The sequence below is a fragment of the Panthera leo genome, chromosome C2 (genome assembly GCF_018350215.1).
Source record: "Panthera leo isolate Ple1 chromosome C2, P.leo_Ple1_pat1.1, whole genome shotgun sequence".
Classification (NCBI taxonomy): Eukaryota; Metazoa; Chordata; class Mammalia; order Carnivora; family Felidae; genus Panthera; species Panthera leo.
Window position 1 is genome coordinate 104,100,685 of NC_056687.1, and position 60,948 is coordinate 104,161,632.

The 60,948-nt window shown below is 39.0% G+C and overlaps 1 long non-coding RNA gene across 1 annotated transcript; it reads right to left on the reverse strand.

Moving 5' to 3' along the window:
• Positions 1-30,261: 30,261 nt before the first annotated feature.
• Positions 30,262-36,805, reverse strand: LOC122198523. Its single transcript, XR_006193033.1, has 5 exons — positions 36,565-36,805; positions 35,698-36,090; positions 34,875-34,938; positions 33,136-33,265; positions 30,262-30,336 (listed from the first exon to the last, which is right to left on the reverse strand). It is a non-coding gene; the product is annotated as an uncharacterized LOC122198523 (long non-coding RNA).
• Positions 36,806-60,948: the final 24,143 nt, after the last annotated feature.

Consider the following 60,948-nt stretch of genomic DNA (forward strand, 5'->3'; position numbering starts at 1 on the left):
AAATACATTCCAAGCAGCATAACCATTTCTCCTGGTGTGACTCAGGGGACCCTCAGACCATGCTGCCTACTCCCGGGTCTCCATCCTCCTTCTCTATAGGAGCACTGCTAAGCCGGCCAGGCACAACTCCAGTGATGGCCAACTCCTAAAACTTCAGATTTTGCACTCTGTTACTTATAATAAGTTGAGGTGTTATTATTAAGTTGAGGCCCTCTGTAAGCAGGGCTCCCTCCCCTCCACAGCAGTTCTTATCTACCCCAAATCAACTCTGTGCAGCTACTACCTTCCCTGAGGTGGTCGGATTTCTACTTGTAGACTTGCAGCTTTTTTCTCTCAGTCCTCAGATCAATTTCTTGGGTGTTCAGAATGATTGATTGATTGATGAAAATGATTGATATTTATGTAGCTGTGTTCAAGGCACAAGGCAAGCTTAGGATCCCCCTGCTCCTCCACATCTTAACTCTCCCGTGAAGAAATTATTTAAACTTTTTTAAAGTTTTTATTTTAACTCCAGTTAGTTAACATACAGTGTTATATTAGTTTCAGGTGTATAATATAGTGATTCAGAAATCCCATACATCAGCTGGTGCTCATCAAAACAAATGCACTCCTTAATCCCCATCACCTATTTAACCCACACTCCCACCCCCACTCCCCTTACTCCAGTAACCATCAGTTCTCTATAATCAGAGTCTGTTTCTCAATTTGTCTCTCTTTTTTCCCCCTTGGCTCTTTTGTTGTGTTTCTTAAATCCCACATAGGAGTGAAATCACATGGTATTTGTCTTTCTCTGACTGACTTATTTCCCTTACCATTATACTCTCTAGCCTTTATCTATGTATAATAGTCCATTATATAATTGAATCTTCTTTATCCATTCATTAGTCAATAGACACTGGGGCTGCTTCCCTGTCTTGGCTATTATAAATAATGCTGCTATAAATATAGGAGTTAATGTATCCCTTTGAATTAGTGTTTTGTATTCTTTGGGTAAATACCCAGTAGTATGATTGCTGGATCACAGGATAGATCTATTTTTAACTTTTTGAGGAACCTCCATACTGCTTTCCAGAGTGGTTGCACCTTTTTGCATTCCCACCAATAGTGCACAAAGTGTTCCTTTTTCTCTGCATCCTCTCCAAACGTCTCGTTTCTTGTGTTGTGTTGTGTCTTGTGTTCTGACAGGTATGAGGTGCTTTCTCATTGTGATTTTAATTTGTATTTCCCTGATGATGAGTGATTTTGAGCATCTTTTCATGTGTCTGTTGGCCATCTGTAAGTTGTCTTTGGAGAAATGTCTGTTCATGTCTTCTGCCCATTTTTAACTGGATTTTTTGTTTTGGGGGTGTTTAGTTTTATAAGTTCTTTATATATTTTGGGATACTAACCCTTTATTGGGTATGTTTACCTTTTAGTTTTGTTGACTGTTTCCTTCACTGTGTAGAAGGGTTTTTTTTAATTTAATTTTTTTCATGTTTATTTATTTTTGAGAGAGAGACAGAGTGAGTGGGGGAGGGGCAGAGAGAGGGGGAGACACAGAATCTGAAGCAAGCTCCAGGCTCTGAGCTGTCAGCACAGAGGCTGACGTGGGGCTTGAACTCATGAGCCATGAGATCATAACCTGAGCCAAAGTTGGCCACTAAACCAACTGAGCCACCCAGGTGCTCTGTTTTGTTTCTGTTTTTGTTCTTGTTTTTAAAGAGAGAGCATGAGGAGGGGAGAGGGGCAGAGAGAGAGAGAGAGAGAGAGAGAGAGATAGAGAGAGAGAGAGAGAGAATCTTAAGCAGGCTCCATGCTCAGCACAGAACCCAATGCAGGGTTTGATCCCATGACCCTGGGATCATGACCTGAGCTGAAATCAAGAGTCAGATGCTCAACCAACTGAGCCATCCAAGCACCCTTGCAGAAGGTTTTTATTTTGATATAGTCCCAAAAGTTTATTTTTGATTTTGTTTCTTTTGCCTCAGGAGACATACCTAGAAAAAAAGTTACTGTGGCTGATGTCAGAGAAATTACTCTGTTCTCTTACAATATTTTTATGGTTTCAGGTCTCACATTTATATCTTTCATCCATTTTGTATTTATTTTTGTGTATGGTGTAAGAAAGTGGTCCAATTTCATTCTGCATGTTACTGTCCAGTTTTCCCAACACTATGTGTTGAAGAGGCTGTCTTTTTCCCATTGTATATCCATTCCTCTTTTATCAAAGATTCATTGACCACATAATTGTGGGTTTATTTCTGGGTTTTCTATTCTGTTCTGTTGATCTATGTGTCCATTTTTGTGCCAGTACCATACTGTTCTGATTACCACACCTTTGTAATATAACTTGAAATCTGGAATTACGATGCCTCCGGTTTTGTTTTTCTTTTTCAAGATTGCTTTGGCCTTTCAGGGTCTTTTGTGGTTCCATACAAATTTTAGGATTTTTTGCTCTAGTTCTGTGAAAAAAATGCTGTTGGTACTGTGATAGGGATTGCACTAAATCTGTAGATTGCTTTGGGTCATATAGAAAGTTTAACAATATTTGTGCTTCCAATTCATAAGCATGGAATGTCTTTTCATTTCTTGTGTCATCTTGAATTTCTTTCAACAATGTTTTATAGTTTTCAGAGTACAGGTCTTTCACCTCTTTAGTTAAGTTTATTCCTAGGTATTTATTATTTTTGGTGAAATTATACATGGGATTGTTTTCTTTCTTTTAAAATTTTGTTAATGTTTATTTATTTTTGACAGAGAGAGAGACAGAGCATGAGTGGGGGAGGGTCAGAGAGAGAGGGAGACACAGAATCTGAAGCAGGCTCCAGGCTCAGAGCTGTCAGCACAGAGCCCGATGTGGGGCTCGAACTCATGAACCATGAGATCATGACCTAAGCCGAAGTCGGAGGCTTAACCAACTGAGCCACCCAGGCACCCCGGGATTGTTTTCTTAATTTCACTTTCTGCTGCTTCATTATTAGTGTATAGAAATGCAACAGATTTTTGTACATTGATTTTGTATCCTGAGACTTTACTGAATTCATTTATCACTTCTAGTAGTTTTTTCTTAGGGTCTAGATGACAGTTTTTGATAAAAAATTCCAAAGGGAATTTTTGAGTAAATAGGTGAAAGGAATGTTAGGATAAGAAAGGGAAATGTTAACACATTTAAAGTGACAAGTGATATAAAAAGGCCACCAAGAGTTAGGGCAGCCCCTCAAGGTTCCCTAGGCCCAGTCCCATTGCTGCAGGTTTGGCTTTCCAGGAATGCCACCAAGGGTCAGATGAGAAGAAATTATTTTCATTAGACTTTGCTCTTGCCCTTCATTGATAGCCTTCTTTGCTCAAATAATGCAGCGTGAGGTGCACAACTGGTTTAAGGACACAGCTAAAATTAACTCCAGAATGAGAAACATCAGGGTATGGATTAAATACTCTAGAAGCAAATCAGAGTATTTGGTTGGGTACAGGCTCAAAGTATTAAACTGTGCAGATTTAATTAGCTTAGCACAGACTCTGAAATCAGACATACCTGACTTCCAGTCACAACTATACTGCTTTTATTTTATTTTATTTTTTTCTGTATAAACCTGAGCAACTTACTTCTCACCTTAATTTCTTCATCTGTAAATTGGGAAATAATATTATCTACCTCTCAGGGTTATTGTAAGTAATAAATGATGTATAAGGCAGTCTTGTATGTGACACATGGTACACACTCAGTAAATGGTAGCTGTTATTATTTTATTATTGGTCATAGGATAGCAGATAGCTTTATATTTGTTGACCAAATGAGATTTATTGTTAGCAGCTTTTTGAAAGGGAGTATAAAATTTTATCTTGACTCTGTGGGAAAGAGTACTGTTCTCCATTACAAATGTCTGTGGGATGGTTAATCTTATGTGTCAACTTGACCAGGCTAATAGATGCCCAGAAAGCTAGCAAAACATTGGTGTGTTTGTGAAAGTATTTCTGGAAGAGATTGGCATTTGAATCTGTAAACTGAAAAGGAGGTCATCCTCAACAATGCATTTGGGCATCATCCAATCCTTTGAGTACCTGATAGAAGAAAAATGCAAGAGAAAAGTGAATTTACTCTCTCTTTGATCAGGGACATCCATCTTCTCCAGCCCTCAGACATCAATACTCCTGGTCCTCGGACCTTCCGACCTTCTGATTCAGAGTGAGACTTATACCATTGACTCCCATACTTCTCAGCCCTTTGGGTTTGCACTGGAATTATAACCCCTGCTTCTCTGGCCTCCAGCCTGCAGACCACAGATCATGGGACTTAGCCTCCATCACATGAACAATACCTCATAATAAATCTCTTTCTATATATCCATATCTGTATGTGTTCTTTTCTGTGGAGAACTCAAATACAGTCTATTATGAGTGTAGGAGTGGCATAGCGTCCTTTTTGCCATTCTTAGTTGCTGCTATCAGACACAATATGGTTCCCAAGCCTGCAATCCCTCATACCCATAGATGAGGCCACTTGATTCTCTTTTAGAATCTAATTGTAGCCTCAATCCTGATCTGAGACATCAAGTACTTAAGCAGCTCCAATCCTCCTTTCTAAGACCAGCATGGAGTTATCCTAACCACTAACCTAGTCATAACATGCTATCCTAATTTTAACAACTACACAATTGCCTTTTTAATTTAATTTTTTTTTTTTTTTTTTTTTTTGCAGTGTCATATCTTGCTGGTAGATTGAGGTTTTTTTCTATAGCAATGACCCATTTGATCTCTGGTAGTATTTTTTTTTCTTGACCTTGAGTTTGCCTATTTCTAATATAGCCACCTCAATTTGGTTAGTGTTTGATTCTCTTACCTTTCAACCTTTCTATGCTCTTAGGATGAAATGTATTTCTTGTTAATAATACAGAGATAAACCTTTTCAAATTCCATTTGACAAATCTTTGTCTACATCTGGAGAATATAGTTTCTTGACATTGACTGTGATTTATTTATCATTTTATTTTATATTTTCTTTACCCCACGTTTCAATGTTTTCGCCCTTATCTTTGTTTCAATTGACTATAATTTTTTCTTCCCTTATCCTTTTTTCACCTCTAGTGATTTGGAAATTATAGAATCTAATTCAGTTTTTTAATGGTTACTGAAGTAGGTCAAATTCAGATATCCTCCAAAATTCTCATCTTGTGGGTTGTAATTCCCTTTCTATGAGTGCAGATGTGACTGTGAATGTGATGGATGTTACTCTCCTCATTAAATTTTATGACAAAGGTAAAGAAACTTTTAAGATATTAAGATCCCATATTAGTTGACTTTGAGTTGATCAAAAGGGAGATTATCCTGGGTAGGCCTGGTCTAATCAGGAGAACCTTAAAAGGGATTGGACCCTTCTTGAAAAGGGAAATTTGAAGTATCAGATTTTGTCCTGCTGGCCTGAAAGGTAGCAGTCATGTTGTTAATTGCCCATCAAGGGGTAGCCCTAGTAGCTGAGCCTTCAGGCCTGCAACCACAAGAAACTGAATTCTGCTAATAACCTGAATGAGCTTGGAAGAAGACACTGAGCTCCAGATGAGAATCCAGGCCTGGTCAGCACTAGACAATAGCCTTGTGAGACCCTGAGCAGATTCAGCTATGCCCGGACTCCTGACCCGTAGAAACTGTGAAATAGAATTATATATTACTTTAAGCTGCTAAATTTGTGGGGATTTGCTGTGTAGCAATAGAAAATTAATACACTTACTTTAGAAATCTTAATATTCATATTTAACTTCATGTCTGAAGATAATAAATATCATTAGCCATGTTTAGGAAAATAAAAGGACCTCAGAATGTTTTAACTCCCTTTTACCACTCTTTTATTATACATACTAATGTTGTGTGAGAATGTCTAGCTTGACTTATTTAACCCTTAAAGTAAACCTTATTATCATTGGTTTATTCAGTAAATGCTTGCTTAGATTTATCCACATGTTTACCATGTTCTTTGCTCACCATTTCTTCTTATACTCAGACTTCCTCCTGTATTCATTTACCCTCATCCTGAAGTACACTCTCTTAGAAAATCTTTTAAAAAAAAGTTTGCTATAAAAGAAAAAAAGTGCTCATTTTTTTTAGTCAGAAAATAACTTTATTCTAACGTCACGTTTGAAAGATTATTTTGCTGGATATAATAGTACAGTTTGACATTTATCTTCTCTCAGCACATTAAATGTACCATTCCACTGTCTTCTGACTTCCTTTGTTGCTGTGGGAAAATAACCTGTCAGTTTAAATATAGTTCTTTAATAGATACACTGTCTCTTTCTCTAGGTGCTCCTAATATAGTCTCCTTACTTTGGGTATTCAGAAATTAAATTTGGGTATTCAAAAAAATCAGCTAGGCGATTTCTTTTTGTTTATTCTTTTTGTAGTTCTGTTTTCTGAATCTGTGTTTCTCATCACTAGAGGCAAAGAAGAAATTCTGTCTACAGATTTCAAGAAATTTTCAGCCATTATCTCTTTAAATAGTATTATTCCTCCCTTCATCTATGTTATCTCTTCCTGGAACTCCAGTTAAATATTTGTTGGAGTTTTACCTCAGTGTTCTCCATATCTCTTAATATTTCTTTTGTAGTTTCATTCTCTTTGTCTTCTTTTCTGAGTTTAATTCTTTATTATTCATCACTAATTGTCTCTTGAACTGTGCTTAATCTATACCTGCCATTGAATTTCTCTATAGTATATTAGTTCTACTATTTCTTCATATATCCGAAGTCATAATCCTTGAAAATGTATATGTGGAGTTGAATTTCTTTTATTATTTATTTATTTATTTATTATTTAGTAATATAATTTATTGTCGAATTGGTTTCCATACAACACGCAGTGCTCATCCCAACAAGTGCCCTCCTCAATTCTAATGACTGTTCTTTTGAAGAGGATTTGGATTTGTTTCCTTTAGCTATTGAGGAATGCTACCAACTACATTTCTGACTTGAGGCTTTGAGGAATGTACAGTTAATATGAATTTGAGTTCTAAACATATCGTAAGGTAGCCTTATAATTAAGTCTTTTTCTTCTTTGTTCTGCTCTTCCCAGAGCCCAGATAAGATTGGCAAATATCACCATTAATGCTTTCTGCTGGGTGGGGTTTTTCTAGTTCAGCCATGGAGTCATCTTTGAAGCTCTAGCTCATTCTAATTCCCACCTTGGTTAGGACCCAGTCTTTATTCATCTGCCCTGGTACAATGAACTCATTAAAACCTAGGCTGGTGGCCACTAGGGATCACATAAATACTCAGGGCTTTGCCTAACTTTACAGATTGTTGCTTTCTTTTTTCCCTGGCCTCTGAAAAATTCTCTTAATTTCTCACCAGCTCAGGCTCAGACAAACATAAAAAATGTTTACTGGATTTTTGTTTGAGGCTTTAATATTTTATACTGTATTTTTACATGTGCTATTCTGAGAAAGGTTTTACTTAACATGTACTTTATTGTATTACCAGAAATTAAATTTTCAGTTAAATTTTATTTTAGAATTTTAATTAAAAATACATTTAAAATATAATAAAATGTTAGAAGAAAATATTGAGGAATGTGTTAATAACTTTGATTATAGTTGGCCTTCTTAAGCTAAAATTGCAAAATTGTAAAGTCTATAAAGAATTAATGTTGATTAATACATTTAATTATATAAGAATTTAAAATTCTTGTATGGGGGCACCTGGGTGGCTCAGCTGGTTAAGTGTCAGACTCTTGATTTTAGCTCACGTTGTGAGATCAAGCCCCCTGTGTCAATCTCTTTGCTTTCTCTCTCTCCTCTCTCTACCCCTGCCTTGCTCTTTTTCTCTCTCTCAGGATAAATAAAACCTTTAAAAAATAAAAATAAATAAAAATAAAATAAAATAAAATACAAATTTTGTATGAAAACAATACCTTAAACAAAATCAAAAGACCAAAAGAAGCTAAAAGAAAATATTAACAATGTACGATGATAGATTTATATACATAATATATAATTGACTCATACACATCAATAAAGAAGACATACAGAATCAATTAGAAAATAAGCAATGGGGGCGCCTGGGTGGCTCGGTCAGTTAAGCATCCACTTCAGCTCAGATCACGATCTCGCCATTCGTGACTTCGAGCCCCGCGTTGAGCTCTATGCTGACAACTCAGAGCCTGGAGTCTGCTTCGGATTCCGTGTCTCCCTCTCTCTCTCCCCCTCCCCCACTCGCACTCTATCTCTCTCTCTCAAAAAAAATAAACATTAAAAAAATTTAAAAAAAAAGAAAAGAAACAGTGGATAGGAACAGATAATTCAGAGACGAGGATACATGGATGGTCAAAAATTATGTAAAATTACGCTGAATGTCATTGGTCATCAGAGACATGCATATTACACTAGTAAGATACCATTTTTCACCCACCAGATGATAATTTAAAAGATTGATAGTATGTTAGACACATTCAATATTAGTGGGAGTACAAATTGATACAGGCTTGTTGGAGGGTAGTTTGGCAATATATCTATTAAAATTTAAAATACAATATTTCAGGGAATTTTGAATTAATATATTCATCCTCCTGCCAAAACCTCAGTAATTAATATTTTTTTAAATATAAGTCAGTGAGTAAAAAAGTTCTGAATTTCAGAAGACAGACACCAGAAAAGTTTTTTAGGAAAGTCACTTTATTTTTTTCTCAAAATAACATTACATGTTCAAATAGTACACACTCTGGTTTCTCACCACTCAGATGGTAAGGTTTTCCTCTTTGACCATGGAGCAGATAGATGCAAGTCTTGAGGTTTATCACCTTGGCTATGACTTGGTGACTCATTCTCTTGATCTGACTCACTCCCCTCCTTTTGAACAAGATGATAGACAGGAATGGAATCCAGTAACAGCATTTCTTTCCTCATTTGGAGTACTGAAGGCAGCTTCCTCTATTCATTAGCAGAGGTATTACAAAGTAGCAGGCATGCAAAGATCCTTAAGACAGGAAGTAAATGTATGGGAAAGGACTTAGAAGGACACTTCCCATACTGCTATGCGGTGGAGGAAGATTGCCATGGTATGTCAAAGGGATGTTAAAGGATATCCTACAATGTCTATGGTCACGTAATTTACATAAATTATCTCTTTGGACTGGAACAGACTAAGTCTTGCTGTGCCATCTGCCCTAGTACAGTTTAGTAAGTCCATTTGGTGTTTAAGTAAGGAAACACTGTGGTAAATGGCCAAGAAAGGCTCTTCCCCACGAATGTCCCTCGCACCTGCATGTATCTTTAACTCAGCAAGTCGTCCTCTAAGAATTTATCAGAAAAAACATTTGCACATGTGTCCAAAGAAGCAGCTATACAGGTCAATGTTCATTGCTTCATTGTTTCTGGCAGTGAAAAATAAAAAATAAAAATAAAAAAATAAATTTTAAATGCATTTTGGCTTGCACTATAGAATATTTTACAGCAACTAAAAAAAGAATGAGGAGGATGTATGTACACTCACATAAAAGGATATCAACTTATTAAGTGGGGATGAAAAAGTAAGTTGCAAAATAGTATACAATCATTTAGACTAAACATATATTAATATTTAATATACATTAGCATTCACATATTAATATACTCACACATATATATCTATTTTAGTAGATATACATTGCATATATAAAAATGCATGGGAAAAGTTTTAGAAGGCTGTTCCCACAGTACTAAACAATAGACGGTAGAATTGCTATGGAGTGGTAATGGGCATTTAAATTTTCTTTGTATTAAAAATAAATAAGGTGTACCTGGGTGGCTCAATCAGTTAAGCATCCAACTCTTTATTTTCGCTCAGGTCATGATCTCATGTTTCATGAAATTGAGCCCTGCATTGGGCTCTGTGCCAACAACATGGAGTCTGCTTGGGATTCTCTCTCTTCCTCTCTCTCTTCCCCTACCTGCTCGTGATCCGTGATCTCTCTCTCTCTCTCTCAAAATAAAAAAAAATAAACTTTAAAGTAAATAAATAATTTTATTTGTATCATTTTATTATTTTATACTGAGAATATCTTCATATAGTTCTTGGGTAATTAAACAAGTTTTTAAAAGAATTTACTTTTATAAAGAAGAGGAGAGGTTGGTTAAGATGAAAGGAGCTGGAGGAGAATGCCTGACCTGTGTCCAGGCCAGCAGAGAAAAGAGGTAGGAGATGGCCTGAAGTGAGGATCTGTGGGCAGAACTTGTAGGATTCATGCATTCATTTTGTTTCATTTCCAAAACTTTTATTATACACCTATCATATGGTAGGCATTGGGTACGGAATATTCAGAAACGAAACCTATGATTTCCTGCTTTCTGAAGGTTCACAGAGAAGCAAGCAGACATTTATAGTGCAGTGAGATGAGCAGTAAGGCCTACTTAAGCCTGGTGAATCAGAAAAGTACAAAGGATGGAAGAAGCCAGCCATGTCCATCCAAGCGCAAGACTTGGCTTTCTGCTTCCCCCAGGGACCACCACAACCCTGTGTGTGTTGTATGTGTTATGTCAGGAATCATTGGACTTCAGGCAAAGTAGGAGCTGTGCTGGGGATGAGTAACAAGGTCTCCTCCACAGCTAACAAAATGAGCTCTAATGAGATGGACAGCAGGATTTTAGTCCTTTAACCACCTCTCTCCACCACTACCATGCAGCTTCTATGATACTTTCAATTCCTTTAACAGAAAATATCTTTCATTATTGAAGATTTGAAATTTTTAATGCAAATGCTATCTGAAAGCTATTCATACTAAAAAATACATAATTAAACTGTAGGCAATAAGTACAGAGCAAATTAATGAGAGACCAAATAAATGAAATCAGATCCTCCCGAGTTGTGATTGAAAGGAAAAAAAAGTAACTGCTATAGCAGACTGATATTTCGATATTAACCAATGTATATTTCATTTTCTATATTTCCCTTTTGCTATGTGACCTTTTCCTCAACTTCAGGCAGCAGAGATTAGCTGTTTCTATGGCCTTGGGGAAGAAAGGTCACAAACAGACAACACAGAACTAAAGAGTCCATTTCTCTCAGCTTTTGAGTTTCAAACTAGATTTTAAAAATTCTTGGCATAACCAATTGGCTGTGAGAAAGGGTTTTGAGGATCTAAAGCTAAAATTAATGCTGTAACCATTTAATTTTGGAAGGATACGTGATATTGGAATGAGTTTTTCTCGCTGTATTAGTCTGCTGAGGCTGACTAATACAATACCATGGATTGGGTGGCTTAAACAACAGAAATCTATTTACCCATAGTTCTGGAAGCTGGACACTCGAAATCAAGGTGCCTGGCAGGGTTGGTTTCTGATGAGTTCTCTCTTCCTGGTTTACAGACTGATGCCTTCTCAGTGTGTCCTCACATGGTCTTTTTTCTGTTTGTGCTTTCCTGGTGCCTCTTCCTGTTCTAATATGGGCACCAATCTGGATTAGGGCCCCACCATCATGACCTCATTAAACATTAATTACCTCCCTTAAGGTTCTATCTCCAGATACAGTCACATCGGGGATTAGGACTTCAACAGATAAACTGGGGAGAGGGGAAAGGCAGCATACAATTTAGTCCATAACACTTCCTCAAACTTGTTACATGAGCTCTGTTCAAAACAAATATCATGTAATTAAAATTTTTCTAGTAGCCACATTTTTTCAAAAAGTAAACAGAAACAAGTAATATTAATTATAACACTGTCTCTTGTCTATTTCAGCATATCCAAAATATCATTTCAATGTATAAACTATAATGAGATATTTTATGATCTTTTCTTCATACTAAGTATTTGAAATTTGCTTCAGTACATCTCATTTTGGACTAGCCACATTTCAAGAGCTTAGCAACCACATGTGACTAGTGGCTATCATATTGGACAATGTAGTGTCAGATAATTCTCTAAGCTGAAGAGAGAACTCAAATAAGAGAGCAAGAGAGAGTGGTCCCAAGAGATGGCTGATGTCCCAAGAGAAGGGGTTGAGAAGGAGTCATGATGACTGATAGAATTCCCAGGCAAATGTTGGGAATCTGAGAGCAGAGGGACCTGTGCTCATTTCTCAGGTGTTGACATGGTAAACAGAAAAAGGTAGAAGTGGCATCCAGATGTGTCTAATACAGCCCCCCCTCCCCCCTGACAAGTCTTCCACGGTGCCCATAGTCTCCAGAATGGCACATCCAACAATTTTCCAATCCCTAAGAAGGATGAAGACATGGCTCTGGGAGAGCCATCACAGTCAGGGAGCTACAGGTTTCCAGGACCAAAGATGATAGTAATGTCATAGACATAGCCATGAATGGCAGCCTGGAGGGCCATTAGCGTCCAAGAACCCAACACTTCACCCTATGTCCCTAGAACTTAGATGCCACTCTGGGGAGAGAGAAGGGAAAGGACAAAATTCTAAATTCATGGAGTCTACCAGAAATGATGAAAGAAACCAGAAATACACTTATCTGCAGTCTACTGAACTATATTTCTGCTATCAAGCAGAATGGATTCTTGAAATAGAAATTTAAGTTGAGTTACAAGTTAAGTTCAGTTTTGTGAAATAAAAACATAGGTCTAGCTACCCTGGACTCTGTGCAAAAGAGAACAGTAACTACCAAGAGAGTGAAAGCATCCCTCAAAGCACAACCAGCAGCTTTAAAGCCACCTGGCAAGATGCCTCCATCAAAGACCCATGCCTAGCTCAGCAGAGAGATTGTTGGCCTAGGAGGAACACCATGACTAAGTCTTTGCATGCATAATTCATTTGACCTGGCCTTTTTTTCCCCCCTCCGTTTCACACCTATTTCTTTTCTGCAGTCTCCATTCTGACTCCTGGAATTGTCCCTTCCTCTTTGTGGGTGCTCCTGGGAGAACAAGGAATTAGCAGGGAGAGATTTTACAATTCCTGTGAAACTCCTGGATTTTGGTACTTGAGATTAGAGATAGGACACAATAGAACACAGAGAATTTCTCTGTCTAGCTCTCCTTTTGATTTGATTGGCTTCTCCAACTTACACTCCCGGCTTCAAGATTCCCAGGTTTGTGGCTGGTTTTCTGCTTGACACAGACCTCGTTAAGACCTTTTTCCAGGGCCAGATTCCTTGGGTACCAAATTCAAGGAGGCATTCACTCTCTGGCTGCCCCTGAGAGCAGGCACCTTCTTAAATTTTGCATCCCACGTACTCACTGCCTCACCCTCACCTAGGCCCTGTCACTTTCTATTACCTAGAAATAAAACAGCTTCTGGCACCTGGCCTCTCCTGTAGTCTGTCTTTGTGGACAGCCTTGTTCCCACCTCAGTGTCCCAGGTCTCTCCCAAGCAACCACATCCCCCTGGAACAATGAAGAAATTGCAACACAGTCGCGGGTCAACTCCGGGTAACATCCACTGGGTGGGATAAGTAGAAATTGCTGGGAGAGCTTTTTTCCCCCCTTTAAATTGTAGAATTTGGACAAGAAGAGGCTTTAATAATCATGTAATTTTATGTGTCTGCTAATATTCTGGATTTTGAGACTTTTTGTTTGTTTTTTTGTTTGGAGATTCTCAGAAGTACTTTTAATGAAGGTATTTCTGTAATGGGTGATTTAGAAAGGAAAAGTCATTCCCAGGACCGTTACCAGTTGGGAAGACCGTCAAATTCATACAACCAAGTCAGTCCCAAACTGGAGCCCCCAGTAGTCAGTGACACAATAATCAGAGCATTGGTAATAAAAGAGTCATAGTTAGACCAATATGTAGTGGACCCATTTATGTTTCTCTGATTGGATTCAAGCAAATATCTCCCTGACCATAAGGATTGGATGGGACCAAAAGAAATATGAAAATAAATAATTCAAAGTTAAAATTACGAAATCTCCAGGGGACCAGTTTGAAAGAACCAAAATAAGTCAAGTAGAGTATGTAATTCTATATCCATGTTACATTAGAGACTGACATATTATTGCTCAGGGAGTCTAGTATAGCAGTTTTCCTCCAAACACTAGCAACTGGGCTCTATATTTAGCTAAGTAAGTTTCTCAATCCTAGGAAATCCATTCAAACATGACAGTAATGAGTGAGCAGTTTTTTAACATCTATCTACTCTATATATCATGATCTAATAACGTTCAGGACTTGCAACCTTCAAAGTATTTTGTAGTTACTTGATAAAATATCCTTCACCAGCCACCTAAATCTATAAATTACAACATTAGATTGGTGAGTATCTGATACACCTAGTAATTCTGGATCCCCAGTCCAATGACTACTGCATATGGACTGCCTCACTCCCTGTGCCAAGAAATGAGTCAATTAACTAATCTGGTGACAGAAACAACATTTTATTAATTCAATTTTTTCCTTGTTCTATAAAGACTAAAGTGCATCACACTAGAGCCATCAAACAGAAATGTTTGAATTTGTGTTTATACTTTAGATATACATGTTAAGTTTCTCAGCTGCATAAATTTATTTTCACTGATTCCAGATTTCCCAAAAAATCTGACCTTCCATAAATATTTTCAAAGACATAATTTAATTCAAAAGATTAAATAAAACTAGTTGTAAAATAGCATCATAATTAAGAAAACATTCTTAGCAGACAGTTCAGAGAAAAATCATCTGCAAGGAAGACTGCCAGTATTTGTCAAGTAATGAAATTCTGTCTTCCAAATTATACTTCAGAGAAATTAGCAAATATCTCATCTGTAAAATTACCAATAAATCAACCTAAAGATTATTGCTCAGATTCTACCTAATAAAACAAACTAGTGCTTCTGTTCCTGGAGTTTTATTTTTCTGCTCCTAAATGAACAGGATGACACAGCTTCTTAAATAAACTCTGTTGGTGCTCATTTCCTTTGTAGCTATCAAAATTATTGTCAAATTGTCACATGACCTAATATGAAATTTTAAATAAAGTTGGCATTTCATTTATAATATGCTGGAGAGTCTGCTTCTTAACTACAAATTCAAAGCCTCATGAAATCAAATATAAAATGCCATGGTCTTATTTATTAGCCATACAGCAAAGATTCACTACCTTCTCTTAACTGTATTATTTTTCATCCAAATCAAAGACATTTTCAGCTTAGTCATCAGAAAGGTTAAAAGATGGAAGCTCCTCTGGCCAAGAGTGAGCAATAAAGTGAATTTTAAAATATTGATTTAAAAACAGGGGCCATGTTCAGGTGGATCTGGCTAGAAGTCAAATACAGGAGGACTTCCGTTTCTGGGGACAGCAGCAACTTTTCTCTCACATTTATTTACCATCAAGCCTTATGTTAACACAAGAATTTGAGAGAGCAAACCAAAATAGTAGCAAGGAAGTCTATTGTACATGAAATAGCATTGTGTCTCTTATTTTAAAATCAGTGCACAAATTAGGGGGCACCTGGGTGGCTCAGTCAGTTAAGTGTCCAACTTTGGCTCGGGTCTTGATCTCCCAGTCTGTGAGTTCGAGCCCCGCGTAGGGCTCTGTGCTGACAACTCACAGCCTGGAGTCTGCTTTGGATTCTGTGTCTCCCTTTCTCTCTGCTCCTCCCCCACTCACACTCTGTCTCTCTCTCACAAATAAATAAACATTAAAATTTTTTTTAAATCAGTGCACAAATTAAAGATAAGGATGGAGAGCTAAAGCAGCTTTTTATCAATTAACTCAAGGACAAATACTTGAAGAGTAACTGGAAAATAAGGTGAGTCAATTCTGGGTAATAAATTGGAACTCTAGGGTTTTTTTGTTTTTGTTTTTGTTTTTTTTTAAGGCACTTCTATCACTGATTTGTTTGTGAAGTGGGTTTTCTGCAATCATAGGATGAGTGCAACTGTTAAATGTTATCATCCAAGGAGCAGAGTTTCTGTCCTAAAATCGAAGACTGCTTCAGCTCTCCCTTGGCTGTGTCTGCAGAAAGTCACTGTGTCACTCTGGCCAAGGTAATTAATGTATCTACATCTTATTTTGCGTGTCTGTAAAATGTTGGTCTCCCAGACTAGAAAAATGTATTTGACAATAATTATAAAAGGCTTTGCAAGTCTGATGTGCTAGTTGCATGCTAATAATAATGATTACAAATGAGGATCCTTCAAAAGAAGCATAGAGAAAAAAGGAAACTACTTTGGGGTTCACTTGAGAATGATTGAGACCCAGAAAGAAAGTGATTCAAATGTTCATAAGCTGCTAGGGATTCAGGGGGAGCAAACTCTTCTTTACTTCATTTCAAAAAGCTACATGGGAAAAACAGAATATAAAGGGAATTATTTATGCCCTAAATAATGATGCCTTCCACTAATGCCAGTGTATATGCATGTGTGTGTGTGTGTATGTGTGTGTGTGTGTGTGTGTAAGTGTAAAATGACCACATTTTAGTTAATATTATATTTTAAACTTTATTTGGAAAATCACCTCTATTCTCTAAGTGACTTTGCTCTTTTTGACCACATCATTATTAGTTTTGATAATTTCACAAGAACTGTTATAACAGGAATATCAATATTAATTAATTCCAGTTAGAGAGCTATGCAAAAATAGGTTGGGATTGAAGGAGTGTGGACTTTGGAGTCAGACAGACCCAAGTTAGGAAACTGGCTCTGCTGCTTGCTTGCTGGCTTCATGGCTTTGGACAAAATACTTAACCTCCTGAGGCTCAATTTCCATGCCTGTAAAACAATCAACAATACCTCCGGCATTGGGCTGTTGTTGAGGATTACATAAGATTACGTTTGAAAAGTAACCTATTCAGAGCCTGGCTGTCCATTAGTCAGTTAAAAATAGTAACTGTTCTCTTTTAACTGCATGCTGTACCTACATGAGCCTAAATGATCCCATTTGAGACAATCTTGCCCAGCAGTTGATTGGCATTTAGAAGCAGATCAAGACTTCTATCACTGCAAGTGCTATCAAGAACTCTTAGGCACAGTTGTTCTTCTCATGATAGATTCTAGATTAGTACTTCGTGAATTTTACATGGGATCCCCATTTTGTCAGTTTTCTCAACGCAGTATCATTTTTGTGTGTGTGTCTGTATGTGTGTGTATAAACATACACACATATAGTAAGTACATATATGTTTATTATTATTTTTTTGATAGAGAACCACTGACAGCCTGTGGAATATTTCATTATTTTCAGGATCTTACAGATAGGAAATCTGAGCTTAACAACTTTTCTTCACAGATGAGGAAACCAAGGCCCAGAGAGTTTGGGCATGTTCAAAGTCATACAGTGCTAGACTTGTGAAAACTCTACCAATCTAATGTTCTTTTAGTGCCTTTAAATAAAACTTAAAAAACATATTGCTGCTTAAAAAAAAAAGTTTTCTGATCAGAGACTTTACATGTCCCCTTGGTAGAAATCATATGTTATCGTTTTGTTCACACAGGAGTTAGCAGAATTCTTTGGAATAGTGAGTGCACAATACATATATTTCAAATGAATTAATGGATTTTTCTTATGGCTATAGTGTGTGTGTGACTTTTTCTTTTGGGAAGTATAGTTCAACAAAATTGGATTTTGTTGTATATAATGGTTACAAATTATACTAAGTTTACGATGACATAAGCAAATGAATAATGGAACAGTTATCTGGAATTTTAAAAAATTATCTGGCATTTTATAAAGGAAGACTGGCTGCCAGCATGGATGATACATACTAAAAGCACCTTATTCTAAAGAGTGAACGTTATGTTTCTGTACTTAAATGAAACAGTTGCCTGAAAAATTTTACATTTCTTTTCCTATCTACACTGAGTCTTAAACTATATCTCTGTGAGGTCACCCATCTTGATGAAAACAGGAAAATAAGAAACCATCAAGATGTTGATATAATCACAGCATAAATGAAAAACTAAGCATACAACTGCAATCAGAAAAGTTATACCTATTGACTTGTGTCACAATATTATATTTACATAGTAAATTCACACAGTGGAGCCATTCCAACTGTTGCAATACTGAGCAGCCTCTCACATTCATGATTTTGAAGATAATGTGGCAACATGAGGAAAAATGTTTGTGTTTTAATATATCACTAGGAAATCAGTATTCACTGTGACACAATTTTATAGAAGAGAATTCTGCAATGAAAAGGGACAAAAAGGAGATATACCAAAATAACAACAGTAGCTGTGTTAGGGTGGTGGCAATATGAGTACTTCTTTCTTATTCCTAGTTATATTACCTCTATAACAAAAAAAGAAATTTACAAGTGCACAGAAAATGAGTTCTATAAAAGAAAGTATAGTAAACATCTGGTATTTGTAGCAGTCCTAAATTTTTTGAAACCACCCCACATTTTGATAGCTTCCCACATGTGACTTCTGTCTTCCCAAAGTAAATTCTAAAATTAAACATTTCCTGGGGCACCTGGGTGATTCAGTTGGTCAAGCTTCCGACTCTTGATCTCTGCTCACATCATGATCTCAGGTTCATGGGACTGAGCCCGCATAGGGCTCTGTGCTTGACAGCACGATCCTACTTGGGATTCTACTTTTCTCTCTCTGCTCCTTTCCCACTCGCATGTGCGTGTGCATGCACGGTTCCTCTGTCTCCCTCTCCCCCCATTCTGTCTCTCTCAAAATAAATAAATAAACTTAAAAAAAATAAATTAAACACTTCCTAATCTCCCTTGCCTCTGAGTCTAGGGTGAATTTCTAGAACTTAGTTTTCTGGCTCTCCATTGCACATATCAGAAACTACCTGAAGAACAGGTAGTGTCCAGATAACCATTCTGCCAACACAGGTGACTTCAATGTCATTGTTGGGGGGGGGGGGCAACAGTGGGAGCAGTAGCTTCCCCATTGCAACAAAGACAGTTAGATTCTAGGTGGTAGCTTGGCCTGGCACCTGTTCCTCCAGTCTTTCCAATGATTACCTGGATTTTCGTATTTCCCTTAATAAGTCCCTTCTCATTTAAGTGATCTAGAGTTGATTCTTTTGTCTATATCTAAGGATGCTAACAGATAGAAAAGTGGGACTGGAATCACCTGGGAAACTGGAATTCACCTGAGAAAAGGTGAATGAGGGGTAAAGCAATTAATGAGAAGATCATTCTGAACTTGAAAAGAACACTGTGATCAAATAAAAGATCTTTAACATTTAAAGACTGAGTAGAAGAGAGCTCCCCACTGATCCAAATAGGAGTTGGATGTAATGTGAGCAAGAAATAAACCTCTGTTACGTTAGGCCACTGAGATTTGTGAGTTAATTTGTTACCATGGCATAGCCATGATAAATACACAACGGAATCTAAAATGGGATGTGTTTAATGATCAAAATAAATAAGTATATAAATTCAAAAGTTTTGTATGGCTAGGAAACATTTTATCTAATAAAGCTACATCAAATAAAGAACGGATTCAGGATTTGTCATCGTTTTGCATCAAGTAAAGATATCTGGGCTTACCTGAAAGCAACAACAATGTAACACATTATAAAAAAAATGTAACACATTATAAGAAACTTCAAATATTAAATGATCTTAAAAACAACAGATAGGTTATGCTTTTCAATTCTTACACTACAAAAGGTAGAATTTGTGATGCATATTTCCTTAAAATAATCCTCCAAAAGCCATATACAATAGTAAAAAAGCAAACCATATTTACTTATTGTGAGATTCTTGATTGTCTGAAGAAAGAAGTGTGAGAAAATTGCTAACAGGATTTGTTGAAATTGCTTCCAGCAAAACTAAAGGAGACGTGAATGCTACTCTCACTTGAACACATTCATCAATGTCTACTTGCTTTTGCAGCCCTTTTCCTTTTCAAATGTCTATCTGGACTGTACCACAATACTTTTTCTACTCAGTAGTAAATGACCTTTATTTCATAAAATGTGTGGTGTTCTTTCACCTGAAATAGCCACTGACAAGGTTATTTTTTATTTGTCCATTATACCCTGCACCACCCTGACTGCACTAAGTGATCTGGGCCACTGAGCCAACACTGGCAGAAGGAATCATCATCACAGTTCTGTAGTTTGAATATTCTCAATGTTCAAATGCCCTAATAAATGATCCTTTACTATGTCTTAAAGAGTGTAAAGGGTTTTTGTTTTGTCTATGGCACAGAAGATCAAATAAGAGAAAATGGGATTAAAGTAGGAGAGATTTCTATTAGACATAAAGAAGAATTTCCAGACTGCCAGAGTGAAAAAAAGACTGGAATGGATTATTGAGGAGGAATGCCTGGTCTTTTGTCACATACCTCATTAAGAAAGACTAACTTTTCATAAAGGCAGAAGACTAGGTCAGATACTCTCCCACAGTCCTTTCTAGTTCTGTGGTTTTATGATCATAAAATCAGTATGATCATAATAGCACATCAGAATTATCTTGGTTTCTCTGGCTTTCATTTATATCATTCGTTGTCTCTCCTATTTGCCATTGACTGGTATTGCTGGGGGATGATCTATGCCCCTTCCCTGCCAAGTGAACACACACATGCACACCACAGAAGGAGGGTCAGATAATTCTGAACTCGAGTATTTCCATAGACAGATTCCAAACTGTATGACTGTGGTAGAGGAAAGAAGTACACCACTGCCCTCCTTATCAAACCGATTCATCCCTGAGCATGGTCCATGAGCATAGGCCTCACTGACCATCCTTTGAGGTTGTTCCCCCATGGATGTTCCCATGGGGATGGAAAACATCCCCATAGATGCCTTATCTGCCATCATACCACCCTCTTCTCCCCCACCCCTATGATGCTCTCACTTTGTTTCTCCCTCTGTGTGGTCCCCACCTTCCCTCTTCAGCAGTGGCCCTTCGCCAACACCATCAAGCTTTTGCCCTCTTCCTGTGACCTGGAAGTCCTTTTAGTCCCTGCCATAAGCAGGAGTCACCACCTTTCTTTGTTCTACATGTTCCTGCTGCTGGATGGGAAAAGAGGGAAGGTCTACGGCCTGAAGGTAGACATGTGGTCAGAAGGACATGGGCTGCCGAGATTTCTTTTCTATTTCTAACCCCCCACCCTCACCACTTCTCTGCTTTGGCCATTTCATTTAAAAATTCAGACATCTTGCATCAGATTATTAATCTTCTTCCAGTACTTCTCAACACATCCATATATGGGAGTCATATTCGCCTTGCTAATATAACGTATTATTATCAGTCAAAGAGAACCATTTTTCTCCCAACTTTGTATAACATTGCATGACCCTCTTTTATTAACTAGTCTTGGGACTAGCCATTGCCCTCTTCTAAGAGTCGAAGGCAAGGCAACCATGCCACATGTGTAAGGTATTATGTAAGCTGCAGAAGTCAGCAAACTGTGGCTTGTGGCCTGTGAGCCACATCCAGCCCACTGCCCATTTTATAAGTAAAGTTTTATTGGACACATCCATGCCCATTAATTTACCTATTGTCTATGATTGCTTTTGCTCTACAACAGCAAAGTTGAGTAGTTATAGCAGTGACCATATGGTCTGCAAAGACTAAAATATTTACTCTATGGCTCCTTATAGAAAATTTTGCCAGCCCCTGATAGAGTGTATCACATTTACAAGGAAGGTCACCTCAACCTAAAAGATTGCTCTGAGCTGCTGATTTAAGGGGTTTGGATTGTTTCTTCTTCTTTTTTCTTTGAATAGGAGATTTGTCCTTTTGAGAAGTGCATCTTTCATTTTTCTTTCCCTATATCCTGCTTGCCTTTATTGTAGCTAAAAGAGTTATTGTATTTAAAATGACAGACTCTATCAAATCAACATTTGTCATTACCAAATGTTTAACTTAGATGGGCAAGTTCACAAACTTAAAACCTTGGAGTGTCTCGGGACCCCCTTCCCTCATCTCTCTATCCATATCCAGCTAGTCACTAAGTTCTATTGAGTCTACTTTCTAAATGTCTCCAGCATTAATCCCCCTTTCTATACCCTACTTAAAGACCTTATCTCTTACAGAACTCTATCAGTGGCCTCCTCCTCACTCTCCCAGCCTCCAAGCCATCCAACCCCCACCAAGTCATTCTCATTTTATGCATAGTGCTCACTCACCCTCCCCAAACCCTCACCACAGGTACAGCTCTTTCCACCCACACTAGTCATTCTCACCACATGCCTACCACTATTCTCAGAATTAGGGCTTCTAGATTATTAAATGGCACCACTGTTTACCTAGTCATGCAAACCAGGAACCTAGGAACCATCTTTGATCTGTCATTTTCCTTCATATTCCACACCTAATTAGTCACCAAGGCCTGTCAGCTCTATCCCCTAAACTTTACAGTCATTCTAACAGAGATAAAGAGTTAAAATGACACATTCCCGGCCCAAGTTAAGTATCAACTGAAAAGTAAACACAGAAGTCACACAAACATCAATCAAAAGATGGCCTTTAAAAATTTTTTTTAATAAAAAAATTTAAAAAATTTTTTAATGTTTATTTTTGAGAGAGAACAAGAGACAAAGCACAAGCGAGGGAGGGGCAGAGAGAGAGGGAGACAAAATCCAAAGCAGGCTCCAGGCTCTAAGCTGTCAGCTCAGAGCCCGACACAAGGCTTGAACTCACAAACCGTGAGATCATGACCTGAGCCGAAGTCGGACGCTTAACTGACTGAGCCACCCAGGCACCCCAATATGACCTTTTTTAAAATATTTTTTTTACGTTTATTTTATTTTGAGAGACAGAGCACACACAAGCGGGGAGGGGCAGAGAGAGGGAGAGAGAGAATCCCAAGCAGGCTCGTTCTGTCAGTGCAGAATCCGACATGGCTCAATTCCATGACCTGTAAGATCATGACCTAAGTGGATATCAAGAGTTGCATCCTGAGCCACCCATGCACTCTAAAAAGATGACCTTTATCTTTATCAGTGAAAGAGCTGTTATTGATGACTCATGCTATCTGCAGGTTGAATGCATCCTAAAATTGTGAACCTGCAGCTAGACAGCCTTCCTACCCAGTCACAAGCTGTGTGGGCCACCTTAGACCCCCTGTGCAGGGCAGAGAGCTGCTCTTGGAATACTCACAGAATGCAAAAACAGGGTGGAACACATGTGTGCAGCAGGCAGGCAGATCTCCAGGAGCCAGGAGGAGGGAGACGGTGGAGGAGCCTGCTGGCTTGGCCAGCACTGATCATGCAGGCAGTGGCAGTAAGTCTGACAAGTTCTGGGAGGAGTGAGTGATGATGAGGAAAGACCAGAAAGTCATAGGAAAGAAGATTCCCCTCCTCCAACGTTCTCCACATTTTTCTTCTCTTACTCCATTTAGTTTAACCATTAACCAGTGGTGTGGCTGCCCTCTGGAGACAAAGTTAACAATCTACCTGGGCAGTCCTCATCCCCCACTTTCAAAAGACTATTCCCCCAACACCAGCTGCAACTCTTCCGGGATGCTGGTGGGCAGTGTTTTATTTTTAACTCCGGAAGGCTCTAAAATGGGTCAGAATAACACATTAATTAAATTAATTCTAAAACCTGCATCCAAGGCTAAAAATTCTTTCTATATTCTATTTCCCTTCCCAAATTATTCCAGCCACATTGTCCAATGTAGTTTATCAAAGGTTGGCAAAGAAATAAAATAACAACATAAACACATTTCATAAAAATGTCATCAACATACAAAGTCCTAAATTTAATCTTAACTGCCTTTTTTAATGGATTTTCCTGGGAGGAAATTGAAGTTAAAAATTAAATTCCATGCAAATTAGTCCAAAGATTTCAGAGGTCAAAAGAATTAAAATGCAAAATCACATTCTCTTGCACTTGTAAGTTAAAGATCCAAAGAAATTGAAGTCCAGACTTCATCCTCTCTGATTTCTTATTTCTGTCTACTCTCAGCTAGAAGGGTCTTTGCTGCCAAGTAGAGCTGGGGTGTCTTTGGCAGCTACAAGCTGGGCTATGTTCTGTGGAATGGATATAGATCCTCTAGGGTGCATACTGACTGCGTCTCCAGGATGTCCTGTATTTAAAGGCTCCAAGACTTAACAACACAAAAGACTATCACAGCAACCCCCGAAACCACCAAATCTAGAAAAACAACTCAATTGCGTTATCACAAGTAGGATGATGTTTCCAGAGCCCTGAGTTAGTGTCACTAAAGACCCTAGCAGAGGGATGCCTGGATGGCTCATCAGTTAAGCGTGCAACTTCAGCTCAGGTCATGATCTCACAGTTCATGAGTTGGAGCCCGGTGTTGGGCTCTGTGCTGACAGCTCAGAGCCTGGAGCCTGCTTTGGATTCTGTTTGTGTATCTCTCTCTGCCCCTGCCCCTCTCGTGCTCTGTCTCTCTCCCTCTCTCTCTCTCACAAATAAATAAACATTAAAAAAAATTTTTTTTTAGATCCTGGCAGAGATTCAATAGTAGTGGACAAAAGGAAGTGACATCAAGAAAATATCTTAGTTTAACCTCTTCATGATGCCAGTGAGTCCAGGCTAGTTATCTGAAGTATCTGGTATCTGAATTTACACAGAATCAGGTTCAAACTCCCATCTGGGAGTTCATTTTGACGCTATGTAGTGTCATATAGGAGGGGTGCTGAGGCTCTGCTGATAGTCTTCTTTTTAAGATAGTAGCATTTGGGACGTTACAATCTTGCACAGTTAGAAATTTGCGTTGATGGCAGCCCGAATCACCAGACTTTGTTTGACATGCCCCTGCCTTTCTACATGTTCATAATCTCTGATTTCCTGTTTTCCCTTAGCTCATGTTTCTGGCATCCCTATGCCGAACTAAGGGTAGGCCTCATCAACAACTCATGAGCAGGACTTTTTTGGTCCTACACCACAGGAAGTGCTTCTATAGCTTCTTGCTATTAAATTGCTTAGGATTATAAAATCTCTCTAGGAAGGAGATTTTTGCTTAGTTGTCATATTTGATTCAGCTGAAGAATTACTCTTAGATTCCTGAACCAGATTATTGTTGATGCTTCAGAGCTTATGTTTCTCATGGTCTGTAGGAATCAATTCTTCCCCCAATGGGTTCCTTGATTCGCTGTTTCCTCAACTTTGGTATATTCCAGGTCTCGAACAGCATTTGCATCTGGGACATCTTTAACTGATGCACTAGTATATGCCTATACTGCTTCATTCCCCTCTGCCATTACCCTGCTGCTGCCACAGAGGCTGTAGAATCTCTAAAAGTTTAACCTACTTCTTAAATTGAATCCTCTCCTTTATTAACACACACAGGGCTAAAATTGAGGGCCTTCCTTTCTTTATTTTCTCTTTGCCTTCTGGCCCAGAAAATAGTTTTTCTAGCATATTCCTCTGGCATTTGATGTATAGATGATCCCTTAGTGAGGGATATGAAATCCATAATTTCTAAGGCAACCAGAAGCTTCACCGTGTAAACAAATCTTGGCCACCTTCTCCTGCCCATGTTGAATAGTTGCACTTGGAAGATATTTTCCCATCAAATCAACATCTAATCTGGGCCTGGGGGCACCTGGGTGGCTCTATTGGTTGAGCACCCAACTCTTGATCTCAGCTCAGGTCTTGGTCCCAGGGTTGTGGGATCGAGCCCCACATCGGGCCCTGTGCTGACAGCATGGAGTCTGCTTGGAATTCTCTCTTTCCCTCTCTCTCTCTCTCTGCTCCTCCCCCCCCCCCAATAAATAAATAAACTTAAAAAAATTTATAATCTGGGCCTGGACTCTATCAATTATTATTCTGTTTGACTTCCATTTTTATGTTTCATCTCTGACGAGACTTCCCTTAGAATGCCAATTCCATAAGTTTCTCTGACATGTGCCCTCAAGGTATAGGCAGGACCTACTTGCCACCTGTATTAACTGTCTGTCTCTGAATCAAACTCATGTAACAGTGACTTGAATATATTATGCTTATCTTCCTGGTCTTCCCCTCTCAAATCTGTCCCCATTCTTTGTGACTACTTGGTAGAACCACCCCAGTCTTCAAAAGGTTATTCTTCAATGCTTTTAGTGTGGATTCTTCATCTGTTCTTTTCAGAGGAGCCTCTCCGTTCATTCTTGAATTTGGTTTCTTAGGAGCAGGGACTCAGAGATTTTACCTCTTTTTTTTTTTTTAATGGGCCTAATCATGACTCCTAAACTAATAATAATTAAAAACATCTTTACCTTTTCTAATACCCTTGTTATGAACAATCAGCCCCGCCCCCCCCACCCCTCCCCAGTATACCTCCTATTCCTTTGGCATATATCCTTTCTTGTTGCCAAGAGCTTATGTTGATCTTCCTATATGTCCAGTCTCTCCACTGAACTCTCATTCTGTTTCTACTGTGGATTGTTTGTGTCCTCCCCAAATTCATTTTAGATCCTAATGGCCAATAAGATGGTGTTTGGAAGTGGTCATCTTTGGGAGGTGACTAAGTCGTGAGGATGGAACTCTTCTAAGTGAGCTTAGTGCCCTGTCAAAAAAGGCCCCGGAGAGCTCCCTTCCACCATGTGAGGTCATAGTGAGAAGATGGCAGTCTATGGACCAAGAAGCGAGCTCTCACCAGACACCAAATTTGCCAGTGCCCTTATCTTGGACTTCCCAGCAATCAGAACTATAAATTTCTGTTTTTATAAGCCACCCAGTCTATGGCATTTTGTCATAGCAGTCTGAACAAAGAGAGTTTCCTTTAAAAGTTTTTGCTCTTATAGTCAGACTAAACCATAAGTTTCAAATTTCTCCTTTGTTGTCTGAAGAGACTTCATTACTGGGGATGGAGGGCCCAGGCACAGGCCTTTGAGTTGTTTTTGTACCTCAATTCCCAAAATAGCACATTCTCTTTACTTTAAGAGTTCCCATTCCTGTATATGAGCTTATTAATAAGATTTGGCATATTTTTATCGGTGAGATTCGCAGTTTGGATCTCCAAAATCTGTAGCCATGGTCAGGACTGGTGTAGTAAATCCAGAGCCACTTGAAGCTACATGATAAAGCTGATTTTTTTTTTTTTCCAACGTTTTTTATTTATTTTTGGGACAGAGAGAGACAGAGCATGAACGGGGGAGGGGCAGAGATAGAGGGAGACACAGAATCGGAAACAGGCTCCAGGCTCCGAGCCATCAGCCCAGAGCCTGACGTGGGGCTCGAACTCACAGACCACGAGATCGTGACCTGGCTGAAGTCGGACGGATAAAGCTGATTTTTAAGTCTATGGATGAGCCACATGAATATTAGTTGTGCCACAATTTTCTCCCTTGGGCTCAAAACAGTATAAAGTATAATATTTCAGACAGTTGACCTAGCACTGCATACTTTGAGCTGCCAATGATGATGTAAAGCCAGAACCTTTTCTACCATCCAAGTTATTGTCATTTCTTGCCTGGAGACAAGAGATAGTCTTGTCTGCAATAGTTCCCAACTCATCTCCCTGCCACCATTTTTGCTCCCTAATAGTCTGTCTTCCACATAGCTGCCAGAATAGCCTTATATAAGGTCACTAAAAACTTATATGAGGTCAAAAAAAAAAATCAAGAAATGAAAAGATAACCCACAGAACGGGAGAAAGTTTTTGCAGATCATATGTCTGAGAAGGGCCAAGTATCTTGAATATAAAAAGAGCTCTTACAGCTCAACAATAAAAAGACAAATAACCCAAGATAAAAATAGACAAAGGGCTTAGGTAGACATTTCTCCAAAGAAATATACAAACAACTAAAAAGCACATGAAATGACTCTCAACATCATTAGTCATTAGAGAATTGACAAATCAAAAGCACAAGGAGATGTGACTTTATACCTACTAGGATGGCTCTAATCAGAAAAACATAAAATAACAAGCGTTGGCAAGGATGTGGAGAAATTAGAATCCTCATACATTGCTGTTTGGAATATAAAATGGCTCTTTCTCGGAGCAGCCACTTTGGAAAGGAATTTGGTAGTTCCTCAAGAAGTTACACACAGAATTACACACAAAATGATCTAGCAATTCTACTCGTAGGTATATACCCAAGACAAATGAAAGCACATATTCATAAAAAACTTGTACACAAATGTTCATAGCAGCATTATTCATAAAAGCGAAAAACTGAACCAGCCCAACTGTCCATTAACAGATGAATGGATAAAATGTGGTCTATACATAAAATGGAATATTATTGTCATAAAAAGGAATGAAATACTATTACATGCTACAACATGAATGACCTTGAAATATTATGCTAAGTGAAAGAAGGTTGGCACAATAGGCTCTATGATTCCATTTATGTAAAAATGTCCAGAATAGGCAAATCCATAGATTTGAAAAGCAAATTACTGTTTGCCCAGGGCTGGGGAAAGGGGAGGAACTGCTAACAGGTACGATGTTTCTTTTTGGAGTGGCAGGAATGCTCTGGAATTAGTGATAATGGTTGCACTCATTATGACATGCTAAAACCAATGAATTGTACACTTTAAAATGATGAAGTTTGTGTTATATGAATTATATCCTTTTTAAATGTTTATTTATTTTGGGACAGAGAGAGAGAGAGAGAGAGCACGTGCAGGTGGGGGAGGGGCAGAGAGAGAGAGAGAGAGAGAGAGAGAATTCCAGGCAGGCTCTGCACTATCAGCACAGAGCCCGACCTGGGGCTTGATCCCATGAACTGTGAGATCATGACCTGAGCCAAAATCAAGGTTGGACACTCAACTGACTAAGCCACCCTGTGAATTATATCTTAATTTAAAAAAATACTAGTTAGGAAAAAAACTTAGATCATGATTTTCTACTGGTTAAACTCTTCAATGACTTCCTATGGCACTTACGTAAAATTGAACCTCCTTACCTAGCCCTATAAGGCCCTATATGGTATGACCCCTGCCTGCCTTTCTTATCTCACCCCCCCATCACTTCCCTCACACCCATCCTCCATTTATATTACAGTGCAGGCTAACTGGCCTTCCACTTCTGGCTCAGGTCTTTACACTTAATCTTCCTCCTGTGTAGAATATTCTTTGCCCAGGGCTTCTCATGGCTGCCTCTCACCATAGAGGTCTCAGATTGTCACCTCTTCAGCAAGTCTTCCCTTACCATCCCCATCACTGCCTTATTTTCATCACAGCACTTAGCACGATCTGAAATTATTTGTTTACCATAAATTCTGAGAGCAGAGATTTTGCCTGCCTAGTTCACTGCTATCACCCAAGTTCTAAGAATGATGCTTGACATAGAGTAGATGTTTATAATATATTTTGAATGAATGAACAGGACCTAATTTGTGTACATCAGATATTTAGACATTTTGATGGTATTTGGGGGCTGTCAGAGCTGCACCTGATTTGAATGAGAACCTCAGGGGGCCCCGTTGAGGCCAGGTGTACAGTATCTAGGGAGGGGAGAAAGAAACAGGAGGAGTGGAGAAATGTGCCTCATCATCACTTCCAAATACCCAAAGACAAAATTTTGTAGAAACCATGATAAAACTGCCCTAAGTTCAAGAAATGAGTTATAGAAATCTTGCAGTGTAATTCACGGTTCTGTTTATTCCCTGAGAGGAGATTTGGGGCATACATGCTTGATATGAATTCACTGGAGGACATCAAAGGGAGGATGACTTATGAGATAGCACCATGACTGTTCCTGTAATTGCAGCTCAGCCTAGCTTCTGGCTTGGGCTTTGATCCTGGAAGGAGCAGTAATAAAGACCACTGCTTCTGAGCACAAAGCACATCTGTTTTGGGGCCCTGGAAGAGGGTAGGCCAGGAAAGAAGGGTGGGATGACAGCCATTAAGAATGGAATTAAGGTGGGGTGCCTGGGTGGCTCAGTGGGTTAAGCATCCAACTTCGGCTCAGGTCATGGTCTCATGGTTCATGGGTTCGAGTCCTGAGTCAAGCTCTATGCTGACAGCTCAGAGCCTAGAACCTGCTTCGGATTCTGTATATCCCTCTCTCTCTGCCCCACCCCCCTCGTGCTCTGTCTCTCTCTCTCAAATACAAATAAGCATTTAAAAAAAAAAACAATGGAATTAAGGAGTAAGCATGAATACGCCTATGCTGAGGAGGTGTCAAGGTAGTGGGAACCACAGGGCTGACCTTAGGAGCACAAATGAGGATGACGAGAGCCAGGAAAACACCCTCTGAAGCAGACACCCTAAAGTTTCTATGAAGGATCTGAGGACTGGGATCTCTGCATTTTGCTAGTACAGACTGAGCCACACACTGCTATGTCATCAGTATGACCTAGGGAAATGTGGTTACACGTATAACATAGGGGAAAATACTCATATTCCCTCATTCAAATGAGGAACATATTCTGCTTTTATCCTGAGATCATCAATGAATCATATGTGACATAAACTAAATGGAAGCAACATTGGGAGGAAAATCCATCTGTCACTGTATCTTTTTGTGAGTCTAATCATTAGGCAAAAGGAAATGCTTACCTCTAAACTAGGCCAGGTGGAAAAAGGATATACAGATAATTTAGACTTAGACGATGAAATGAGGAGAGAACTTACTGAGGCAGGAAAGAAAAGGCTTGGAGGGATGAGAAGGTGAGGTGATGCAAGGAAATAAAAGGCTAGTTCCAACCCTGTAAAATGGAAAGAATAGACGTGTAAGCTTGAAAAGACTTTATTTAAAATCACTTTGAACAATTACATATAAAGTATTGAAAATAAAAGTGATTTTTAGATGGCTTCAATATAAGAAAGTCAGAACATGATGTGGCCCAGCTTGCCCAGACTCATTGAGGTAATATCTAAGGATGTCTTAGATTATGAATTAAATGCATTTCAGGCTGTAAGAAGGAACCCAGTACTGGCTTGTGCAGATTTGAATTTCCAGAACAGCCTGCTGGGTGGCCTCCACTGTCAAGCCATCTCGCACACTCCATTGCCTAACTAATCTGCCTGAAACAAGCCTGTAATCACTATAAAACCTTCAGCACCTTCCCACGTCTTACTAAATCCACTCTGAGCTCTGCCTGGCCCTCTAGTCCGACCTTACCTGTTCCGTCTTCCTTCTTCCTTTCTCTCCAGCACACACCCCTCTCTCAGACCTGTCTCTCCACTTGTCCTGCTTCTGGACCTTTGCCCAAGAGGCTGCTTTGGTCAGAAACATATGCTATTATCTGCCTGGCCAGATGACATCCTTCTGTCCAGGTTGAGCTTCCTTTTCAATTCTTCCATGGATCTTTCTTGATTGTCCTTTTCTTTGAACTCCTCAAACACAACTGTTCAATTATATACTGCTATATATTAGTCATTATTCTTTCTTTTCTGAGAGACAGAGAGAGAGGGGGGGAGAGAGAGAGAGAGAGAGACAGAGACAGAGAATGAGTGGGGGAGGGGCAGAGAGAGAGGGGGACAGAGGATCTGAAATGGGCCCTGCACTGACAGCAGAGAGCTGATGCAGAGCTCAGACTCATGAACTGAGAGATAGTGATCTGAGCCAAAGTCGGATGCTCACCCAAATGAGCCACCCAGGTGCCCCATATTAGTCATTATTCTTTTACATGTTAGCACCAGGAAATGGAGGAAAGAGAAGAGAGAAATTAATAACAGAGAAGTGTGAAATCCCCATTTTAGATTCCAATTTGGAGGTGGGACTTTGGCAGAGGATCGAGGAAGTACAGCAGAGTGGTCCCAGAAGCCTTTGGTGCAGGAAAGGAAGCAGAGACAGTTGTAATGAGCATCCTGCTTTCCATATCACTTGGCAGTAACATCTTAAGTTTTAAGTTCAGCATCACGAGGAATAAGAAATTTAACCTGTGAATGTTCTAGATAACGGAAGCTTATCATGCAAATTATTGGGCCCCATTCCAGACCTACTGAATCAGAATCTCTGAGGTTGGGGCCCAGAAATCTGGGTTTTAATAGCACTCTAGGCAATTGTGATGCACAATAATGTTTAGAGAACCAGTGCTTTAGAGCATAAAACCTTAAACATTACTTACTATATAAAACTATTTTTTTAATGTTTATTTATTTTTGAGAGAGAGTGAGACACAGTATGAGCAGGGGAGGGGCCGAGAGAAAGGAAGACACAGAATCTGAAGCAGGCTCGAGACTCCGAGCTGTCAGCACAGAGCCCGACACGGGGCTTGAACTCATGAACCATGAGATCATGACCTGAGCCGAAGTCGGACGCTTAATCAACTGAGCCACCCAGGTGCCCCGCATATAAAACTATTTCTATAATATATGGCAAACATTACTCACTATATAAAACAATTTCGTTAGCATATGACATACTTCCTTGCCTTCTGGAACAGAACAGGCTAAACACAAAGTGTTTGTTTCTTGTGGGGCCAGAGTCACTAGGACAAACATTACTTGTTGCCCAGTGTCATTGTAACAGGCAGCACACCAGACAGAAAACTCAGGCACCATGCTGTTAGGGCCCCAGCCAACCAGGTCACCTCATTGGAGCAACTCACAGCAACTGTCATCTGAGTCCACCATCTGGGCCATTATCTACAGCTTGGGGCTCTATGAAAATAATATAGACTAATAGAAACTGACTGAATCACAGTATAAAAGAAAATGCACGTGGTTCACTAATTATGCCCACACCAAGTAGTACAATGAATACGGCGCAGAGGTGTTTTGTGTGCCATATTCCAGTGTCTCTACACCAAAGGAGTGGTGGAGTTCTTAGTCAACTCTTGGGAGATGTTTCTGTTCTCAACTGTATTTCACTTACTCACTTACGATCTAGGCTTTACTGATCTTCCTCCAAGGAACGCCATTCTTGCTATACACCAAGTTTGCCTAGGAAAACTCCTTCCTTACAAGTCATTAAAAGTTCTCAAAATCACGGGGCTCCTGGGTGGCTCAGCCCGTTGAGTGTCTGATTCTTGGTTTTGGCTCAGGTCATGATCTCACAGTTGGTGGGATCAAGCCCCAAGTCAGGCTCTGCCCTGACAGCACAGAGCCTGCTTGGGATTCTCTCCCTCCCTTCTTTCCGCCTCTCTCAAATAAATAAACTTAAAAGAATTCTCAAAATCTGCATCTGCACTTGCTCAAAGTTCAGATTTTACTAAGGTATCTCCCTGGATGATGGCTATGGGGGGTTAGCTTTCCTTGAACACATTGTGCTGACCTGCTACCAGCTTCTTACTTCCAGGGAGCGGCAGCTTTTCCACACTCACACCTTGGTGTGTACCTCCGACCAGCATCTTTGTGCTCTGCCCCTACTGAGGGCTTCAGCGAGATTTACATCCAGTTCAGTTCCTTTTGGGAAGAAATAACTTCCAGTTGAGTCCAAACTGAGCAAGATTTCCTTGGATTTGAAGGTAGATGCATATGGAAATTTGACAGATACTGCCAAAATGCCTCTCAGAGGAGTTCCCCAGAAACGTAGTTTGCCTGTTTGCCCACAGCCTTACCAGCAGAGACAGAAATTTCTTTTTCCTGTGGATGTCATGATGCCCTGTGACATCTTCACATAGTAATCGCCATTAGAAGAACTTCAGTCATCTCTCTTCAGATGCTGACTCTTCCTCTCATTTTCTTTTTCTATTTAATTCAAAGAATTGAATTGAAAACTTACTTTGAAACTAGTTCTCACAAGTATAAAATCACAGAACTTGCAACTTGGCTATGATATTTCTCATGACCTCTGTTCTTTTTCTCCTTGAAGATGAGTCAAGAGTTTTAAAATCAGAAGGAAAAGAAATTTTTAAGTGATCTAGCACCAATTTGTATAATAGACTTTGGAGTTTTGTTGTTAATCTATCTCCATATTCCAAGACATCTCTTTATTTCCATTCATAGAAAAGCATTGTCATTTATTGGGAGTCAAAAGGCTCCCTTACCACCCAGTACTGTCCTATCATTCATTTCTAGGACAGCTGAAGTTCAAAAGTTAATCACTAATGCAGATGTTAATCATAGGGGACACTGGGTTGGGGGTCAGGAAGAGTATATAGGATCTTTCTGTACTTCCTGCTCACATTTTCTGTAAATCTAAAACTGCTCTAAAAAAAGAGTCTAAAATTTTTTAAAGTAAAAAACAGAATAGGTTATGTAACAAAATGCTGTTTTTGTAAATGAGAAATGCATGCATAGAAAACAACAAAACACATTTTACAAAAGTAGATACAAAGTGAATACACTCATTCAATACATTAGAGTGGTGGTCTTTGTGGGCAGTGATAATGGAAGTGCAGTATGGTGAAAAAAATGAAATTAACAAACTCAGAGAGGAACATTGCATGGACCAATGATGATAGTATGCCATGAACTGAGTATGATAAATGTGTCCTATGAACTTGAAATCTAAATTAAAAAAAAAAAAAAAAGGTAGTGTTTCTCAACTTGAGCAGGGAGGTAGAGTTTAGAGAGATTTTATTTTTTTATTTTGGGAGGGGGTGCGAGCAGGAAAGAGGAGGAGAGGGAGAGAGAGAGAGACAGCAGGCTCCACACTCAGCATGGAGCCCAATCTGGGGCTCCATCCCACGACCTGGGATCATGACCTGAGCCTAAATCAAGAGGTGGAGACTCAATCAACTGAGCCACCCAGGCGCCCCTAGAGAAATTTTAAAAGAACGCACATGCCTCAGTCCCATTTCAGACCCAACTACATCAGAGGCTCCAGACTTGGAGCCCAAATATGTGCATTTTGCAAAAGTTCCTATATTAGCCAGGACACTTTTAGTTACAAAACCCCAACTCAAATATGTATAATGAATATAGGGGCTGTATTGGCTCATGTGGCTTGGAAGTCTGGGGAGTAGTGTAGCTTCAGGCACAGATTAATCCAGGAGCTCAAGCTATCCAATCATGCTCTCTCCCACTGCTGTCTGTTTCCAGCTCGATCTCCCCTATTGTGACAGGTTCTCTTTCCCTGTGGTAGGGAAGGTTTTTACTGACATTTATAGTCATGTGGAGGGAGGAAGGGGACGGAGTAAAATGGAACACTGTAACTGACAACGCCTCAAGGGCCACAGGAAGTGAAGTAGGAGTTCCCCAATAGAAGGGATAGGTGATTATCATATCTCCCCAGGAATATAATTCAGAATAACTCAAACATTCCCTTGTAGGATGACATGGATCTTCATGACTAAAAAAAAAAAAAAAAAAAAAGAAATATTTTCCAGGTTCCCCATCCTGGTCTCTTGCTCACTTGGGCTCGGCTGCCATGTTCAGTCTAGTCTTGAACATGCCATCATGTTCAGTCACACCTTCCCCTGTCCCAGAAATACAAAAGCATTTAGTCAAATTTGCTATGTGTCTGACTTACAGCTCTCCTGGATAAGCTTAGAATAAAAACATAAAGATATTTAGTGCAACTATGTGTTCAGCAATATAGATGATGAGTCTAAGAAGGAAAAAGACTGGATAAGTTATCATATCCAAGGTCACAGCAAGCAGAAGTGACAGTTTGAATTTGAGCTCAGATTTTATATCTCCAAACCTCATGCTCTGTCCAAAGTGCAACACTGAACAGGTAGTATTAATAATAAAAATGGGGAACATGGCTGGCTCAGTTGGAAGAGCATGTGACTCTTGATCTTGGTGTCATGAGTTCAAGCCCCACGTTGGGTGTAGATATTACTTAAATAAGTAAATAAATGTTAAATAATAATTATTCTTATTACAATAAAAATTGCTACTATTTATTGAGTTTTTGCTAGGTTCCAGGCAGTGTTTTATAAACATTATCTCACTAACTCTCATAACAGGCTATGAAGAAGGTATCATCCCCATTTTATAGATGGAATTGTATAGCTCAGAGAAGAACTGAGCTCAGAGAAGTAATAATCCTGATTACATAGCTATTAAGTGTAGAACCAGGACCTAAAACCAAATACATTCAAAAAAAGGTTTATTTCAGAAGAACAAAAACTTAATAAATTAGCCAATAAATAACATCAAGCCTACTTCCAGGGGAAAAATAAAGTATCTAATTTTTGAAGATCATAACTAATTAGTTAAAGTTGACTTACTTGTTGGAAAACATAGACCTTAAAATATAATCATTCAAACATAATAGAAGCTTTATTTCTCTCTAACGAAATGGTTCAGAGGGGTGTTCCAGCTTGGAAGGGTTCAGCTCCATGAACTCCAGGTCATTCAGGGACTTGGCAGAACAGAGTTTCTGTCATCCTAAACATGTGGCTTCTAAGGTCACTCTGCTTGTCACCATCCTGGCCCATAAGAAGGAGGAAAGGCGCACAATGTCTAGTCCCTTGAAAGCATAGTCCAGAAGGGCACAAATAGCTTCTGATGCATTCCAGTATCAAGAGCTCAGTCACATGAAACACTCCGCAGCAAAGGAGGCTGCACAATGTGGCTTGTGGTTGGACAGGCATGACCTACAGCCATGATAGTTAAGGCTGCTGTGGAAGAAAAAAGAACAAATTTTGGTGGTGGAGCTGTTGGTAGCTGTCTCTGCCACAACAATCTAGTAGACTTAGCCATTAACATAGACAGAGACCTATTTATCATAAAACTTATGAAACTTGGGGCACCGGGGTGGCCCAGTTGGTTGAGCATCCAACTTCGGCACAGGTCATGACCTCACAGTTCGTGAGTTTCAGCCCCGTATCGGGCTCTGTGCTGACAACTCACAGCCTGGAGCCTGCTTCGGATTCGGTGTCTCCCTCTCTCTCTGCCACTCCCCCACTCACACTCGCTCGCTCTCTCAAAAATAAATAAACGTTAAAGTTAAAAAAAAAAAAAAAAACTATGAAACTCAAACTTCTAGGCCTCTCACTTGCATGGCCTCTTCCAAGGCCCTTTTAGGGGCCTGTATTACTTAGCAATTTTTGGATAACAAATTACTCCAAAACTTGTCAGCTTAAAACAATAACCTTATTATCTCACACAATTCCTGAGAGTCTGAAATCTGGGAGCTGCTTCTCTGAGTGGCTCTGGCTCAGAATATTAAGCTGTCAGCCAAAAATGCAGTTATTTAAAGGCTTGACCAGGGCTGGAGGATCCACTTCTGAAATGGTAATCACATAGCTGTGGGCTGGAGGCTTCAGTTTGTCACTGCATGGTCTAATCCACAGGGTTGTCTGATGGTTCTCAAGACATGGAAGCTGAGTTCCCCCAGAGTGAATGATCTGGGAGAGAGGGGTAAAAGTCATAATGCCCTTTATAACCTAGCCTCCAAACTGACATCACTGCTACCTAATTCTGTTGGTCTCACAGACCAACCTCAATGCAATATGAGAGAGGAGGTAGCACCAGAAGAGGGGGATAAGAAGGGGGAAATCTTCATATATGAGGCTGTGTATCAATAGGATCTAGCAATACATTCACATGTTTTTTGTAGTATTGGCAAAAGATTTTTTTATGCTCTTTTTTTTTAATGTTTATTTATTTTTGAGAGATAGGGAGAGAGAGAAAGAGAGCAAGCAGGGGAGGGGCAGAGAAGGAGGAGGACAGAGGATTCAGTGTGCCCCGCGCTGACAGGAGAGAACCAAATGTAGGGCTTGAACTCATGAACCATGAGATCATGACCTGAGCTGAAGTCGGATGCTTAACTGACTGAGCCACCCAGGCACCCCTGTTATTTTTCTTAATGAGTTCTCCCTAGTTGTATAAGCTTATGGCACCACAAAACATGAATCCTTTTTTTATACGACCTTGCTTGACAATTATTTAAAATTGTTAAAATTATTTTAGAACATGGTGAATTTATTCCACAAACCAAAACTGTAATAACTAAATTCTGAAGGAATGAAGTACTTTTTCAAGAGTGTTTGTTTTCATTGTTGTTAATATTATATAGTTTGTACACTGCTGATTTGTTATCAATGCCACACAAGAAGTTAGGATATCTGGATGTCAATCCAGATTCTACCTCTAACAAACTGAGTGATCTTCCTTCATATGATGCAGCCTGCTCTCTGAACTGGCTTTGTCTCTACAATAAGCAGTTGCATTAACTAGTCTGTACAGGTGCTTCTAGCCAGGTCTTTAAAAGTATGTCTCTCTATGCTACAAATTTCTCATCCATAAAATGGGAATAACAGTATCTACTTCACAGAGGTATAGTGATGATCAAATGAGGTAGCCTACATAAACTATCCCAAATATGCCTAGCAAGCAGTGTATATTCAGTATATATTAGCCATTCTTACTATTTTATGCCTGAAAACTAACCAACCTCAGGAAGCCTATTTTGAATAATTTTATAGTATTGCAGTAATTCATAATGTCAGTTTCATCTCAGATGATTGTGTAAATTTTTATAAGTGAGTGAAAGTTAATAGGAAGTTAATATCAAGGTTGCAGAACAATGGGGAACTCTCATACATTTATTGATGAGAGTATAAGCTGGTATAATGACTTTGGTAAAACATTTAATAATATATCCACTTAAGCTAAACTTATACATATCTTATGGCCTAGCAAATCCTCTCCTGTCTAAACTCAACATATATTAGTGCCATGTCCACCAAAAGTTATACATGAGAATATGCATCATAGCTTTATTGATAATATTCAAACTTGAAACAACCCAAATGTCTTTCAGCAATAGAATGGAAAAGTAAAGCATATTCATACAATGGAATGAAAATAACAATGAAAAGAACAAATCTCACCAATATGATATTGAGTAAAAGAAACCAAATATGTAAAAATCCATCTTCATGATCCCATTATATGGAGTACAAAATCAGGCAAGCAAAACTGTGGTAATGGAGGTCAAAAGAATGATTATCTTTGAAAAAATATTGATTGGAAGAGAGGGTAAGGGAGCCTTCTGGGGTGCTGGAAATGTTCTACATATTGATCTGAGTAGTGGTTTCACAAGGTGTGTACGTGTGTAAAAAACCAGTCAAGCTTTAGATTTAAGATTTGTACATATCATTGTAAGTTGTACCTCAATGAAATATTTTTTAAGTTGGTAATGGTATAAAGAAATCCATTGCTGATATCATTGTAGGAGAAGATATAGGCTTATGCAATTTTGTTTCATTTTAGCTAAATTTTTGACAATTATGGTTCTAGGTAATAACTAATGAACAATTAATTATTACTCTCCTATCATATACTACCTTATTGTGTCCATTTTTCACTCATCTCACAAATATTTAAGTGCCAGATGCTCTGCTAGGTGATGGGATCATTAACAATGAACAAAATAGACACAGCTCTTGCCTCCACAGAACTGGTGTATCAGCAAGACAGAGAAATAAATCAGAAGTTACAACTGTGGAGTGAGAACAGAGTGCACAGGGATACAAACAAGGAGAACATTTCCCCAAAGCCATGCTGGGAAAATGAGAGGGGCTGATTTTCTTGAGTTTTGGAAATCAGCAGTGCTCAAAGACAGGAGTCTTAGAGGTCAGTGGCTGTACTGGGGTAGAGACCTGAGGGTGCTGCCCTACTCCTAGAGAGAAGGCAGGCAAGCACCCCAGGGCGATCTAAGGATTGCCTAAGGTGCATGGAAAGAGACTGTTCGCTCTTCTTAAAGTATATCTGCGAGAAGTGGTGTTCATAGAGATGCCTCTCGGGGGAAAAAGAGCCAGTGGGTGCCATTTCCTTCCCCTGCCTTTCAGCATAGGTGCAAAGACACCTGCTGAAGGCAGCTAACCTGGATACTGGCTGTTTAGCCCACTTACTCCAAATGCCACACCCCTGCACTCTGGCTTGACTGCCATTCTCCATCAAACCTGCATCCATCCCAGTGTGTAAGACCACGCCCTAGAAGACCAGCACAGGCCCTGCCACAGCAGGTCCCTAAAGTTTGGAGTTTTAAAAGTCAGCAGGCCTGGCTGGGTTAGAGCCCAAAGTGCACTGTGCTGCTCCAGACAGGCAAGTAACCCAGAGACAGACAGTGTGAAATCAGCAATCTGAAAACTCCTGGAACACACGAGGAGAAATTATTTGCTCTTTTGGAAGGGATTCCCTGAAAGTAGCAAGCACAGAGACCCCTCTTCGGGGACAAAGAAATGCTGGTACCATTTCTCTCTCCCACCCCTCAGCATAAACTAGCTTCGGTAAACAGCACAGTGCCAACACTGGCTGTCTAACCTGCTTACACCAAGTCCTACCCCCCGCCCCCAAGCTCTGCTGGTACTGCTTTTCTCAGGCAAGTGTTCCTAAGACCCAGAACAGTGGGCCTCTCCCACAGAATACCAGCACAAACCCCTGCACACACCACATCTATCCACCAGAGATTTCTGCAAGACTTCAGTTCTAGTGGAAGTAGCATCAAGTCTTTCATTTAACTAGGTATGCACACCTCGGACAAAATGCCAGGATGGAGGAATTCAGCCCAAAAGAAAGAACAAGAAAAGCTCATGGCCAGAGATCTAATCAAAACAGATATAAGTAATATGCCTGGTGAAGAATTTATGGCAACAATCATAAGGATACTCGCTGGGATTGAGAAAAGCATGGAAAACATCAGAAAGACCCTTACCACAGAGATAAAAGTTAAAAAAAACAAGCCATCAGAAATGAAAAATACAATAACTGAGATTCAAAACTGACCAGATGTAATGACCACAAGGATGGAAGAAGCAGAGGAATGAATAAATTATATAGAAGAAAGAATAATGGAAAATGATGAAGCTGAACAAAAGAGAGAAAGAAGAATTATGGATCACAAGAATAAACTTAGGGAACTCAGTGACTTCATCAAACATAATAACATTCATATCATAGGAGTCTCAGAAGAAGAGAGAGGAAAGGGGGCAGGGTTTATTTGAGGAAATAATAGGTGAAAACTTCTGGGGAAGGAAACAGACATCCAAATCTAGGAGGCACAGAGAACTCCCATCAAAATCAACAAAAGCAGGCCAACACCAAGTCATATTATAGTTAAATTTGCAAAACATAGCGATAAAGAAAAAAGTCCTAAAAGCAGCAAGACAAAAGAAGTCCCTAACTTACAAGGGAATACCCATAAAGCTAGCTGCAGATCTCTCCACAGAAACTTGGCAAGCCAGAAGGGAGTGGCATGATATATTCAATGTGCTGAATGGGAAAAATCTGCAGCCAAGAATACTCTATCCAGCAAAGCTATCTTTCTGAATAGACAGAGAGATAAAGAGTTTTCCAGACTAACAAAAGCTAAAGGAGTTCATGACCACTAAACCAGGCCTGCAAAAAACATTAAAGGGGACAGACTGAGTGGGAAAAAAGACCAAAAGTGACAAAGACTAGAAAAGAACAGAGAAAATCTCCAGAAAAAAACAACAAAACAAGTCATAAAATGGCACTAAAAACATACCTATCATTAGTTACTCTGAATGTGAGTAGACTAAATGCTCCAATCAAAAGACATAGGGTGTCAGAATGGATTAAAAAAAAAAAAGACACATCTAATCTGTTGCCCACAAGAGACTGATTTTAGACCTAAAGACACCTACAGATTGAAAGTGAGGGGATGGAGAAACATCTGTCATGCAAATGGATGTGAAAAGAAAGCCAGAGCAGCAATACTTGTACCAGACAAAATAGACTTTAAAACAAAGACCATAACGGGGCACCTGGGTAGTTCAGTCAGATGAGCATCCGACTTGATTTCAGCTCAGGTCATGATCCCAAGGTCATAGGATCAAGCTCTGGACTGAGCATGGAGACTGTTTGAGATTCTCGTTCTCTCTCTCTCACCTGTCTGCCCCTTTCCTCCACTTGCACTCTCTCTCTCTAAAATAAACAAATAACTAACTAAATAAATTAAATTAAATAAAGACTACAAATAAGAGACAAAGAAAGACACTATATAATAATAAAGGAGACAATCCAACAAGAAGATCTAACAGTTGTAAATATTTATGCACCCAACATAGAAGCATCAAAATACATCAAACATAAAGTTACTAAATGATAATATTACAATAATAGTAGGGGGTTTTAACACCCCACTTACAACAATAGATAACATCTGAGCAGAAAATCAACAAGGAAATGGCTTTGAGTGACACACTGGGCCAGATGGACTTAACAGATATATTCAGAACATTTCATCCTAAAGCAGCAGAATACACATTCTTTTCAAGTGCACATGGAACATTCTCCAGAATAGATCACATACTAGGTCACAAATCAGGCCTCAAGAAGTACAGAAAGATTGAGATCATACCATACATCTTTTCTAACCACAAGACTATGAAACATGAAGTCAACCACAAGAAAAAAATTGGAAACACCACAAATACATGGAGGTTAAACTGCTGCTAAAGAATGAATGGGGAAGGGCACCTGGGTGGCAGAGTTGGTTAAGTGTCTGACTCTTGATTTCAGGTCAGGTCATGATCTCATGGTTCATGGGTTTGAGTGCCACATTGGCTTCCATGCCAATAATGTGGAGCCTCCCTCTCTTTCTCTGCCCTTTCCCTGCTCATGAGGGTGTGCTCTCTCTCTCTGTCTCTCTCTTTCAAAATATATAAACTTTAAAAAAAAGAATGAATGGGTCAACCAAGAAATTAAAGAAGAAATTTAAAAAATATATGGAATCAAATGAAAATGAAAACAAAGGTCCAAAATCTTTGGGATGCAGCAAAAGCAATCATAAGAGGAAAGTCTATAGCAAGACAGGTCTACTTCAAGAAGCAAGAAAAATCTCGAATAAACAACCTAACCTGACACCTAAAAGAGTTCGAAAAATGACAATGAAGCCTAAAGTCAGCAGAAGGGAAATAATAAAAATTAGAGCAGAAATAAATGATATGGAAACTAAACTAAGCTAAACTAAACTAAATTTAGTTTAAAAAAAAAAAAACCAGTAGAACAGATCAAAGAAACCAGGACCTGATTCTTCAAAAACAAAATTGATAAAACTTACAAACTCCTAGCCAGACTTATCAAAAAGAAAAAAGAAAAGACCCAAATAAAATCACAAATGGGAGAGGAGAAATAACAACCAATACCACAGAAATACAAACAATTACAAGAGGATATTATGAAAAATGATATGCCAACAAATTGGACAATCTGGAAGAAATAGATAAATTCCTAGAAACATATAAACTACCAAAACTGAAATAGGAAGAAATAGAAAATTTGAACTGACTGGTAACCAGCCAAAAAATTGAATCAGTAATCTCCCAACAAACAAGGCTAGGGCCATATGGCTTCAGAGGGAAATCCTACCAAACATTTAAAGAAGTTAATACCTATTCTTCTCAAACTGTTCCAAAAAATATAAATGGAAGGAAAACTTCCAGATTCATTCTATGAGACCAGCATTATCCTGATTTCAAAACAAGACAGAGACTCCACTAAAAAAGAGAACAGCAGGCCAATATCCCTGATGAACATAGATGCAAAAATTCTCAACAAAATACTAGCAAATCAAATCTAACAGTGCATTAAAAGAATCATTCACTATTGTCAAGTGAGATTTATTCCTGGGCTGCAAGGGTGGTTCAATATTTGCAAATCAATGTGATATAAATTAATAAAAGAAAGGATAAGAACCATACGATCCTCTCAATAGATGCAGAGAAAGCTTTTGACAAAATACAACATCCATTCATGATAAAAAAAAAAAAAAAAAAACAAAGTAAGGAGAAAGGGAACATACCTCAACATCATAAAGGCCATATATGAAAAACCCACAGCTAATATCATCCTCAATGGGAAAAAAATGAGAGCTTTTCCTATGGTGAGGAACAAGACAGGGCTATCCATTCTTACCAGTTATTTAAAATAGCACTAGAAGTCCTAGCCTCAGCAATCAGACAACAAAAAGAAACAAAAGGCATCCAAATTGGCAAGAAAGAAGTCAAACCTTCACTATTTGCAAAAACATGACAATCTATATAGAAAACCCAAAGACTCCACCAAAAAATTGCTACAACTGATACACAAATTCGGGAAAGTCACAGCATACACAATCAACATATAGAAATCTGTTGCATTTCTATACATCAGTAATGAAGCAGCAGAAAGAGAAATCAAGAAATCAGTCCCATTTACAATTGTACCAAAAACCGTAAGATATCTAGGGATATAAACCTAACCAAAGAGATAAAATATCTGATTCTGAAAACTATAAAACACTGATGAGAGAAATTGAAGAGGACACAAAGAAATGGAAAAATATTCCATACTCATGAATTAGAAGGACAAATATTGTTAAAATGTCTATACTAACCAAAGTAATCTACACATTTAATGCAATCCCCATCAAAATACCCCCAGTATTTTTAACAGAGCATAACAAACAATCTTAAAATTTGCATGGAACCACAAAAGATCCCTACTAGCCAAAGCAACCTTGAAAAAGAAAAGCAAAGTTGGAGGCGTCACAATCCTGGACTTCAAGTTATATTACAAAGTTGTAGTGGGGGTGCCTGGCTGGCATGCGACTCTTGATCTTGGGATTGTGAGTTCGAGTCCCATGTTGGGTAAACAGATTACTTAATAAAATCTTTAAAAAAGAAAAAAGCAAAGCTATAGTGATTAGGACAGTATGATACTTATGCAAAAACAGACACATAGATCAATGGAACAGAATAGAAAACCCAGAATGAACCCACAGCTGTATGGTCAACTAAATCTTCGACAAAGCAGGAAAGAATATCCAGTGGAAAAAAAGACAGCCTCTTCAACAAATGGTGTTGGGAAAACTGGACAGCAACATGCAGAAGAATGAAACTGGACCACTTCCTTACACCACACACAAAAATAAATTACAAATGGATGAAAGACCTAAACATAAGACAGGAAACCATCAAAATCCTAAAGGAAAACACAGGCAGTAACCTCCTTGCCATCTGTTGTAGCAACTTCTTACTAGATATGTCTCCAGAGGCAAAGGAAACAAAAGCCGAAATAAACTATTGGGACTTCATCAAAATAAAAAGCTTCTGCACAGGGAAGGAAACAATCGACAAAACTAAAAGGCAACCTACAGAATGGGAGAAGATATTTGTAAATGATGTATCTGATAAAGGGTTAGTATCCAAAATATATAAAGATCTTATAAACCTGAACACCCCCCAAAAAACAAATAATCCAGTTAAAAAAAATAGGCAGAAGACATGAATAAACATTTTTTCAAAGAAGACATACACATGGCTAACAGACACATGAAAAGATGCTCAACATCAGGGAAATACAAATCAAAAGTACAATGAGATATCACCTCACACCGGTCAGAATGGCTAAAATTAACAACACAGGAAACAACAGGTGTTAGCAAGGATGCAGAGAAAGGGGAACCCTCTTACACTGTTGTTGGGAATGCAAACTGGTGTAGGCACTCTAGAAAACAGTATGGAGGGAACCAACATATGATCCAGTCATTGCACTACTGGGAATTTCCCCAAAGGACACATAAATATATATTCAAAGGGGTACATGCACTTCAATGTTTAAAGCAGTATTATCTGCAACAGCCAAATTATGGAAAGAGCCCAAATGTCCATCAACTAATGAATGGATAAACAAGATGTGATATTTACACACACACACACACACACACACATATAATATATGATGTATATATATGATATATGTATCATATGTATATATATAAATGGAATTTAAGAAACAAAACAGACGAACATAGGGAGAAAAAAAGAAAGGCAAACCAGGAAACAAACTCCTAACCATAGAGAACAAACTGAGGGTTTCTGGAGGGGAGGTGGGTGTGGATTAAATTGGTGATGCTTATTAAGGAGGGCACTTAATACCCTCCTTGTGTTGTAATGAGCACTGTGTGTTGTATGTAAGTGTTGAATCACTAAATTCCACATCTGAAACTAATATTTCACTGTATGTTAACTAACTAGAGTTTAAATAAAAACTTGGAAAAAAAATCCTAGGCATGTGCTAGGGTGTGAATACATGTCAGCCATCTACTGAACTGAGGCCAGGAGGGGATGTGGGGCTCTAAATACATTTAAATAGACATTCAATTGTTTCTTCTGTTTTTATCTTTACCTTCACATCCATTTTCAGAAATACTAATTCTTTTTTTTAATGTTTATTTATTTTGAGAGAGAGCACACATGAGCAGGGGAGGGGCAGAGAGAGAGGGAGAGAGAATCCCAAGCAGGATCCATGGTGTCAGTGCAGAGTTGGACACAGGGCTTGAGCTCACAAACCATGAGACCATGACCCGAGTTGAAATCGAGTCTGATGCTCAAGCAATTAAGCCATCGAGGTGCTCCCAGAAATATTACAAATTCTTAAAGGTTTGGGATCTTCTCTAGAAAAAGTTAGCTGCTTCTCAGCTTTTCTTTTCATACATTCAGAAACCATTCATGGTTAGATGTAGGGTTGAGGGTTAGGGTGAGGGTGCCTGGTATCCTGCAGTTCAGAGACCTCTCCTGAGAAGTCTCCTTAGACTTCTGCTGGGTGAGAATAGACATGGCTATATACTTTTTTAAAAAGTTACAATTGCATGTCACAAATGTATTATGGGAAAGTAGAATGCACCACCCTGCTATTGGAGAACAAAGCAGAGGCAACAACAACCCAGAAGGGAAAGACTTGCTAAAGAAACTAGTATCTAAGCTGAAATTATTTCCTTTAGAGCAGGGATAGCATGCTGTTCCACAGGCCAAAGAGGGCATGGAATATCTACCTGAGAGAAGTTGAATGTGTATGGACATAAAGTATGCTGGAGAGGGAGCAAGGAATGCAATAAATGATACTAAAAAAGCCAACCCATGGAGGACCCTGTGAACCCTGTGAAAGGGGGAAAGATTTTATTATGTGCATAAGAAAAAGACATAACTTGACATATATTCTAGATGCATTAGAATGAACATTGTGAAGAATGAACTAGAGGGAGGCAAGATTGGAGGAAGAGAGACAGGTTGGGAGGCCATTGCAGTAAATTAGCAGGAGATAATGGTATTTAAAACTAAGGCAGTAGAGATGAATTGAGAGATATTTGGGGAAGTAGAAATAGTGGGACTTGAAGATTGTTTGGCTAAGCAATGAAGAGTGAAAAATGAAGGTTGACACCCGGTTGCTGGCTTAAGTCACCCTGTTGACAATGATGCCATTCACCAGGATAGGGAATATAATAAGGAGTATTATTTTTCTAGTTTTCTAGTTGGAGAGATTTTGAGGAGGAAGCTAATGAGTTCTGTTTTGTCTATCCTGTGTTCAAAGTGCTTGAAGACAGTGAAGTAGAGACATTCAGAGTGCAGTTGGTGCTTAAGAGACATAACTGTCCTGAAGGCATAAATTTGGAAGTCAGCATTGTACGGATATTAACTAAAGCCATGAAGTAGAGAAAATCTAAAATCACCCCTAAATAATATGTAGAGTTAAAAGATTGACAGATTCAGTATACAACACAGGGGAATACTCACCTTTAAATGAAAAGCAGAAGAGAAAGAAGGTCCCTCAAAGAATGCTGAGGAGGAACAAAGAAAAAGGAAGAAAACCAGAAGATTGTGTGTACAGAAGCTAAAGGAAGGGAGATTTTTCCAAGAGTGTTAGGTGGGCAACAGGGTCAAATACTGCCAAGAGATTATATCAGGGAAGTCTTGGTGATCTTAACAAGATGAGTAGCAGAGGAGGTAGCTGCCAAATTGCAGTGGTTGAGGACTGAATGGGAGGTGAGGTGGTTACTGTGTCTGATTCTCAAACACCCACTCCCTCTCCAAAATTGGAGAATCCTAATCTCTGGTTACTGACTAGTGTAGACACATAATAATTACAGTACAGTTAAACCTTGAATTGAGAGTAACTTGTTCTGTGAGTGTTCTGCAAGATGAGCAAACGTTTCTAATAAATTTTAACTTGATAAACAAGCAATGTCTTGCAATATGAGTAGTGCGTGATGCAGGATGTCACATGATCACAATTGAGCCAATGATTCTTCTCTCTCTCTCTCTCTCTCTCTCTCTCTCACTGGAGATTGTGGGTAATTGTCACCCATGCTCGGATGCTCGGTCTCAGGCTGTGATGTTTAGCAGAAATCGGTGATTTTTCAGAACATTGGGAGGTGTCCACAACTGGCACTCATGTATTTTCTGTCACTTCAAAGCATCTGTGGACAGTCCTTCGCTTTTCCATACAATAGTAAGCTTAGGGATGCTTTGCTTCATTCTAGGTCAGGCTGCCTGCTGATTTAGACCCTTTCCTCTGCTGCCTTATTGCCAATTACTTTAAATACAGTATATGAAAAGAGTTTATTAATACTATACTGTAGTCAATATCCGTGTAAGTGTATACAATGGCCCCCCATGCAGGAAAAGATTCCATTGAGTCAACAGATAGCAGTGATTCCATTAGTGATAGTGAAAGTCATCCTACACAGTAACCATCCTCTCTCTTGTCTCCCTCACACCAGCCACAAAAGTTTTCAAAGGTAAGTGCAGGTTAATTTTTTTCTTTATATTTTGTATTTTATTATTTTGTATTATATTACAGTATTGTAATCATTTTTATATGAATATTTTGGGGTTGTGGAATCATCTGAGTTTCCATAATTTCTTATGGGGAAATTCACTTTGATATACAAGTGCTTTGGATTACAAGCATGTTTCAGAAATGAATTATACTCGCTAACCAAGGTTTTACTGTACTAGTTTTAGACAGCACAGTACACACTCACTAGTTTAAGTAGAAAGAGATTTATTCAAGGGTATTGGTTAATTTACAGTATATCTGGGAAGGCCAAGAAACCAAGCTCGGTTGTTGTATGCTCATTGATAACACAGCCATGAGAAAAGCCCAACCACACCATGAAAACTTTCCAACAGAAAAGTTCTTGCTGTCACCACCTGATGCTTGATACCCATGAATCAGGATCTGGTCACTAGAATCTCTACAACAGCTGCAGTAGAAAAAACAAAAGCCTCTACATCTGTGCTTGCCAGAACTACGTGGCCTCTGCCTCGTGATGCTCACTTCTGCCTGCCAAGTCTGGCAGGGGTGCATCTGCCTGGCAGAAAGCATGAGTAACCCTCGCTATACTTCATGGGAGCCCAAAAAGGCATGCTGCAATGGATAGAAAAGGTGTAGAATGAGACAGTTGGTAATGTTTGCCACTGTCCATCCCTTTGGTTATTCAGCATCTGTTCATCTTTCTCCCCTTAAAATTGCACACCACAAACATAGATCCCTGAGGTTTTTCCACTGGGCACAGTTGCCTTCCTTGTGTGGTAGAAGCCCCATCTCCCCTTTAAAATCTACATCAAGCACTCCAGCCAATACATGTAATCCACCTTGCCTTGTTCATGAAGCATGAGGAATCCAAAAAGATCAGGTGTCAGTCTCAACCTCCAGTTCACTGTAACCACTTTTGTGTTTTCCAATGAACTAATTCCTCCCTTGGGTAGTAAGACTATTAGACCAGCAAAGTTGAAAGTTGCAGGGATAGAGAGAAAAATTTTGAGAGTGGGTCATTAAGCTTATTAGTGGGAGGTGTCACTCTTACTTCACATCCATTGGTTTCTGACCCTATGTATTGTGGCCATGAAAGATATATATGGAGTGCATCCTGACTGACAGCATTACAGCCTCATGGCTGGTATCTTAATTGGGTCTCCCAAAGGACTGTCTACCTTTCTAAAAGCCCACCCACTTTTGGGTGATAGGATACATGGTAGGACCAGTGAATCTCAAAAGCATTAGCCCAGGGGCGCCTGGGTGGCGCAGTCGGTTAAGCGTCCGACTTCAGCCAGGTCACGATCTCGCGGTCCGTGAGTTCGAGCCCCGCGTCGGGCTCTGGGCTGATGGCTCAGAGCCTGGAGCCTGTTTCCGATTCTGTGTCTCCCTCTCTCTCTGCCCCTCCCCCGTTCATGCTCTGTCTCTCTCTGTCCCAAAAATAAATAAAAAACGTTGAAAAAAAAAAAAAAAAAAAAAAGCATTAGCCCAATGCTTTATTTCATTCACCAATAGATTCCCTGGTCAGAAACAATGGTTAATAAGATACCATGACAAAAAAAAAAAAAAAAAAAAAAAAAAAAAGATACCATGACACTGAATTAGGTGCTTGATAGGACTATAGATAAGGATGCAGGTAAAATTTTGGCATGCAGGGAAAGTAAACCTGTATTTATAGTTAATATGTGTTTGCACTGAGAAAAAATGCTGCCCTATCCATGATGGAAAGAGGCCTATGTAGTCAAACTGGCAGTAGGTGGTTGTTTGATATTCCAGGACTGAGGGCTGGATCAGGACCCAGCTGTTGGTCACTGCGGCAGGTATGTTAGGCACTCAGGAATTGTAGTAGCCAAGTCAGCCCCGGGGGGGGGGGGGGGGTGTTAATATTGAACCTAGGAATAATCTCCTTCCTTGCCATTATCAAGACTTTAAAAGCCTATTGAACAAACACTTAGATGCCTGGGAAAAGGCCAGTTTGGGAACATTGAGAGTATCCTCTGTAGTAGTCCTTGACAAGCATCCATGGGACACAGTTATTCTCGTAGTCTGGACACAATCTAAAGATGTCCATCTATGCATTTCTTTCCCCATATCTCCTTGTTACAGCCTTTCAATCTGTTTTTTTTCTATGACCTGACTTAGTTTTTCCCATGAACCAGTATAGATCCACACCTCAGACAAAATAGACTGTGATACATTCCTTCCAAAACTTGCATGAGTGCATCTGAAAACCTTGATGATGATTTCTTTTCCCCCATGAAGAAGAGGCAAAGTCACCTGCTAAAAGTGAGGGAAGAGGGGCATCTGGGTGGCTCAGTCAGGTTAAGCATCCAACTTCAGCTCAGTTCATGATCTCACGGTTCGTGGGTTCAAGCCCTGAGTCAGGTTTCGTGCTGACAAGTCAGAGCCTGGAACCTGCTTAGGAGTCTGTGTGTGTGTCTCTCTTTGCCCCTACCCTGCTCACACTCTCTTTCTCTCAAAAATAAATAAACATTTAAAAAAAATTTTAAGAGTTTCAGTTTAAAAAAAAAAGTAAGGGAAGAATGTGACAGAGTCAAAGATGTGAGAAATTCAAAAGTTTTAAAATACCCACACATGAGAGAGAGATGATTTGGAAAAATGATTTGGGGACAGTTTTGAAGATGTCAAATTACATGGTTATGCGATTTTTCTCCAGGAGCAAAGTCACTGCAATGGATAAAATATAGCATGTTACTGCAGCCTCAAGACTATTCTTTCCCCTATGTTTAAAAAGAATTGCTAGTTCACAAAATTAATTTAATTGTAATTCTAGCTAAAGTGGGGTTATTATTTAGATATTTTATTTGTTAATAGCATCTTTTGTCCAAGATATAAGAGTAATATATAAAAAATAAGTATTATTTGGAATAATCATCTTTTAAAATCTGTAAAATCAACTGATAACAATCGTTGCCTTTGGAAAGAGGAATTAGGTGGCTGAAAGATAAGAGTAGAGGGAGATTTACTTTTCTTTCACTCTATATCCCTTGTAGCTTTTGAATTTTATATCTATTCATAAAAAATACCTATACAATCTCTTGATGTGTCCAGCCTCACTTGATAAAAGTATGTTTCTCTGAGAGTTCAGGTCTGTGCATCTGTGGCCTTCTGTCTGTTAGGTCTACTCTATACCAAAGGGCACGTGGAGATGATTTTCTAAGCTATTTCTCAACATCAGCTACACAGAAGGACATTTTCCAAAATCTGTGTGATGAGTATGTGAATTATTTATTTTTCCCTGTATTTTGTAAACTTTCTATAATGCACATAGTCAGGGAAAGAACTCATAAATATTTGTCATGTATCCACTCATTCACTTGTCCCTGTATTCAACCAATTCTTAGCAAGGTGTGTGTGTGTTTTCTTAAAACCCTTATGTGATGTGTTCTAGGAAATATAGAGCTACAAAGAGAAAGCCTCTAGTTAGTCACCTCAATCTTTTTTAATGGGGCATAGTATAAATAAGGAGTATAAATACCTTCCAGGTATTTACAGACAGATATGTAGGAAAGTCCTCAATAGAACAGGATGATCTAAAAGCTCTGTGTAACAAACATTGTATTATGGAAGTGTAGAAGAAACAATTCATCCTGGGCGTATCAGGAAAAGTTTCACAGGGAAAGAAAAAAACAAAACCCAACACATATTTGAGCTATGTTTTGAACAATGATTAGAATTTTGGAGAAGAAAAAGAGATGGAAAATGCATTTCAGGTTGAGGAAACAGCTTGAGCAAAGGCATAAAAACACGAATATGTGTGGCAAATTTGCAAAAATGGTCACCATCTAGTGAGATAAGAATGCAGTGTGCATGGAAATACTTATGGGAGCAGGATGTCAAAAGGAACAGACAAGTCATGCTGCCTGAGACATGTCATACAAGATGCTGAAAATTTGTGAAAGGAAGGAACAAGTCTCACTCATGTTTTAGGAGGAATTATATTTAGGCAGTGTGATAACATAAAAATCATAGGCTTTAAAAGTTAAGCAGACGTAAATTTGAATCTTATCTTGTACTCACTAGCAGTGTCATCTGGGACAAGTCACCTAACTTCTTTGTTCTCAATTTCATCCTGTCAGATGAAAGCTGACAAATGAAAAGCCCTCAACACTTGCATGGCACACAGGAGAGGTTAAATAAATTATAGGTATTTATTTTTATGGCAATGTGGATGGTCTATCAGCAAGGTAGGATATTGAATATATGGGCTAGTTTAGGGACTGAAATGGAATCTAGGGAAGGTGATGAGGGCCCTAAGTTAACAACGACTATAGGAACAGAAATGGCAGAACATAAAACATCAACATCTAGTGGACAGAGGCCAGTGATCCTACAATGTATAAGACAGCCATCAAAAATAATTATCTGGCCCAAAGATCAGTAGTGCCAATGATGAAGAAACCCTATATTAATGGAAAGAAATCTAAAAAGTTGAATGAACTTTTGTCAAAAAATGAAAAAAAAAATTTTTTTTATTACATTTATTTATTTTTGAGAGACAGAGCACAAGTTGGGGAGGGGCAGAGAGAGAAGGAGACACTGAATCTGAAGCAGTCTCCAGGCTCCAAGCCATCAGCCCAGAACCTGATGTGGGGCTCCAACCCACAAACTGTGAGATCATGACCTGAGCCGAAGTCAGATGCTCAACTGACTGAGCCACCCAGGCGCCCTTTTCATCAACATTTTTAAAAATTGGGGCACTTGGGGCTTAGTCGGTTAAGCATCTGACTCCAGCTCAGGTCATGATCTCATGGTTTGTGAGTTGGAGCCCCACATTGGGCTCACTGCTGTCAGTACAGAGCCCACTTTGGATCCTCTGTCCCCCTTGCTCTCTGCCCTTCCCCTGTGCTCTCTCTCTCTCTCAAAAATAAATATTTAAAAAATTTTTTTTAGTTATACACTATTTAAACATATTTAAAATATAATAAATATCCACATACTTACTACTAAAATTTAAGACATATTCATAACATGGTTTATCCACATCAAGGAGAAAGAGACAAAGCCATGAGTCTAGATCATTCTTGAGAAACACTCTAGCCCTCTATAACTGAGAATGAGTTGTATCTGATGAAAGAGTACTTAATAATCTTCAGGTAAAGGTCCTTTGTTCCTCCTTCACAGAGCTTTAAAATGGAAAGTTTCTGAAAGGAATAATTTATTACGTTAAGAGTAACAGTTTTCTCTTTGGCTCATTAAGCAATTTAACGAATATCATTAAGATAGCATAATATCTAGAAAAGAAAGAAAAATTGGCAGTATGCTATGAAGAAAACTTTCAACAAATGAAGCATGACATTTCATGGGGACTTTGCTTAAATGGGATCCGACAGAAGAACACAATCTAGTCTTACAAGACCCTCATAGCTCCATCAAAATGTGACACTGGGGAAGGATTCAGTCTTAGCACGAGCATGCCCCCAAGTCTGTATATTCACTACACATGTGATCTCTTCCTTAAAGTGCCACAAACATAAATGATAAAAATTAAGTGACTCCTTCAGGCTTTTAGTGAACATTAACACTTGTGAGATAAGTACAGAAATACAGACAAGGGACGTCAGACAGGCTTAAATACCAGCAAAGGAACTGGTGCCATAGTCAGGCCAATTCAAATTCACACCACAGCAAATTTATAAGAACTACAGCAAATTCACAAGAGTCACTCTTGGGCAGGTAATACTACAAATATAAAATCTGCACATGCCAAGGACCCATTGCGCAACTATTAAATTAGAGTACTTACCCTTCTATAGGTAGGCTCCCTTCTTTGATCCATGCCTACCTACCCACTCAGATCTTATATTTACATGTGTATATAGGATATGCACTTTTAATCCAAAAGAATCCAGCTGCCTTAAGCAGAATTTGTGTGGATTATTGTATGTCTGTGGTTTAACATGCTCATGTAAAGCTCTAAAGCTATACTGTTCAATACATGCTGCATGTGTTTACGGAGCACATAAACCAAGATTAGTCTAAATTGAGATATGCTATGAATGTAAAAAACACATGGAACTTTGAAGACTCACTGAAAAAAAAGGAAAAGATCTCATAAATTTTATTACATTATTACACATTAAAATTACACTATTTTGGATATCTTGGGTTGAATAAATTATATTATTAAAATCAATCTTACCTTTTTCTTTTTACTTTTTAAATGTAGCTCCTAGAAAACTTAAAATTCATATGTGGCTTGCATTATATTTCCGTTAGACAATGCTAACCTACAACTTACACTATGCATCTAGCCATTTTTAGGATCAGATAGATTCTAACTCAGACACACTGCTAATATAATATACATGGCATGGAACCAAACATTCAGACATCAGTTTTGAAAGAAATATCTTTTTTTAAATGTTTATTTATTTCTGAGAGACAGAGAGAGACAGAGTGCAAGTAAGGGAGGGGCAGAGAGAGAGGGAGACACAGAATCCGAAGCAGTCTCCAGGCTCTGAACTGTCAGCACAGAGCCTGATGTGGGGCTCGAACTCACGGACTGCAAGATCATGACCTGAGCTGAAGTCGGACGCTTTAACTGACTGAGCCACCCAGGTGCCCCTCCAGAGAAATATCTTTAGACTGTACACTCAACAAGTGGCATTGTGTTAGATTACGCTGTGCTAGAATAGGAGTTGTCCTACTCATGATGGAGGTTTTATCCAGGAAGGAGTAGCTGTAGTCTTATTTTCTTGAAATGGAAACTGATGGAATCAATTATAAAAGGTATTATTTCTGGGGTGCCTGGGTGGCTCAGTTGGTTAGGCGTCCAACTCATAATTTCGGCTCAGGTCATGATCTCACAGTTGGTGGGATGGAGCACCCCCCCCCCCCACTGGCACCCACCCCTCCCCCACTTGTGTTCTCTCTCTCCCTCTCTCTCTCAAAATCAACAAATAAACATTTAAAAATTAAATAAATAAAAGGCATTACTTCTGAATATGTACATATACGTGATCCCAGGGAACAGAAGGAATGATTCTAAGAATTCTTAAGGCAAAAGTCATACTTGATTAGACATTTTTTATAGGTAAATAATTAAGTGTGGAAAAAGGACTCTATAATATCTATTTTCTCAAAGTTCATTGTGACCAAATTCCATGTCGAGAGATATTAATAAATGGATGGGAAAATAGTATGTCAGAAAAGCATTTCAGTCAAGGATGGACATATTCATTAGTTATCACTACATAACAATATTATTGTAAGTTTAGTGGCTTAAAACAGCATACATTTATTATCTTTGTTTTGTGAGTTAAGTTTTGGAGTACTGCTGAACTGGATTCTCTGTAAGATGCAATTAAGGTGGTGACTAGGCCTGGATTTTCACCTGAGATTCAACTGGGAAGGGATCTGTTTCCATACCCATGGTTGTTGGCAGCATCTAATTTCTTCAGGATGCCAGGCAGAGATCCTCAATTTCTTGCTGGCTGTTGGCTGGAGGCTGCCATCAGTTCCTTGCTTTATGGTCCTCTCATTAGGGAAGCTCACAACATGGCAGCTTGCAAAAAAGCCTTCCAGCAAGACCGATGTTACAACCTCAGTAGGTGATCACATCCATGGGGCACCTGGATGTCTCAGTCAGTTAAGCGACCAACTCTTGATTTCAGCTCAGGTCACAATCTCATGGTTTGTGGGATGAAGCCCCATGTAGGCCTGTATGCTGACAGCAAGGAGCCTGCTTGGGATTCTCTCTCTCCTTCTCTCTCTGCCCCTCCCCTGGGCACGTGCCCCTCCCCTGCCCCTCATGTGAACACATGCGCATGCTCTCTTTCAAAAACAAATAAAATAAAAACTTAAAAACAAATGAAGTAATCACATCCATGTGACCAAGTACACCCCGTCACCTTTACTGTGTTCTACTCATTAGAAGCAAGTCATAGATCCACCCACACTCAAGGGAAGGGGATTTCACAGGACATGAATACCAGGAGGTAGAGATCATGGGGCCTCCTAAGAGTCTGCCCTATGTAATAGGGAACTGGCTTAGGGATAAAAACTAGGGAGAGGTACCACAGTGGTGCCCAAAGGAACTATAAGGACCATTTTAGTTATATGTTTCAAATGATCTGGAAGAGAAGAAAAATAAAAGAATTTCCTAGTCTTCCAAAGAAAATAATTTTCTAGAGATATCATGACATTGGGAACAAGTGAAGAAAGACTGGTAAATGGAAATCACAAGCAGCAACAGTAGCAACATCATTGGCAAGCTGTATGTGGACTTACATCTGAGAACGAAGACACAGAAGCAACAACTAAAACAGTCTTGGGGCGCCTGGGTGGCTCAGTCAGTTACGTGTCAGACTTCAGCTAAGGTCATAGTCTCAGAGCTCGTGGTTTTGAGCCCCACAATGGCTTTGGGCTGACAGCTCAGAGCCTGGAGCCTGCTTTGGATTCTGTGTCTCCCTCTCTCTCTGCTCCTCCCTTGCTTGTGCTCTCTCTCTTTCAAAAATAAAAATATATTAAAAAAAAAAAAAAAAAACAAAACTAGAACAGTGTTGGTGGCATCTAAGAGTAAGACAAGGTACTTCCCTTCAGGAAGTTCTGGTAATGTTGCCCTGAGAGGTTAGCAACAGTGGAGGAAAACATTCTGGTCAGCACCACAGCAAGAGAGATGTGGGTGCGTGGTGAAGTTTCTCAGAGATTCAAAAAAACTTTCCAGTAAAAGTCCAGATAAGATTGACAGACTCTGTGACTGCTTTGAAAGAGACAGGGGCGTGCCTGGGTGGCTCAGTTGGTTAAACGTCTGACTTTGGCTCAGGTCATGATCTCATGCTTTGTGAGTTTGGGCCCTGCACCAGGCTCTGTGCTAATAGCTCAGAGCCTGGAGCCTGCTTCAGATTCTGTCTCCATGTATCTCTGCTCCTCCTTTGCTCGCTCTCTGTCTCTCTCTCAAAAAAAAAAAAAAAAAAAAAAAAAAACAAAAAAAAAACATTAAAAAAAATTCTTTTAAGAGACAGAAAGATAAAAAGACAATCTGTATTCAACTCAACAATACAGGGGTATTTGACTTGTACAAAACTGACTAGGCCGTAGTATATGGCTATCAAAGCTCAGAAAAGATAACTAATTGATTAATTTCTTTACTGATTCAGTTGATTATAGATGCACTTTAAACAAAACTCTCATAAATTAAACTCTGTTGTGTTTTGATATCTACCCTCATTTGTTTCCAACAAATATTTATTGAGCAGTTATCATGCTAGGAAATGCTATAGGTACTTTGAATAAAATGTGACAAAAAAACAGGTGAGGTCTCTGCTCTCATGGAGTTTATAATAGTGGAAAAGATGGACATTGAATGAATAATTACACAAATAACCATATAGTTATTACTGGTGACTGTTATAAAGAACAGGAATAGAGTGCTTTGAGAAAAATACAACAGGGGAATCCAATCCAGCCTGCCAGATCAGGATTCAAGGAAAAGTGACATTCAAGCTGAGACCTGAAGGAGGGTTTCTCCACCATGAGGATAAGGCAACAGAGGAAACAACACATAAGAAGGCCCTGAGATGGGAAGGAGTTTGAGGGATATGGAAGGAGGAAGGAGGTCTATATGGCTGGGGCATAGTGAGTGAGCAAGAGCTCAGAATGACAGTAACAATTACGCAGGACCTGGGAGATCATGTTAAGGATTTTTAAATTTTATCTTAAGGGCAATGAGAAACCACTTAAAGACTTTAAGCAGAGAAATGACTGGTATGGTCACCCCTCCCCCCAATTCATGTATAGAATCCTAACTCCCAAAGATGATGGTATTAGGATGTAGGGACTTTGGGGGTGATTAGATCATGAACCCCCCTCCTGAATGGCATTAGTGCCTGTAGAAAAGAGACTCCAGAGAGATCTCTAGCCCTTCAAACATGTAAGGGCATTGTGAGAAGTTGCCAGCTATGAACTGGAAGAAGTCTTTCACCAGAAGCATCTTGATCTTGGACTTCCAGGCCTCCAGAGCTGTGAGCAATAAATTTCTGTTGTTTATAAGCTAACTGGTCTGTGGTATTTTGTTACAGTAGCCACAACAGACCAAGACAAATGGCATAACGTGATCTCTCTTTAAACTATCACTCTCATAGCTGTTGAGAATTGGATTGGAGAAGGGGCAAGTATGGACATGGAATGGCCAGTGAGAAGGTTTTCACCATCAGCCAGAGAGATACATTCGTGGCTTGGACTAGGGCAATGACAATGAGATGGAGAGAGGTGGACAAATTCAACAAGTATTTTGAAAGTAGAAAAGTCACTGATTGGATGTGAAGTACACTTCACAAAAAGATGTAATTTTCAAGCATGACAACCACATTTCTACCACAAGCAACTGGATGGACAGAGCTACCATTTACTGATAAAAGGAACAACTAACTGGGAATAGATTTGAGGACAAATTCTAGAGGCTTCAGTTGAAAGATGCAGGATGCTCCTTTCTATTGCCTGTGGTGGTGGTAATAATGATTTTAAAAGATTGTAGTGATTAGGTAACAATTGAACCACATGATTTTTGCTTTTCAATACAATATAGGACTTAAAAGTTAGGAGATAGAGTGTATCTGCTACAGAAGCAGACCATGATGTTACAGAGGAACCTTAGACTTTTTCTACAATTTATTTCTGAATGGAAGTGCGAATGACACTGTCTTAGTTTGGCAATGTTCTCCATAATCAACTCTAGCAAGTTAGTACTAAACAAACCAAGCACCCCCAGTTCCCCATACTGGGAGTAGCTACCAGAAAGTAAAACTTTTTGAACTAGGATGAAACAATTCTTTCAGAGTTTGTATGACACAAATTAAAATCGTGAATGACCAAACATTGCTATTCTGAATATAACAGAATAACATTTCTGAGCTCTTGTCCAATTATCTGAGGATACTAAGTGACTATTTCTCTAAGGGTAAAGTGTATTCTGCCAACATTATTATTATGTTTCACCATGGTGTCCTGATTGTAAGTGTATCTTCTGTATTAACATTTTATAAAATTGATTCGTTCAAATGTGTTTTACTGTTCCATGTTGGTTGGCTTCTCAAGCCAAACATTGTGAGACAGTTAAAAATGGCACTATGTCTTATCCAACTTTGAGCCAGAGTGCATATTCAATGAATGTTTACTGGATAAAGAAATGAATGTTTATTGTGTGGATTGTAAAATGTAGTGACGATCAATAATGGCTGTAAAAATGCAGAAATATGACAACTGAATTCAGTGTGGACAAGTGTTAAGAGAAATATATTGGAAGAAAATAACTCAGATCACACTAATGAAATATTGGGTTCTGGGCTATCAAAGTACAACCAAAGAAATAATCTAGAACATAAATAACTTTTTTATAGAAAATATCTATTCTATATTCTCTCTAGGATTGTAGCTTAATGCAGTGAACTGTAAAGGGAGACTATATTCACCATAATTTAGAAATGTAGTTTTCAGATATCAAAGATAAGCAGGTATTGATCATGAAAGACAAGGAATTTCTTATGTGAAAAAAATATATATCAAAGAGCAGTGAATGGGGTGCCTGGGTGGCTCAGTTGGTTAAGCATCCGACTTCAACTCAGGTCATGATCTCACGGTTTGTGAGTTTGAGCCCCATATGGGGCTCTCTGCTGCTAGCGCAGAACCCACTTCATATCCTCGGTCTCCCTCTCTTTCTTCCCTTCCCTCACTTGCTCTCTCTCAAAAATAAATAAACTTAAAAAAAAAAGAAAAAGTGGTGAATGAAAAGATAAATATTTATAATTTGGCTTATAAAAATGGATTTATCTTTAACACATCTATCTCTTTGAAAACTATCAAGGTAACAATTACTTTAATGTTTATTTATTTTTGAGAGAGAGTGAGAAAGAGACAGAGTGCCAGCAGGGGAGGGGCAGAGAGAGAGAGAGAGAGATGGAGACACAGAACTTGAAACAGGCTCCAGGCTCTGAGCTGTCAGCACAGAGCCCAACACAGGGCTTGAACTCACAAACCATGAGATCAGGACCTGAGCCGAAGTCAGACACTCAACCAACTGAGCCACCCAGGTGCCCCTGGTAACAATGACCTTAAATAGTCATTCAGAGTCTGTAACACTGAGGGAGGGGGAATATTCCAAACCATAAATTAAAATGAAATTGTTTTAAATCTCTGATGCATGTTTCACTTATTACCATTTATTTCCATAGTTTGGTTTCTTTAGCATGGTTAAACTGTAACCTGAACAGTATCTATTCAATGATCCACAACAGGGCATTCTAATTTTTATTGTGCAATCATTTGTAAACCGTGGATCGTATCCACTTTACATGTAAGCAACACCAGTGATGACTCTCAGGAAACCAATGCTGTGTGGCTTTTTCCAACAGTGCAAAGTTTCATAGCCCAACCTGGTTTTTTAAGTCTTTAAAAGACTAAGATTGAGTTGCAAAGGGATTAATGCGCCACCTGCTCATCAATCTTAGCTTCAGAAACTGTTACTGTCTTTTTTAGAGGGAACCTTGAAGACTGGGGAGCAGATCTGGGAGGAAGATTTGTTTTTTTACTTGATAACTCCCTACTGTTTGATTTTCTTTAAGTATTTTTACCACATGCATTATTGATTACCTTACAATAACCACAAACCACAACTTAAAAAAAAAAAAAAAAGCTACATTTTTTTAAACTACAGAAGTAGTTTTTTTTATCTGCTTTGGAAATGGTGCTTTCCCCGAAGTTCCACAGAATTTACTAATATTGTTACTATAAAATTCTCTATTGTATTTTTTTAATATTACCTATTTATTTTGAGAGAGGAAGTGGATGCACGCATGTGAATGGGGAAGGGGCAGAGAGAAGGGGAGACAAAGAATCCCAAGCAGGCTCCCCACTGTCAGCTCAGATCCTGATGCGGGACTTGATCCCACGAACTGTGAGATCATGACCTG